Consider the following 72,089-nt stretch of genomic DNA (forward strand, 5'->3'; position numbering starts at 1 on the left):
TATTTACTGAATGTATAAATAAGAATACAATACATAAAAGATTTAATTAATGTTCATAAAATATGAATCATATCCAACACTTCACGTCATTATTTGTAATAATTAGATTATAGCTTAGACAATACACAAATTGGTCCATAATATAATGAAAATCGATGAGTGAAATTAAGATTGTAGCATAGGTCAGCAAATTATGATAAGACCGTACAAAGACATAAATTCATTATTTCTTTAGTGTTTAAACTATAGTGATTTGATCGACTACATGTTAAATAGTATATGGTTATATTTTCAAACTACTCGTTTATTGGTGAATAAATATGTCGTCACCAATAAATGAAAACGAAACAGAAAAATGTCCAGATGTACAAGTATACAACACGACTGATATTAAGCGAAACTTTAAAGGAGATCGGATGAACTTTATACTGTTACTGTTACTGTACACGATGCAAGGATTTCCTATAGGCTTGACATCAGCTATACCGATTCTTTTGCAAAGCATGAAAGATGTGTCCTACCAAGATCAAGTAAGCTTCCTAATCAGTTGGTTTTGGAATTATCGTCAGCCGCCCATGTGTAATTTTATTATATTTCTGTGCTGCGCTATTGACGAGTTATTATGTTTTGTTTCAGGCTTTGTTTAGCTTGGTAATATGGCCTTTTAGCTTAAAACTCTTATGGGCTCCATTAGTAGACGCGCTTTACGTACGAAAAATAGGAAGGCGAAAGTCTTGGCTCTTACCAGTTCAATACTTATTGGGTATATAAAATACAATATTCTCCGTAACATTTTTGCGTTGAATAGTTCCAGTTCATCAAGGTTTTTCTTATAATAGCTAAAGAAAATAAAACTAAAGAAACATTTGATAACGTTAATTTTTAATTTTAAAATTTCAATTAATTTTTGTTATTTCAATAAACCTGTCTACAATAGATCCTTAAAATGTTTTGATTGCGATCAAAGATATCTATAAGATTTGTGTCAATGGATTTGTAATTTTTTTCAAACACATTTTAGTAGGGCCGTCGCAAGAGGGGTGGGCAATGGGAAAATTTTACTCCAGGCCTAGTCTCTCCCAGTCTAGAGAAATATAAAAGGGGCCCTCATAAAGTATTTTTTTTTATGAAATATTAATAAATTTAATTGAATAAAATTAACTTGAATTTATATTTAATCGTTATTATGCAGGCTACATTTTCAGTTATTCTAATTTCTAAATAGTTTTAACTGTAAATTATTATGGTTATTGCCGGAGTGTGAAGAATGACATAATTTTATTCAAATGTATGTAAAAATTTGTTATCACAAGTATCGACACAACAATATCGAAGTTCTTATTTTCTATTACTGTTAAAAAATGATCTAGTCATAAATTTAATTTTTATTAAATATGGTAACTGTTAATACATTATTGAGAAGTTGATAAAAATGTAATTAATTGCATTTAAATGACCTTGATTGGTTGAGGTTTGAAAAAATATATTTATCAACATTTTGCAAACTTGAAGTATATTTTTTTATCATACTCGTAAATTATTATGATAATTGAAGAACCCCAGAATGAATTTTCCTCAGACTCTAATAATCCTCAAGACGGCTCTGCTTTTTGGTACTTAAAAATATTCGATTAGTATAAATTTTCTTTAACTGAAAATATGTAAAAATAATGAGAATATTTTAATTGGAAATTGTTGAATAGAATAATAACCAATTTTAAAATATCAAAACATTTCCCATTCAATTTTTTTTTTTTCGAAAAGCGTTTCAATTAAAATTCTCCAATAATAATTTCTTTTATTTTTAATACAATTAGTGATACATGATAATATTTACTATGTCATTTAATTCTATGAAATTATTTTTATCACTCCCTGACCTTGTACGAATAAAATTTTTAATTTTAAATAAACATTGTATAATGTACATTATTTATATTTAATAGGGTCATGTTTACTTTATATGTCTAATGACATAGATACTTTGTTTCCTAAAACGGATAAACCAAATATCATGACATGGACATACATGTTCTTCATAACTAACATTCTAGCTGCCACACAAGATATTGTCATCGATGGTTGGGCCCTGACAATTTTAAACAAGTGGGTTTCAAATAATCAATTGCAATCATTATAAATATGTGATTCTTTAATTTTATAATCTGTTTTGTACAGAAAAAATTTAGATCATACATCCACGTGTAATACAACAGGCCAAACAATTGGTGTAATGTTAGGCTCCATGGTACCAATTTTGCTTACGTCTGAAGACTTCTGCAATAAATACTTATGGGTTGAGCCAGAAACGGGAGGAGTAGTCTCAATAGAAAGTAGGTGGTTACATTTTATAATTTTAATATTTTCATTAATGTTATAGAAGTTGTAGAGGTAAATGAATGCGAATGAGATTAGATTATATCAAAAATGACCATATCTTCATGAACGCCATATGTATGTCAATATTCAAAATTTATTTTTATCGAATGACCAAATGTCATTCGATAAAAATAATTCAGTCATCAAAAAAATACTACTATATATATTACGTGACGACAAAGATTTAATTATATTTTTATTTTCTCTTAGAACTTAAAACATCTGAGCATAGATTGCACGGAATTAATTTTATATATTTGTTCATTTAATTCAATATAATTAGCACTACTTTGAGTTCGTACATACAAAATGCTTAGACAATTTATAATATTAAGCATATAGTGGGAATCATGAATAATAATACAACAATTAAAGATTAATTGTTTTAATTTTTATTTTAATTGAATACATGATGTTCAGTTAGTTAGTTTTTATCATTTTATATTCCAATCATAGTATCATAAACTCATATGTGATTTCCACAACTTATTTAGAGTTTTTCAAGCACTCTGTATATTATTTGTATAGCATAGTGTAAATCTATGGTGTGAAAACAAATATATCATAAGACACTTCATATATTTTTGATCCTAAACAATAGTTTGATTTGAAGTACATATTATTCATGCAATTTTATCAACCAAAATTCTATTAATTATTAAGCATGATAATTAGATCTGGTATAATATAGAATAAACCCGGAGTATAATTAAAAATTTAAATTAGATAACCAATTATAAGATATAAAAGAAATTATAAAACATTCAACTAAAAAAAGAGAGGATCGAATGTTAAGGAGAAGATTGGTATTAGTTGTGCGGTAACCAAAAAAACCGAAGATGGAAAAATAAGGATAATCTGGAAAGAAAACGAGGATAATTATTCAACGCTACATGATACTTATTTTATTATTTTCGATAACTATAACTATTTTGAAATAGCAAATTATTAAAATATTAATAATAAATAACAATTAATCTATATATTTGGCTCAATTTGGTTTATTGTCTACATACAACACATATTATTAGTAAATTATTCATACAGGTTTTTTTTTCGTTTGGGGCATTATATTTATGTCAGCAACAACATTAATTGCCATTTTTAAAAAAGAAAAAGATCACTTATTGGAAGAAAATCAGATAAAACTCAATGTTGCACAAAACTATGGGCTAATATGGGATATTTTAAAGCTACCTGGTATTCGGAAATTGACATTGGCATTATTAACAGCAAGGGTAAATATAAATTAAGTGTATGATAAATAGTGAATTCATTGATCACACTCTCAATTTATTTTACGATTCATTAAAGTACAATTATATTTAACTCTTAGTAAAATAATGAACTATTTATTTTTGTTTAATTTGATATTCCATACCTAAATATAATATCTAACATACTTTATTTTAACAATCTTAACTTTGAGAACCATTAACTCTCTAAACCAAGGGTTCTCAACCTTTTAAGATAAATACCCACTTTCATGCTATTTTATACTGCCACGCCCCCATCATCATAATAAAATTTAATTATTTTTAATATATATATATAAATCTTCTTGTAATTCAACCCTATGATTGATTTTGTAATCGGATACGTGCTCTCCACTCTTCACTGTTTCCAGCTAACCTCTTTAGCTCCGTGCAGCTTAACAGTCCAGCATCGGAGATCATTTGATTAACAAATGAGGTTCTCGGACATCCTTGTTCTCTTTACCTTCAATTGTCCAATCTATTATTCTATAAACTAGTTTGTGTTTGGCCTCAATCAGAGTAAAGCGTTATTCTAATAAAATTTTATTTAGATGATTATTTAGATAAAATTTTATTCGAATAATTTTCGTTAATATTGTTTGGTTAAATATAGTGTTCATAATTTAAAACAGGCACATATTATAATTTATAAACAATAGATAGCATTTTATTTTAAGGTACATGATATATATCTTATTTTATTCGAGAAAATATAAAAAATATTATAAATAAAATATATAATATATATATACTGTCCAGATAAAATGTTGCCCAACTCTGGCCTTAATATGTATCCAATTATGTTCCATCCTTTTTAATGGTTTTAAGTTCTTTGAATTGATTTATTTCGCTAATTATGCTTTTGTTTACTCAATCCAACTCACTTGTAGCATTATTCTCAAATACCACATTTCAAAACTTTCGAGGATTTATTGTGCTTTATTTATCGTAATCATTTTCGTGGTATTTAGGTTATGAAGTCGTATAGCACCATATTCCATACATATAATTTTACGAAGCGTTTCCTTGCCCGAAAACTCATACTATTGGAACATAAAAATTTGTTCTTATTCATGAAAATTAACTTTACCTGTGTGATTCTATATCTTATTTCCATGATTGAGTTGCCTAAGTATTTAAACTATTCTACTTTTTCAAGCAGCCGATTTCCGGCTTGAATATCAATTCCACAGATTTAGTCTAATTTTAGCAATTTAAATCATTATTGGTTATTGGATAAATATGATAACATAAAAATCAATGAAGTTGTTTTGAATACTATAGAACGGGGTGATTAAGATCAATTGCAGAGGTTTTATGGTTATATCTCTGTACATTTTTAAAAAAAAGATCAACTTATTTTTTTCCAAATTAAGGGTAACATATATCTAGATGGTATTCATTGTAAAAAATCATATTAACCAAAGTAGTTTTTATATATATTTTTTTTAAGGTGACCCTATTAATATTATTTTGGGGTGAATAGAGTCACCTGTTTATTTTGCCTAATGAACCTATCCATACCACAGCTAGGTTGAATAGGGCCATCATATATATTTTTAAAAATGTTATTCTATTCTTCAACAGAATATAAAAAAAAGTGTAAAAATAGTATTATTTTAGTATTAATAGAGAATAATAAAATAAATACCTATGTACATAATTAATATTAAGAATATATAACTTTATTACTGGTTCTAATAAAAAAAGTAAACTCATTAAAATAAACTTTTTGCATCATATAGTTATAATTATAAAAAAAGAACAGATTGGTAGGTAACAAAAATACTTAATGAATTTATTTATAAGGCAAAAAATATTAATATTATTTTAAATTATTAAAACAAATTAAATTATATTCACTTTCTTAAATATTAAATTTTAAATTTATTATTATGAAGTAGATATAAATTAATGTGAGGGTTGGCACTGCTTAATTCCGCTTAATAAGGTTTCGATTATATATAAATATTTTCGAGTTTCGTTGCTTTTTAAGAATGTTCACGTCGTCCCACAGGTTGAGAATCGTTGCTCTTAACTATGAAATTAAAACTCCAAGTTTTCAAAAAATTGTAATTAGGTACAGTTAATATATCACCATTGTATAATTTATGCATTCATTTTCTTTTATGTAAAAGGTTGGATTTTCTGTAACAGATAGCGTTACATATTTGAAACTTATTGACGCTGGAATATCAAAAGATGACATTGCAATCATTAACACTGCATTATGCTTGATAAAAATATGTTTACCATTACTGTCAGCAAAATACACTTCAGGTCCAAAGCCAATGAGCATATATTTAAAATCAACAATTATGAAGTAAAGTCATTTGAATATTATTAAAATTACTGAATTAGTTCACGCTAATAATAGAATTCTTAAATTAATAATTTAATTTATTATGAACTTTTATTTTATATCTTATTTAAATAATAACATAAGTGTAAACAATTTTTGATATGGTAATCATATTAATATGTAAATATCTATAGATTTATATATGTATATATTAAAACATTGAAATATTTTGACAAATTTCAGATTAACGTGGAGCATTGCGTTTCTTGCACTAATTTATATTACTCCACGATTCGTAATTAATAATGGTTTCGTAGATATTCCAGTAACCTATTACGTGGTTTTAATATTTGTATTATTTGTAGATGAGGTGAGTTTATAATAATATTTATAGCTTACATCTAGATACTTATATAATTTAATGACAAATTTAAGTCTTAGGAGGCCAGAGTGCAAATACCAATTGAAGGCCCCTTAAAAAATAAATGTACACAATATATATATAATTAATTTAATTTTAAAGCAACAACATAAAATTAAAAAAATATTCAAAGCACGAAAAGACAATTAATAAAATAATAACACAACAGACAATTTTCAATTTACAATTTTGGTTTTGGAGGTCTTTTAGAGCTTGAGGCCTCTGTGAATTGCGCCAACTGCACTTCTCCACAAATATAAATACATTAAAGATTAAAATAGTGATAGTTATTAAAAACTGAGTAAAAAATTATATCAATATTGAAATATTCGATATTCATATAGAAACTAATAGTTGTTGATAATTAGTGTACTATTATTTATTACCTAAATTTTAACAATATTTAAACTGCAATTTAAATTCTATTTACTTGATTCATATAAATTAGTATGTTGTATTTTTACAGTATTTAAAACAATTTAAATTGTATTACTACGCTAATTTATTTTTTATCATTCACGGTATATACTATTATTGTATATTACTATACTATTTTTCACTGATACTTATTTTTTGGATTTTCGTGTATGACAAAAATATCATTGATTTTTTTTATTTTTAAAGCCTAACTCCTTCATTTTTTCAATTACTTATGACTAGGGCGCGAATTTCAAGGAAAAATCAATTTTTATTCTAAATCCTTATGCAATGCTCAATTTAGCAAAAATATGTTTCAAGTGGTGTAGATTCTTATAATTCAATTTTTAGTTTGCATTTTATGTCGTATTTACTTCTTTAATGCATTTTTGTTATTTTCACTACTTTTAAAGATATTATTTTCATATTTTTTAAAAATTTAAAAAAACTTCAATTATTCAAAATGTTCTTTAATCAAATTATTGACAACTACACTTTATCGTCTTATGTTATCGTTATGTCATTAAATTATGGTATAATAGTCGATGACGATATCAATAATACGGACTACGTGAGTGGAAAACATTGATCAAATAAAATATAAAAATTGTAGTGCTTTTTTGATAGTCATTTTTCACATTTTTAATGCATTTATTACGTCATTAATTAAATTTTTCAAATTTTTAACACATTTTTTACGTAATTTATGAAATTTTTAGGTTATAATTGCATTTTTTCTAAGGTATTTTTTAGGGCATTAAAAGTCGTGCCCTTCTTAAAATGTATGAGTTATTACATAACTTATTAATGTTTTTTTTATACATTTATCAATTTTACAATACTTATTTATTTTATATTTAAACTTAATTCTATAATAATAATTAATAATATTTTATATTTTTTTTTATAGATTGTATCTTACATTATGTTTGTTGCTATGTTATCTTTTTTTTCTCGAATATGTGACCCTCGTTTTGGTGGTACTTATTTAACATTATTAAACACAGTTTCAAATTTGGGATTTACGTGGACGTCTACAGTAGCACTTGGAATGATTGATTTACTTACGATTAAAGTATGTTCCAAGAATTCCAAAAATTATTGCTCCACAATGGATCAACAAAACGTAAAGTATTTTATTAAAAAAATATTAAAACTAGCTTAACATTATATTTAAGACGAATCATGGCTTACAGTAATTCTAAAAATGAATAATTTTACTTTTTTAAACATTACTATAACTAATTATAAGGAAAAAGTATTCACATTAAAAATTTGACCAGTTAAATAATGTATTTATTTACAGTTTTTATCAACTTTAAATAAAATGGGTCTCATAATTTGGTGAGGCTTATTCCTAAAAATATTATTTTTAAACCGAAAAAAACAAATAATATAGATGGAATATTTTAATAGATTTTATTTTACTTTTTTAGACATGCGAAACAATTGGCGGTGATTGTGATACTCTAGTAAACGGCTACTATATAGGAACCTTTATATGTATGATCGTTGGATTGCTTTGGATTTGTGTTTTTAAAAATGTTCTTAAAAGTCTTCAAACTAAAAGTTCTTGTTATTGGTTGGTGAAAATATGACTCAAATATTATGAAAAATATGGAGGATTGAGTGTATTGAGATAATTAATTCGATTGTTTACATCATAAAAGAACTGAAACTAAAATAATTAGATTTCATTATTTAAGTTAGAGTTCAATAATATTGAATTCTAATAGTTATAATATTGAAATTATTATTTTTGAAAGATATTATGATTGTTTGTTATAAAAATGGTTTTTCAAGGAAAACAAACCAAGTAAAATTATATTTATTAAAAATTATTAATTATTGTAATCATTAATTAATTTTGAATACAGTAAAAATATTGATCTCATGTTTTATAAATTAGAAATGTATTTATTATGATTTATATATTTTAATAGTGTATTATATAGTTATATTTTTATATCAATATATTTAAACTGAAAATGTGACAAGACAAGACCTGATACAACAATTTCATACATTGTAATTTGTATTATTCAAACTCTATATCACGATTCCGAAGAAAATCGTGAATTTTGTTCAGAATGGAAGAAAAATATAAAAAAAAAAAATTAATTTAACAATATTGTTATAATATATTTTTTATTAAATAATGTTTTATGAAGTAATATTCCTAAAAATTATTTTCATCATTAATATTTGTGTATAGGATAGGGTGAATTTACGCTCTTTCAAGTCTATCCTGCATTGGCATACATACATGGGTATCAGGAGGGGCGGTCAACACCCCAAAACTCTAAATTGGTACCCCTGTACGCCTATGCTGTTCCGTATTAATCCTATTTTTTCCCTTACTCTTAATGTATAACTTATAATTTATAAAATCTGAACTTTATAATGGAATTTTTAAGGTAAAATTTAACCATTTTAGTGGTTTGGTACATCGTATTATTATGAAAAATATATATTGTGTATAAAAATTTTATTTGTATTCAAAAACCTTTATACATCATATATTTATTTTGTTGTTAGAGCTAGCAAAAAAAAAAAAAAAATTATCAATATTTCACTCAAGAGTGAGAGGATGCAAGTAAAAAAAATGTACCCAAACACTGATTAAGTCCAGGACTGCAATTTAAAGGGGCAAGGTGTGCGCTCACACACACTGACATATTTTTTATCTAAAATTAGTCTGAACGTTTATAGTTAATTATTTCTATGGCCTTGACCTTCAGCTTTAAATATTTAATTTCTGAAACAATAAAACATCTTTACATGCAATTTTTATTCATCTCGAATAAAACTAATAATATTATTGCTTAATGATAAATAATTCTTTCCATGATGGAGACAACATTTTTTTTTTTTTTTGCGGTAGATAATATATATTCCAAGTTCTATGCAAAGTTAATATGTTTCAAATAGAATAACTTTTTAGTGATAACACAAGAAACGTTTTTTTAACGATAAATAACTGGTGATGAGAAAAAATTGTTTGGACACCCTTAAAAAAGGCTACACATGAATTACATCTCGAAATAAAAAAAAATTGATAAGTAAGCACATGAATTGTGCCCAACTTTATCTAAACAATTGCACAATAAATATGAAAATAGCCAATTAACTTATCTGGATTTTATTAAAAAGATATCATACAAGTTTTCATCAGTCTTATAATTGTTAAAATCTAAATTTAATCTTATAATTTTTAATATAATTATACATTTAATTTAGATACTTCTAATTGCATAACAATGACAAAAACAATATTTTTAACATAACGTTAGTAATAATTTTCTATTGATAGAACTTAGTCTGTATAAAATAGGAAGGAAAACAATGTTTTTACTTTGGGACGCAATTCGTGTAACTCGTGCAATTCGCTAACCTGAAATACCGACCCTGATAGAATCTTAATGTTAGAGCACATTGAAAATATATTTTCGTTAATTAAATATTAATAATAATAACCATGCGGAGGCATACAACCTAGTCAGTTGTACAGGTAGTGAACAGATCCATCTCCACACAAACCACTTTCGACAAATCAAGGAAAATTATTAAATAAAAGCACAAAATCTATAAGTTATTTTTATTATATACTATCTGAATTACCTGTCTTTTTTCGTATATAGTTTTTGCTTTCTCTAAATGAAATGCTTAAATCAGTAAATAATGTAGTGTTTTAAAGAAGAAAAAAAAATATTTTATTTAATTCAATAAAGTACTAAATAGTAGTAATAATAGTAGCTGAATTATAAATAATAAAAAAAAATTAATAATAATAATAATATTTACAAATGATTCTAATAATTCTATACATATATTATTATTAAAAATGATTCTATAATCCTTATCCTTATATATTATATAAAAGAACAGAACATATTTTTTTACACTATTTAACATTTTTCCAATTATTTTATATATTATATAAGGATTAATACCGATGTGCATATATGAAAAAAGCTTAAATATTTTAAAATATACATGTATAAAATATAATAAATTATATTCTACCACCGTCATTCATCATTGTATTGTCATTATTAACGTTATAACTTATAACCGATGCTTATATTTAAATACTATTTTCCAAAGCATAATTGGGCTACATTAATAATTATTCACTTTAGTTATTTATTTTCTAGCACATCGTTATTTGGCGAGTTTATTTACAAAACGTAGTCACTATATTAGACATAATTTTTAAAATTTTCATTGTTGCCAGTATACGTACGATATGACTAAGATCTACAAATGACATTAAACAAATTTGAAAAAACATACATTTGCCCACACTGCTATGACGTATCATAGAATTTTTCCTGTGTGTGTGATGTGTATACTTTCCATGTACTATCAAATTATTTCTAAGACCTTTTTTCAAACGCCTGATTTTCTAAACATTATACTATGCCCCGGTATACCGTAACGTAATACTATACCTATAATACTATTAAATTTAGTGAATAATTCAAATTAGTTGTGCAATTCCTACGGATTATTACCGATGGATTGACTATAATAATTGACTGTGTTTGCGTCATGTGGAAGTTTCGTGTACGACCAGTGGTTCTCAATCTTTTTGAGGCCCCGATCCCATGAAATGTTACCAAGATTTTGTGCGACTTTTATTTTGATAATATTAAAAAGTAGTAATAAAGTAATATGAATTATTTAACGCTTTTTTTTTTGACAACCCAAAACTTTTTTCAATTGTAATTCTCAACAATGATAATGATATTTACAAAAACACCTTACTATTTATTTTATATATTGGCGACCCTAAAAAGATTATTAGGGACCCCTTAGTATGAGAATGACTGATATGGACTATACGAGTAACTATTAAATGATAACAAAAGCCGTTGACTCACAAGTGAGTCAGAGCGAGTAAAACATGTGACTGGATACGGATCGCATGTAAAAAACTTAATGCATTTATTAAATATAGTTATACGAAGTCCGATAAATCTTATGCGATTATTGTACTTTTAATTAAACAATTATACTCTAATATATACATATATAATAATCAGTAGTTATAATAAAAAATAATAATAATAATAATAATTGCTAATGGTGATATAAAAATCATATCAATAATTATGTATCATACTGAGCGTGTAAGTACTCGTACACATGTGTCGAGAATGAAATTTATAAACGCCGCTCGTTAATGTTTTATACTAAACGAAGTACAATGTAATCTATTGAGATATAGTTGAAAAAGTACAATGCGACGAGTTCTATTCATTGTTATTTTCACAAAAATGAGTAAATGCTCTGTTTGACCAAAAATTAATTATTATCATATTACATTTTCATTCGAACATTTCAAATTACATTAGTTGTATTATTATAATGGTTGTACAGTTTTCGATCGATATTCAAAGTGTTTCGTTTTCATATTAAATACGAGTAATGATGGACGATAACATTGCGAAAACCGAAACTTTAAGCCGCGTTGTACCTATTCACAATGCGGATAAATGCAACGGCGGTGACCCGATCACCAGGGCACCTAACATAAACGGCGACAAAATGAATTTATTAAAGCTCATGTTTCTATATACACTGCAAGGTGTGCCGTGTGGCTTCGCCGATGCTTTTCCGATAATATTAAAAACCAAACAGTTTTCGTACAATGATCAGGTAAAAACCGACCAAATATATTAAAAAATAAATACAGATTGATTTTAATACTGGGTGTGTGTGTTGTTAAATTGTTCAGGCGTTATTTAGTATAAGCACGTGGCCGTACACTTTCAAAATTTTATGGGCCCCATTAGTCGACTCTATATTTTGTCTTTCAATAGGAAGACGAAAAATGTGGCTTATTCCTGTATACTTACAACTAGGTACGTTTAAAGTAAACAAAATAATATTATAGTGATTTATCGCATATAATTATAAACTAAATGGACATAGTTATAAATCATTCTTTTTTTCTATATTCGATAATATAATATAGTTATGTGTTGAGAATATGAATGTCAATTATCGTACATACAAATGTATGTTTTTTATAATTGTCTACATTTAAATCCATGATCAGTTTACGTGACTATGGAAAATATATATAAACATACCTTAATATTTAAGTATACATATTTAATAATATTATTTTTGTATGATTATAGAATGAATTAATATATTTTATACAGTTATAAAAAATTATTTTAATAATAATTTTCGAATGCGATGGTTTATTGACAAATTAAAATATACACAAATAATACAAAGATACGATTTATCAACCTTTATTTTGTGTTTTTTTTTTTTACTACTTTAATTTATTAAGCTAGGTCTAGATAAAAGTAACATTTGAACATATTTGAACATAGTCCGTGGTATTTACTGACCAAAACAAAATATTTCCGAGTATATATAATTATCAGTTGATGGTAAAATATTGACAAAGGGTGTTATTTTTTTCCGGGCTCTATTATATGCGTACAAACGTCACAGAAAATCGTGAAAACTGTAAAGATGGGGGTTCGTCCAAATTAATAAAACCAGAAATTAGTTAATACTACGAATTTGAACATAACAATGAAAATTATTTTTGAAATTTGAAGATCATTCTATAATTATTTAAATTTAAAAAATTTTTGATTTTACCAGACCCGATAATTGGAAAAGAAGATATAAATAATATTTTAATAATATAAGTTTAATTTTCTGTGTTTTTAATTTACCATTGACCCTTGAATTAATTCCACATTAAATATATTCTTGATATTTCAGGTACTTGTTTGCTGTTCTGTAGTCTATACGTCGACGAGTGGCTAAATGATACCGAAAACCTTTCAAACATCATTCTACTCACGACACTTTGGTTGATAATTAACTGTCTAGCAGCTACTCAGGATATTGTGGTTGATGGATGGGCATGCTCGATGTTACAAAAGTAATTATTTACTATATTAGTTTATTAATTTCAGTTTTTTCAATAGCACAAACCGCTATTGGAAATAATCGAAAACTAATTGATATTATAAATAATGTTTAGACATAATATACATTATGCATCAATGTGTAACGCTACCGGCAATTCGTTAGGATCATTTATGGGATACATAATTATGTTGCTTCTCGGATCTGAAGAGTTTTGCAACAAATGGTTGCGTTCTCAACCCAAATCAGGAAGTATTATCACTGTAGACGGTAATTTTCAACTCTTCGCTTACAATATTAATTATTACAAAAATTATATAATAACTTTAAATTATCCGAATAGAATATTTGTATTATTGGGGGATCGTGTACATTGTAGCAGCAGCCTTTGTTTTTATGTTCAAAAGTGAAACTGAACCATCATCAAGGCAAAAAAACGTTGGTGTATGGAACACATACAAGTTACTTTGGGATATTATGAAATTGCGAAATGTACAAATATTGGGATCAATATGGGTCACTGCAAAAGTAAGCAAAACAAATAAAAATATTGGTATACATACGTTTTAAGTGTACCTATAATTGTTGCGATTTACCTTACTGCAATTTAATTTTAAATTTTTTTTTAACTATCTTCCATAAATAAAGAATATATTTATAACTTTTTATAAATATACATCATGTTACTTTTCAAGTATTAGAAATTTGAAAGGTGTGTGTAAAAATTCTCATCTGAATTTAAATTAAATGGTAAGCTCTTTCGAATAAATTTTATAACTAGTCATTAAATAATCTTAGAAACTCGAATGTTTGATCTCTTTTACTCCTTTGTCTAATTTGAGATATAACTTGATGGGTATACATACAGAGGTGAAACTAGAAGTCTTAACGCCGTGGGATGTATATAATACCATAGATATAATATAATCCATAGATTGTATTATATTATATTCTATGGATTATATATTATCTATGAAATTATGTATTATCATTGATTAAATATACATAGATAGCCCACACAATGATAAATATTGAAAACGCTTAAAATGTCTCAAATTGAGCCAGAATTGTAGTAGTAATGAATTCCTGATAACAGAATGCACTGGCGTTCCATATAAACATTTATAATCTCAAATTTATTGTTATCCGTGATCATTGTTGATATATTGCTGATAAACTATAATCAATTTTAACCATTGTCATTTATTCCTTTTTATTATGTATAGGCTCTGTTAAAGTTAATTGTATATATTTTATATGTTTTGTAGTTATCTATTTGACTATTACATGATTATGCTTTTATTTTACAATTATATTTATATTTTTTGCCTTTAAAATCGGGTAATTATTGAGTTTTCTATAGAAGCTGTAAATACTTAGATAAATCAAGAAATAATATGGGATAAAATGAATACACATTTTTTTTTTTATATATTAAAGTTTACACTTGTGAACATGAGATCCAGAAAAGACTTGAATACTCGCGAGCGAAGCGATTGTCCTTTTGGGTGATAAAATCTGATAAGTTTTGATACTAATAAATACACAATAGTCATTGTCATAAATCCTTAAATACGCGTATACCCTATAGTTTTTTTGCCAAAACACCATTGCATACAACTATACTTATTGAATTTCAGACACATTATCAGTAACAAAGTTAAAAGTTTTAAACTAATAGGTAGTTAATAATAGATTATATACTACAAAAATTACACTCTCTAAAATGTTACACGCGGTAATGAATCCCCGTCTTCCTTCCCCTAGTTCCGCCACTTCACACATTTATTACCAAATAGACGTGAACGTGTGTAAGTATTAAATTCTAATTTAAATATAACTGATATTAAACTAATCGGGTTCTCAAAAAAATATAACTAATTATTAATGAAATTATATTTAAATTCATTATATATTTAATATTTAACTAATAACAATGAAGTTTAGTTAGGATTCGCTACTGTCGATTCAGCAACTAATATGGAGTTCATGGGTGCTGGAGTATCTGAAAATAGTATAGCCATAATTGGTATACTTTTATACTTGGTCAAAATTATAGTCCCCGTAGCTGTTTCTAAGATGACAAATCCAACAAACACGTTGATGGTTTACTTGAAATACATTCCATATAGGTTATATTATTATAATCTCTTTAACAACACATACGAATATTTTTGTTTTAAAAGCTAATCTTATGTTCCAGATTGCTACATAATGTGATATTCGCTGTATTGCTATATTACACTCCATTACTTATAAACAGCAATGCCATACTCCAGACATTTTACTATATATCGTTGGGATTAACCTACATAACTTACCAGGTAAATTTTTATTTGTTTATACATTGTACTATAGTCAGGGTTGGGCAAGATACTTAAAAAAAAGTATCATGATACATGATACATGCATTTAGTGTATCTAGATACAAGATAAAGACATACAGTAAATGTAGAAAAGATACAAGATACAAGATACTTGTATACTTCCAATTAAATTTTATTAACTTTTAAACGTAAAAGGTTTATGCAATACACTATACAGTCCATACTCTATAATACTATATAAAGTGGGGGTACTTATAAATTCATAAATATTAAATAATACAATAAGTCAATGCACATTATAAAATATATCACTATAAATTATAGTCCATAATACATAAATACACCAAAATTACATAAAAATTACATCTTCATTTTTACTTATATATAGTTAGTTTATATTATATTATAGTTATACATGTGTTTGATTGATTATGGATTCATGATTAAGAATAAATATATACGAGTAGATAAGATTGGTTGTGGTCTTATGGATTAAAATTTTAAATTAAATGTTATATTTATCAATAAAATCTTGATTTCCTTTAAGAAAAATTAATTTTTCAAACATTTTGTCTGATAGATTAGATCTACTGGGTGAGTGCACAAAACCAAATTGTTGACCAAATATCTGCTGTTATAGTTATAATTGCTAGTGGTTCAGTTGTAAACAAATTTTTAATTTTTTCAACAACTTTTATAAAATCATAGTCTGTGCCTAAGTATATTAAACTAGTAGTATTAACGGAAATTATTTTAACATTTTTTATATTCGTAATAGAATAATAGTTTACTTTTATAATTTTTATAAAATTCTCATCCTCAATGGTAGACAAAGGCCTCATACCCAAAACAATATAACGCATTATATTTTTATCTAGTTCCTTCTGTTTATCTAGTTAATTAAAAAAACTTATTTTTGGTTGTTTAAGTGGACATAAATCTACGATCGATGACTGGTCAAATGGTCTCTTATGGTCAGGATTCTTATTTGAATTTTATTTAATGTGTTCGTCGTATAATGTTAATTTTTTCAAAATAAACTCTCTAAAAATTATTTTATAATAAAATAAATAATAATTTATTTACGAGCTGTTTCACAGTAAACTGACAATTGCAATAACTTTAATTCTATTTTGCATTTTCAAAATTTGTATTATGAATTATTTTATATTATTTCTAATCAATTTTCTAAATCAAAACCTACTGGCGGTCGTTACCGTCACCAATAACACGGCGGCGCCGACGTCTGTTCGTGTGTATCCAAGAAAATCGATTTGAAATGATATAAAATTATATAATTATATAAAATGTAAAACATTTAAATATGATTTAAAAATAATATCATTAAAATAGCTATTTTGATTATTTTAAATATCAAATAGAATTTTTTTTAAATGTAGCGTAAACGACAAATGATAATTTAAAAAAAGAATTTGAAAATATTCAATAGAACTAAAGTTATTACAATTATTAGTTCACCATGAAACACTTTATAATATACAGTATAATAAATAATAATAGGTACATTACTTTTATATGCATTCGAAAATTTGTAATGAATTTAAGAGATCCAGGAAGTATTTTATTTTATTTTTTAACATATTGGCATGTCATACACAATACTTTTACAGCATAATCAGAACCATTTTGTTCAGAAAAATAATCCATCAAAAAAAAAAAAAAAAATTAAAATATAAAGGAATCAGATATGAAAAAATGTTGAACAGTCTTATAATTATTTTACTCACAATGCAACAGTCATACAGAAGACCGAACGAATAAAATGATACACCAGTAATAGTACATTACAATTACTTATCTGTATTTTATTTTCTATTTTATGTGGAAAGATCTACTAAAATTACAGCCATATCTATAAAAAAAAATATATGTATTTGATTCATATTTTATGAGAACGAAAATTTGAGTTTACTGCTTATCTGTATGACTGTAATTTTCAAATTATCTTACAAGGTATCACATTGTGTAGTTAATGTTTTCATTATTCATTTCGGCTCGATCGCATCTAGACAATTATTTTTTGTAAAAATACAATCCACGACGAAAATTTTTTTATTTCTTGGTATTATTCAGTACAAATTTTTACAATAATAATATCTTGTATCTTTTGGGAAAGAAAGATACATGATACTTACATAAAATGTTTCATGATACAAGATACAATATACATTGTATCTTTGATACTGACCAACCCTGGCTATAGTGCTATCTTTAAGCCAGGATTCATATAAATTAAATATTTGACACAATAATATAATACCTATTCTAATGTTTTTTACCAAATATTTAAGTTTAAGATTGTACATATTTTTAATTTTCCAATCATTCTGATTGGTGCAAATAGTAAGAACTTCCTGAGAGGAAGCTTGAGTCTTCCTCTCATATTCCCCATTTGATTCAAATAAATAATTTCTAATGTAACTGCATATACAAATATCGATAAGTCTGGACTATACCACCGGAGAAAACTTTGAAAATATTTAAAGTCAAGATTAGTTGCTATAATTAAATTACAAAATCGTAATATTAACGTATTGATCATCAATTTCAATTAAATTAGTGTATTACATTCAATAGAAAAACTATTGATTTGGAATTATTTTTACAGTAATTTACATTCTTATTCATTATTATTTATTATATAGGCTATTAGTCATTGGTTAAACCAAAATCACTCTAATAATCTGTATATTATTGTTTTCAACATAAAAAGCATTCACAAAAATAAAAATAATTCGAAATTATCTTCTTTATTTAAACATAAATTTCTTTAATTTGAAATCAATTAAAGCTAAAAAAATTATATACAATTCATTAAAACTAAATTAATCTACGTATGTTTCATCATTTTTAATTATTAAATTATTATAAACTTTTAATTTTTAATTGTGTGATTTATTTTATTTAATAGACGTGTATGTTCATAATGTACGTGCTGTATCTATCATTTTTATCCCAAGTAAGTGATCCGAATTATGGTGGTGTTTATATGACATTGCTGGGCACTTTTGCTAACCTTAGCTACGCGATAACCAGAACCGGTTCACTTTGGTTGATTGACGTACTAACATTCAAACAGTGTTCAACTATCCCTCACAACTATTGTGAGACTTCTATATCTACAGAAGTAAATAATATTAAAACTTATTATTATTTTAATTTTAAAACGATCTGTATTAGGTGAATTTTTTTTTTCTTAGTACAATTTATTATTTTTATTCTTTAGTTAAAAAATAATTTTTAGTTTATAATTTTATTGCCATAATTATTTTTATTTATATTTTATCATCAACAATTTTGCTAAAGTAAGCGTCGTAGCCGAGCGCGATATGGCGGCTGTATCTAATCGCCCAGTTGCCTAACTAGAGCCCTAACTCGACTCCTCAATTTCACATTCCAGGCGGAACCACCGTCCCAAGGAATGAAAAAATTACTATCATTCCAACCTTCTTTTAACAACTTCATGCAATTTATATTTTAGGTTTCTCGGGATCTAAAACTAATGAATATTATTATACCTTAATTAATAGTTACTAATATTAGAATTTAAAATTTATATTATTTTGAATAATTCTTAATTACATTCAATTTTAGTCTTGTCAAGTATCAAATGGAACGTGCAATACTATAATAGGAGGATACTATGCAGAGATAGTCTTATCTTCTATTTTGGGAATTTTATGGTACTATATAATTAAAAAACCAATGATCAGATTACAGTCAAGTGATAGAACAAATTGGATAGTTTACAAAAATTATGATTCAAAAACAGATCGAACTACGGAGACTAAACACTAAGCAACAATAAAACAGTATTTCTAAAATAATTTATGTAAAATATTAATATCTATATAAAATTTTAGACATTTTATATAATAGTTTACAAAATATTAATTTTACAATTGTATATTGAATCGTATTTAATAAATTATTTTTATAAATTAATTTTTATTTTTTGTATGAATATAATGACTAAAATATAAATAATTTTACCTATATTTAAATTATAATTATTTGTCATTTATTTATTATAATACATAAAATAAATATATGTATTATTTGACAAAAAAAAAATGCCAAGAACTTAGTAACTAAAATGTTGAATGTATTGTTCTACTGGTTGTAGTTTAAGTTTATATATTTACACTATATTTTATCGTTAATAAGTTGATCTTACTTAATATTATGATAAAATACCTTCTCTATACCCTTATAAAATAAACACTAATTATATGAATGAGTATATTAATCTCAATAATAAAATTTTATTATTAATTTTCATATAATATTATTTACATCATTCAAGTTCCATAAAATCGTAAAAGTAGTATAATAAATATATTATCACATTTTTTTTTTTAGCTCGAAAAAATTATATATTGTCCGGTCAAGCTTAAATTCTTTGTCACTTTTGTTGAAAAAAAAATCACTTGAATAAATTAATAGCCACAAAAATGTATGCAGATACAATTTATTTTATAAACTAAATACATAACAAAACCGTTAAATGATTAACTAAACAAATATATACCTTAATTTTTCAATCTTAGCTATCAAATTAAATGCCTTTTAATATATTTAAACAGAATAATATAATAAATATAAGAATATAATAAATTTAATTTAAATTTAACTTAAAAACAAAAACTCGAAGAATCAAATTTTTATAGAATTATTTAGAGTTAAAAATAGTTAAAAAGATTTGTTTAACACTTCGTATTCTTGAACAGTGTCGCTAATTAATATTAATTTAAACGTATTTTCAACATAAGTATTAGAGTGAAAAAAATCTGAGAATCATTGTGCCATATCATGTTTTTGTCAAAACATAAAATAAACTATAAAATAAAATAAACTTAAAATTAAATTTATTAATATGCTTAAAACTAAAGTCGACTTTCTTCAGAATATATTTGTTTTTCAATCCACTTGATATAAAAGCTCACATCTATGTAGACGCCGGGTATTGATGCCGTTCCACAACCGATTCCCCAAGACACTAAACCAATCAAATATGAAACAGAATCTTGTTCACATACTAAAGGAGAACCACCGTCGCCCTGCACAAAAAATGTAACAATAATAAGATTTACTAACGAAATTATCTGTAGTCGATAACGGAGTAATATGTAGGCAAATTTATATCCATCGATGTTTTGCAATGTATCTGTTGGTAAACTACTTATGTTTATAGCCGGTAATAATAATTTTGTTGACAAAACTATCAATATTCTATAAACGCATATTAAGATAATCATTCTCAATTCTATGAATAGAAAAAAGAAATAAAAATTGGAAAATTATATATATTAAGGTACGTAAATAATATTGTTTTTCAGGCACAAATATTTTATCGCTGCATTAAAACCTTGATTCAGCCGCTATTTGTATATAATAAGTCATTCGACCAAAATAATGGAAGAAAAGCGATAAAATTATATTTTAAACAATATTAAATGTCTATTTAATAATATCGAATAATTATAATTATTATTAAATATAATTTAATTTTGATAAGTATATAATCCGAAATAATGTAAAAAAAAAAAAAAAAAATGAATAGGTATATATATATTATCTTATAATAAATCTTATAAAAGTCAAACTGTTTAAAATGCATTGCTTATAATTTAATTGTTAAAAAGTGCTTAATAAATATAAGTGTTAGATGATTTCGAAATATTAGATTTTAACTTTTAACTTTTAAACCGATGGTGGAAATTACCAGAGTACAATTATTGTAAAATAATATAGTATTATACTATACTATATATACTACCACATTTTTCATGCGAGTTAAAATTTTATTTTTTTCGCTATTCCGTTTTCGATTATTCTGTCTATCGATAATTCTGAGCTATTTTGTACGCCACACGAACGACTTCTGTGTAAAGAAATCTCTTATTGCCAACTAAATAATATAACTATAGTAAAAATCATTTATAATAATATTCAAGGGCCCATTAAAAATTCGTCATAATAACCGATAGTCTTAACAACGAAAATTTAAAAACTCGATAGTATAATATATGAACAGAACAATATCGGGGGATGTTATGTTTTTGTTACTAAATCGTGATTCAAATGCGGCAAAAAGTAAAATAAAAAGTATTTGCATTAAAATGATTACGTACTAGTCTAATGCTGCGTAATTCAAGTTTGAAACTTAATATTCTCATATGTGTCCAAATGCAACAGACGTAAACAGCCGTTAAAAATAAAATACTTATCTAAAAATATTTATAAACAAAAAACACTGACACAACACCCGCCGTACGATAATATATAAAACGTTATACTGGTGCAGCGCGAACACAAAACAGACCCTTAATGTTGTTGTAACAATCAGTGCCGAGTTTAACGGGGATGCAGGGGGTGCAATACATTGAGGCTTAAATCTATAAGAGACCTCTAAAACCAAAATCTACAATTCAAAAATGGTCCGCTTCGTAAATGTAATTTTTTTTTTTTTCGTACTCTTTTTCTTACATTCGTCCGTTTTATTTCGTTTAACAGTTTTTAAAATCGAATTTATAAATCGATATGTTTAAACGTAAATTTGTAAGCGGTACACAACAATTATAAAAGAAGATACTTTTAAAAAAAAAACTAATTAATCTTTTCTAATGGCCTCCAATTGGTATGCGCAGTCCGGCCGTCCAAAGACTTGGACCCGGCACGGGTATAACATGACCGATGTTAACATTGTACTCGCCTTGCACGCGTCCTCGTGCTCCTCGCCGCCAGCGCACAAGAATCCCTCGTGTAGCTTGAACTTGCCGCCTAGCCTCGTGGTCCGCAGACTCCTGACGCACCCGTCCCGGTCCCACAGCGGGACGCCGACCTTTTTCAGCACGCCGGGGTAACGCGGCCTGTCGAAGCTCTCCGTGCCCCACCCGGATACGCGACACCCAGTCCAGTGCGGTCGACCCGACGACGCCGTGCCGTCGGGCTGCGGTCCGGGCGGTAAGCACGCGGCGCTTATGTGCTTCGACCAGGTCACCGCCTCGGACATGGTGATCACGGCAACGTCGTTGTTCATTGTCGACGACGAGTATCCCGGATGGATCGTTACGCTCGCCACGGCCCGTTCCACGTACGGCAGCGGCTCCACGTTCTTGTAAATGTCCCAGTCACCTAGTCGCACTTTCAGCGCGCTAACGTTCCTGCGAAAAACGCGCACCACAGTGATCATCGGGCAATCATCGATGGGTCAACGTGAAGGGATCGGAACGGGAGAAGCGGCGGCGGTGGCAAGGGCTGTTCCGGGCGTAGGCTAATGGGCTCGGCCCACCCCCGCGTCGCGCAACGCGTACGAATCGTCATGACTACGTACGTCTCCGTCGCTGTTTTTACCGACCGTGGTGAATGGCACACTTACTCGTACGGCACGTATCGAAACGGTAATTAAACTCCGGCGGTGAAAATTTTTCGATTTAAAAGTCGAAAAAATGATCTTTTTTTTACAATTCACTTAATAATTCTAAACGGAACTCAAAAGAACCATGGCCATGTATGGGCGGTCCACTAACAATTAATAATACTTTAATACGTTATTGTTTTTGGTAACATAAATAGATTCAAAACGTTTCGTGGTTCAATAATTATTATATACTTTTGCCCGCTGCCTAAGTTGAAATTGGTCGAATTATAGATAATCTAAACCTAAAACAACAAACGACTATTAAAATTAATTTTTTTATAAATTTACTTTGAAAAACTAGTGAGAAAGTGAGCCGTTGACAGTATATGTTTATTATCTATCAAAGCTCCGTTCGAGACGAATGAATTTCCATTGGTTAGTATCAAAGCTTGCCAAGGAAATTCGCCAAATTTGGCCTATAATAACAAAAAAAAAAAAAAATAATGAATTTAAAATATAAAATAATTATTAAAACACTAACGAAATTTATTCATTGGATCAGTTAGGATGTAAAAATGTATTTCTCATATCAGATGGATTTAGTTTTATTTTTAAGTTGTTTAAAGTGTATTGAAATGATCAAGTTAAAAAAAGAATAAAACAGATATTACAGTTGGAAATAAAATAAAAAAATAAATAAATAGTTGAAATTTATTTCATACAGTTTTACCTGATCCAGGTGGATTTTGATTCCTTCGATGTCCTGTGGCGCCGCCTTCCCACACATCAACAATGGGTTTTCTACAAATGGGTCTGAACAACAGTACACTTTTCCAGAAGGACATTTATCCGGTTTCTCAAAATTATATGAAATAATAAATTATTAATAAAACATTTAAAATAAATGTTTACTTTAGTATTCGTACTGTAATTATTCTTATGTCGATTGATGCATCATTTTCATCGGGCAAACATTCGTTTGGTAAAACACATTTACAATCTTCAATCCATTCTGTTTCATGTGATGGCTCTGGAATATTCCATTATAATTAAAATGTGTAATACAAGATAACTTTAGTTGGCATGATTTATAATCTTATAAAAATAATTTTAATCTTAAATTTTATCTTGTTTCTTGGTTTATTAATTTTTAACTCTACTCTTCCTGGAAATCCTCCTCACCGTGGTATCATAAAAGAGGCTGGTATCGTGACCTTTTATCTTAAAATCACTGTGTGTTCACCTAGCGAAACTCGAGAAATGAGACGAAACGAGAGTGACTTCAACGCAACACACCTCCAATGGGGGTGTCGTGTCGCAAATACTCGGAGGGACGCATGTTCCAAAATGTCATAGAAAACAAAAGAACATACATCATTCATATCTCCATCGAGACCTACATATTGGCCATCACATTTTAATAGACATCTAAGTACACTAAACCTTAGTTTTATTAGTCTACTCTACAAACTAAAACTTTTTTTTTCCATCGCCAAATTATTTACTCATTCGCTCTTATCTATGTAATAGGTCATTTGCTGTCAAACAAAGATACTCGATATCCTTATACTGCCATATGCAAGTCGGAATCCTCCAAGGGAGTGACCTCATGGTGGTAGAATAAAGAGTAAATACTCCCCATCACTGAAACTACAAGGAGTGAACATCCCCATAACCTCACAGGTAGAATACCTAGGACTTATACTCATTCAACGCCTAACCTGAGGCCCTCACTTAAAATCAAAACGCAAAACACTAAATAACCGTCTACATATGCTTCGCCCCATATTTAAATACAAATTATCAATTCACGCTAAAACAATTTTATACAAATCCCTATTAAAGCCAATCTAGACTTACGGTATGCAAATTTAGGACTGCGCTAAGCCATTCCAAACCCAAAGTATTTAATCTTTTTAAACAATCTCTCTCCGGCTTATTGCCTCAGCTCCATAGTATATAACAAACAAAGCGCTACATAAAGACTTAAAAATAAACTCAGTCGATCAGTTAACAAAAAAGTACTATATCAAATTTCATATAAAACTACCACACCATCAAAACCCACTCATCTCATACGTATCCTCACGCACACTACTCAAAAACTCTCATTGCCGTCTGAAAAAAAACGATAATGCCGAAACCCTAATTAATATTTATATCACGCTCTAAAGGATTCTATCAATAGATAGCCTCCCTCATTAAGTTATTCTGTTTATAAAATATTTATTGTAAACATTTTTCATTTACTTATTGAGTATTTTTTTTTCAAATACAGATTATACATTTTTTTAATAAAAAAAAAAAACTTAGTTATTACCACATTTGCTTATTGTATTTATTTTAATATAGATTGGAAATTTATTCATTAAAAAAAAAACAAGAACTATACTCTAAATCAGGGGTCGGCAACCTTTTGAACTACGCGGACCATATTTTTTTTCAAATGTTTATCTAGGGCTACATTAAAAAAAATTTTATATATGATATATACTAATAATTGTATTTTTATTATATTTGATTATTTTACATAGAAATATGAGTGTAAAAAATACGAATGTTACTGGAAAAAATTGGTTTTAAGAAAAAATTTAATTTTTTGACAAATTAAACATAATGGCTTACCTTTGTTTTCGACGAAAAAGTATAAATCAACCCAAGAATTATTAAAAAAAAAATGATGTTCATTACAAATTTTTCTTTTTTTAGTCGCCATAATGTTTGGATTTACTTGTAAAATGAAACTATTACAAGCGCAAACATTCACACGTACGAGCGTAATCATGGTGTAATACTAATTGTTACAAACGCAAAGTAACTATGACCATAGATTTAATATATTAGATACATATGTATTAAATACATAGATTAAATATATTTAAAATTTTAATTTTTAAATATATATAAGTATATTTAATTTATCCTATGACTGAGTAGTGCAGCCATCATTATCTTCGACTCTGATTATATAAAAATAATTTTTTATAGATTAAAATGACTATACAACTATATAGAATAAACATCAACTATCAACAATTATATTAGATCTTATTAATAAAGAAAAAATAATTGAATAGTATTGAAAATTATATGAAAAATTTTATTGAACAAAAATAAAACACAAAAATTAACCTCCTTTGTGCGAACCACATGCGGCCTGTGAGCCGCAGGTTGCCGACCCCTGCTCTAAATAAATATTTAAATAATATTTCATAAATTAATTATATTAAATTTCATAAAATCGTACTTACTAATTTTTTCAATTTGCAGTTCCAATCTGTCAAATGACACTGAACCTGTATCATTTGATACAGATTCATGTATTTTAGAAACAGTAAAAAACGCTACTACAGCAAATGTTTTGAAAATCATTTTTTCATCAGTTTCTTCTAAACACAGCATATACGTTATGGAGAAAATGATATTAATGCTATTAATATATCTAAATATTTCAAATACTGCTATAATTTATATTCAAAAAACCAATGGAATAGGATTATAATGACATGTATTGTATAAATAATTATTATTGTCCCTTACAAAAGAATGTCTCTATATTATACGTACAAATATAATTAACTAATAACTGCACTGTATAATAAAATATTGTACTTCATTTATATTTAGTAAAACATAATTTAATAGGTATAATTATTTAACAACTATTTATTTTAATTGAACAAATTATTTTACAAAAAATAATAAAAAAAAAAACATTGTCACACAAGAGTAATTTTGCTGCTATTAAACTACACAACATTTGTAATAACATCAACTTCCCATCCAATTCCTGGAAAAAAAGAATTATAATATTTTATTATTACGTATTATTAAATATTTTAATATTTTAATTGGAAACCAAAAATATGTTGTACAATTTTGTATTTCTAATTTCTATAATGAGGCATGAAGATTTGCAAATTAAGTAGCTCTATATTTTTCCTAAAACTAAACATGTTTCAAATTAACACTCGTCAAGCATGCAACGAAATTTCAGTTTTTTTTAATTATTATTACAGTAATATTAACGCTGGTAAAATATTTAGTAATAAATTATTAGTAATAAAAACAAAAAAAAATTATTTTTACACAGCTGTTAATACAATACAGTTAACTCTCAAAAGATAAGATATTTAAAATTGATCAAAAGTATTAAGAACCTACTTAATTTTGAAAATTTTAAAAATTAAATAAATAAAAGATTATAACCTGAAAAATTACAATTAAAAAAAAAAAATTTAAATCCTCAATAGAAATTCTCAGGTATGATTTTTATATTAAGAACATTAAAATATATCATAGTTTTCTAAAAGTCTACTCGCTCAATTTTTTTTAAAATAACAACTAACGTTCAACATATTTAAATTAATATTTTAAAATTATGAAAATTAAGTATATTATACGAAAATAATATACAAAAATGCACAAAAAGTAAACTTGCCGCATTCGTTATTTCCAATTGCCACATATACATATCCATCATTTCCAAAGTTTGTACCCCAAGAATTTTTCAAAATGTAGTATGGATTTACACCAAGTTGATATCCTACTATCTCTGCTGCATGATTCAATGATTCTATACTATTATCACATTGACTGATTATACCACCGACATAATACTGCCATGGCAATGCGTTAAGTGCAACGGAAACTGGACTTTTCGATAAATAAGTTACCAATAGATCTTCGCGGTTCATTAAGCTAAAACAATTGTTACACGTAAGACTTCTTCATTAGGTATTATATTATATTGTAAATTGCAATGGTCATGTACTTAATGAAGTTACAATAATTTGTTTGTGTATATTATGAATAAATAACTTACTTTAGAGTTAAAAATGATTTTATTTTGACTCCTTCGTCGGGTGTTCTGGAAACAAATATAGATTATTATAATTTTAATACATAATCCTATCTAATTAAATTTACGGACTGACTGAGAGTACATATTTGATCTGCATAAATGGTTGGATAATTTTCTTCTTTCAATACAGTAATGTTATTTTCCACTAACCACAACAGTAAATATGCAACACTTCCACCAAGACATCCTTGATTTATTCCTCCTGAACAATCTATCATCTATTCATAATCGTATAATACAAATTATATTATTTTGACTGACATTTATTTTCAATTAATTATTAAATACAGAATTAATTTAAATAAATTATTTTACTATAGACCGAAAGAGTACACATACAATTAAATGATGTACTTACTTCTTGTACACTAAATGTTTGCAACACTCCTGTCTTAATAGCGTAAACAGATTCGATCATTTCTACCGCACTCACTGCCCAGCATGCTCCACAATTTTTTTGATTTCGCACAGAAGTTACCACTCCTTTATCTCTCCTTAAAAAATATCATATACAAATGGTGCTTTTTTCTGGCAATAAGAAATAGGATAATGGAACATAATGTCCATTTTTAAAAATATAAACCGTAAACAGTTGATAGAAATATTTTGGGCACCTATAAAATGTACCATCTACAAATATTTTGTCATTAAAGCACAGCGATTTTAAATTAGAATTTGTAGTGTAGAATAAAATATTATTTACTGTGTCAGAATTAAAACATAAAAACTATATTGTAATAAACAATTTTTTTATTAGTGTCACTAAAAATTCACCACATATTTTATTTAAGAATAAACATATTTTATAAATATAAAATTTTAAATTATCACATAAGCAAAATTCTCAGTTTCTGTCTATGTATCTTGAATCAATGAAATTATATACAATCTATGGAATTATATCATTTCTTTGGAATTATATAATATCTATGGAATTTTATGGATTTTATGTTGTGGTTTATTTATACAACTTTTCAAATTATGGGGTGGCCGTGAACGTGTTAAATGGATCCTTAATATGTAATGAATATTACCAATCAATGTTTGATAACATAGCTGTTGTAGTTGATCTTTTAGACTTGCCCATGTTAAAAGTTTCTGTGCGTGATATCCTCGGAGAGATCGGAGTCAGATGCGTTTTAGTAAATTCTTCTGGAGATAAATCTGAAAATTTTGTAATTCCATAACTGGAACAGCCATTACAACTATGTCTTAGTAGCCTAATATTATTTAATGATGCCTGCAAAAAAAAATAAAAAATATGAAATAATTTTTAGCTCGAGGAGCGTGCATCTAATTCAAATATATAATAGAAACATGAATATATTATTGTGCATACTAACAAATGAAACAAATGATTATATGTAGGTATTTTTAAAAAATAATTATTTAATAAACAATTTTTTTGTGCGTACATTCAATATTTTACTAATTAAATAAACCCTAAAGTAATACCTAAACTTTTTAATTTGTTCAATATATTACGTAACACATGTTATATGTCTCACCTGAAATCGTTTGAATCTTATATTGCGTTCCGTACTATTTACGTAACTCTTATTAAACATACGTATGAACTGTTCAAACTCCCTTTGTTCCTGATTATTTTTTGTTATCGCCATAAGAAAAAATAAAATTAATACTACACCTCCAACAACTACTGAAGTTCTTAATATATTAGAAACGACCATTGTTTTTAATTGTTTTTTAAACAATAGAGTTTAAGTAAAGTTCCTCGGTTTAACGATTTCAAATAAACTATTGCTTAGAATGTCAAAATCACCATGAATAAAGAAACCACATGATTTCAATGGCTTCGTAAGTAAAAAGATATCTTTGGTTTTTAAACGCTATCTATCTACAAATGTAGTTTTAGTGAAAATTGAATAGGAATAAAACTGATAGAACTTATAAGTGTTTATTCTTCGTTGTTTCGTTCTACAGACAGGATACTCGCTGAGGGCGTATAAATGGCATATAATTAATAGTTTGGAATATTCTCTAAATCTTGTACAGGGGCATCATTGGAAATCAAGGTTACAATCACTACTTTAAATATAGACACAATCTTACTACTGAAATAATTCACAATATTTTGTACAGACAAAATTAAACTAAATTTTAATATTAAATGGTTACTGCAAATATTTTTTTTTTCATTGAGAACAAAAAAAAAAATAGTTTATTTGAAAGGAACATACTTATATTTGTGATTTAAACTTTAAACTTTAAATACCTAATAAAAACAAATTAAAATGAGTTCCCTAGCTCCCACAAGCTATTTGACTTAGATAAGAACAAAAAAATATTTGAAAACAAAAAAAAAAAAGAAATAAAATTTAAACAAAGATACTTATGGTATACTTATGGATGTTAATTTAAATTTAAATTTTAAAATATAAAGAAAAAAAATCGACAAGCTATTTGATGAAAACTAAAAACTGTATTAACTATCAATTAGAAACATATATACTATTGAAATTAAAATATTGTTATTATTTTAAGTCTGAAATTTAAAATTATTGACATGGAAATATATAGAAAATACCTAATAAAAAATTGAGTATTAGTTATTATTAAAAGACTAGCCACCTAAAATTACTTACAAATCTTAATATTAAAAATAATAAACTGAACGAATATGAGATGATTTTAACATGTATTATTTAGAAAAAAATAATTATAATGTAAGTAAAACTCTATATTATTAATTCATAAATGAGCAATAAAATGAAAATGGAAAGAATATTCTATGATAAAACTAACAAAATATTTTTTCACACATAAAATACACCGAACGATAATTAACTAGAAACGCTTACAATAAGTTCAAATATCTAAAATCTGCAGTCCCTTGGGATATTTTATTTAAATTAGACATATTCATACTCGGTACACTTTCCAAGATAACACCATGTACTTTTTGAATGAAACAAATATCATTATACTACATGCGCGCTCAAAGGGGGGCAAAAGGGGCCATTGCCCCTACTGGGAAGTTTTGTTTCAAAACTATTGTTAATTTAATACCACGCATATTAATTATAACATAATTTTATGGAGATCCATTTATGAATTTTAGTAAAATTTATTATATTTTTAGATAATCTAAAATATTTAATCTTGAACGTATTTATTAGTATACAATGTTTACACATGATTGCATATCGCTCAAAACTATAAATTCTCCCGAGTACTGATTTCTATGGTATTTGATTTTGTTCTCATTTATTTTTAGATACACGTTGCTTTGGCCCTTAGAATTTTAATCTTGCCCCGGGTGGAATTTTAATCTGCGGGCGCGCTTGTTATACTATACTCGTGATATTTATTGGTAACACGAATTTCAAAATTTTTAATTATTCAGATTTATCAAATTTGGATTTAGGAAATCTAGACAAACATAACTTTACGAGTTCATAATTTATCATTTATCTAGCTGTTAATTTAAATTATTTTTAAAAAAGTTCGATAGAAAAGATACAAAAATGTACTGAAATAGGATTTTATATTCTTAAAACCCCAGAAATCTGCATCTAAAATATAAAACCATAAAATATGCAAAACAAAAATAGTATTATTTGATATATTCAGTAGAATTAAATTTGTATTCAGGTCCACATTAAATTGGATCAATAGAAAAAATATGCAATTTCATAAATATCCAAGCCCTCAACATAATAGACTCAATAGCTTTTACGATACTTGCACATATTTAATTTGGTTGCCCTGCAAAAACCGCGCGTTCATTTGATAATATTAAATATCAATATATAAACACTATAAACAGCTGTTTTGATAATGGATATAAGTTTTAAAAATGTAATGATTTATTTTGTGCTGTTATTCTTGTTTAAAAAAATGAAGCTTAGGAATTTAACTAACTATATTAAATCATAGAACGCTATCGTTCTACAAATGCATTTAAGTGTGATGTTTATAGTGAGTCTTACGGTTATGTTTAACTAATTTATTCATAAATTAATTGTTTGTGCCATAATTTTCTTTTTTCTTTTTGTCAATATCTAGTTGTTGACATGGGCTCGATTGCTTCAGTCCTCCAGTGGCATTGTAGTTCATGTTCGTTAATAAACCCCACTGATCGAGTAACATGCATTCGATGTAATGTACATAGAAGTTATGAATGCAGGAAAAAAGTTGATCAACTCAAAACACGGACCATTCATGGATGTCCAACTCCCTATGTCACAGATATTCTTTGTGCGGAGGCAGAAATTGCCGCTGGAGCATTAAGGCTTGATGATGCGTAAATATGATTAACATATTCTATGATTTATCAAATTTATTTAAAATTTACTAAATCATTTGATTTTACAGTGACCCGACCAATATCGACCACAAACCAAGTGTAGTAAAACTTCAATTTAAATCTGTTATTTTACAACGTCGTAAATCATGGAATGGTTTTGAAGATCAATTTCGTACTTCTTTAAGACCATCAAAAAGTTCAACATTACTCACAACTGAAAATGATTCTTGGTTATGTAATGCGTGTAGAACTAGAAATTTTTCAACTCAACAATGTCAAAACTGTAATTCGTTTAGAGAAACTAAAGAACAAAAAAATAAATTTATTCCTATTACAATTAATATTCCAAAGGGTAAATACATGAAATCATAGTATCTTTATACTTATAATTAATTAATTTTTGTTTTTTTTATTGTTATTATATTAGACTCGGACAAAAAATCCACAAGTAATTGGTCATGTGAAAAATGTTCCTTTTCATTAAATCAGTTTTGGTCTGACTCTTGTGAATCATGTGGTTGGAATGCTATAACAATGATGCGTGATTGTGTTCGTTATACTCCTCCCAAGAAAAAATGGACGTGTAAACGGTGTACTCTACTTAATGATCCTAATACAACAGTTTGCAATGCTTGTGGCGGATCAAAAGCCAAAAGCCTTTGCCCGGATGATGGAACATTACGTGAGTTTTGGACATGTGATAAATGTACATTGAAAAATAGATTATCCACATTAGTATGTAAAGCCTGCAAAACAGAAAAAAGAGCAAATAAAAAAAGACGATCAGACAGTCAATGTCCAACTTGTACATTTGAAAATGAACTAAATGCTAAACAATGTGCTATGTGTCATAAACATCTTGAATCTGAATACTATTCATCGATATTAATATCAAATCATCCAAAGAAACAAAGTGAATTAATGGAAAACTTGAGAAGAATTGAAGAGCAAGAAGCACGAGAAAAATGGAATGAAATAGTTCTGTTTTGTATTCAAGTAAATAAATATTTTTTTGTCTAAATATTATAAGATTTTTGAATGCAATTATCTTACTCATTAAAATTTGCAGTATAAATATTCACTTTTAATTTTTAGACTCATTTTAATCCATATTAAAAGATGATAACTAAAACTATTAATGATTAAAAATATTATTTCCTAAGTTATAGACTAATTTCATTCATTTGAATATATTTATAATTTTAGTTGTAAATTAATTTAACCTAAATAAAGTTAAACTAGCTTGCTTTATCTAACAGTAATTTACCTCGAAATAGATATTTTCAATACTTCAATTAGTCAAACACTAGCTCATTTGTTTGATAGTCATTTTTATAATATAATTATAACTGTTGTGTCATTCCAAGAATGGATTTTTTTTTTTTTTTGTATGATAGTTATACTAAAATGTTAACTTATTTTCGATTTGGATATAATAATAATATTTCAAAATATTCCACTTTATTTACCACAACATATACTACTTATAAATTTTGAAAATATAATTGTACTATAAGTTTATAATTTAAAAATTTGCATGATTTATATACTAAATAACTATAAATATTATAGAACAGTCAAGAATTTGTTGATGATTCTTTTCCTCCAGCTTCAAAGTCTTTATATTATACTGAAAAACATGAGAGTTGTCGAGTAACTCAATGGTTAAGACCTGAATCTATTATTTGTTCGGAATTGGATAAAGAGTTATGTTGGACTGTTTTTAGAAAACCAAAACCATCAGATATAATTCAAGGTATTTAAAAAATTACATAAATATATAATATGTCAAATATTGGGTTTTATTTTAAATAATAATTGAATTAAAAAACTAAGCTATGAAAAATCAATTAGTACGGTATTTTTAAGCTTTAATACCTAGTTTTCAGTAAGTATTTAACATTCAAAAGTAACATATATTAACTTTCACTATAAAAATTAACAATATATCATTCATCATTCAATATTATTTTTTTTTATCCTTAACATTTTTTTTTCTAAAATTACCTATTTTAGATTTCCAATTTAATATTTTTTCATAAAACCCCAAATTATATATTTTTTCAAAATAGTAATATGACTTATTGACTTTATTATTAATCTAGGCATGACTTATTATTACAAAACGTTTTATTATTTATATTTACCTATTTTTATGTATTAATAACCTAAATATTATCCATAAGATATATAATATTAATTTTAGTATAAAATTCATATTTTAAAAAATGTATATTTACTTTATGCACATTTTATAATTTAATAAACAGCAAATCGCATTAATATATTTAAGTTATGATTATTACAAACAATAATTTGAAAATGTTATTAATATAATTTAAAAAAAAAAATTAAAATTATATATCTCATTTAATCTTAAGAAACTTAAGTTAGTCATAAATTAAATAAAAATAATTGATTAATCTACAGTTTATTATCACTCATAATCAATTTAGGTATTTTGGGCAATTGTTGGTTATTGAGTGCTTTAACAGTCTTAGCAGAACGTGAAGATTTAGTTAGACATGTTATGGTTACCAAAGATTATTGTGAACAAGGTGCATACCAAGTTCGACTTTGTAAAGATGGTAAATGGACTACAGTTCTTGTTGATGATTTATTACCTTGTGATAATCGAGGAAATCAAGTTTATAGTCAGGTTTGTACTATACCTTATTACATTTTAGGAGTATTATAAATAATAATTCATTATTCTGTAGGCTAAACGCAAACAATTATGGGTTCCCTTAATTGAAAAAGCAATAGCTAAACTTCATGGTTGCTATGAAGCACTTGTTTCGGGTAGAGCAATAGAAGGACTTGCTACTTTAACAGGTGCTCCTTGTGAAAGTGTCCCATTACAACCATCATCAGTACCAACTGAAGATGAACTAGATCGTGATTTAATATGGGCTCAACTATTAAGTTCACGCCTTGCTGGTTTCTTAATGGGTGCATCTTGCGGTGGTGGCAACATGAAAGTTGATGAAGATGCTTATCAAAGTAAAGGACTAAGACCAAGGCATGCTTATTCTGTATTGGATGTCCGAGATATTGATAGTTATCGATTATTGAAATTAAGAAATCCCTGGGGTCATTTTTCTTGGAATGGTGATTGGTCTGATGATTCAGATATGTGGACAGATAATTTAAAAACTATGTTGATGCCAGATGGATGTTGTGAAGGAGTATTTTGGATATCATATGATGACGTATTAAAGTAATACCTTAAAAATTTAAATTAGTGTTACATTTTTTTTTTTTTTATAACATATTAATTTTAGGTACTTTGATTGTATTGATATTTGTAAAGTAAGGAATAATATGTGGAATGAAGTAAGGCTTAAAGGATATCTGCCACCATTATCTTCAACTGATCACTTGTCATGTGTTGTCCTTACGGTCTCAGAACCAACTGAAGCAGAATTTACACTTTTTCAAGAGGGACAAAGGTTAATTTAAATATTAATATTTGATTTAATTTAAAAATACTAACTTTTTATTATATCATATTAGGAAATCAGAAAAATGCAATAGAAGTCAACTTGATTTATGTGTAGCAGTGATGAGAAGCAGAGAAGTTACATCTGAAAAACCTATCTACATTGGTCGTTTAGTTGAACACAGTAAACGACAAGTCCGTGGATTTGTTAGCTCCCATAAAATGTTAGAACCAGATGTTTATGTTGTTGTTTGTTTAGCATTTAATCATTGGCATACAGGTTTGTTTTTTATTGTTTGACATTTAAAATTATTCATACTCAAATATATTAATAAAACATTTATAGATTTGGTAGACCCTTCAGTTTATCCTGAATTTGTGTTGGCGATTCATAGCTCTAAACGTTTACTAGTAGAACAAGTATCTCCACCTTCCTTTGTTTTGGCTGATACAATTATAAACTTGACTTTAGCAAAAGGGCAAAGACATGAAGTGAGTTTGTCTAATCAACATCATTAATACAATTACTAATTACCAAAAAAATAAATAATAGGGAAGAGAAGGTATGACGGCTTACTATTTAACTAAAGGATGGGCTGGACTTGTTGTAGTAGTAGAGAACCGTCATGCTAACCGTTGGATACATGTAAAATGTGATTGTCAAGAAAGTTATAATGTGATGTCCACTAGAGGATTGCTGAAAACTATTGATTCTGTTCCACCTCTACATCGGTAAATAGTTAATAATATACACGTCAATGCCTTGAAATAATTTTTAATATAATTTTTTTCTTTTTTAGACAAGTTATAATTGTATTGACTCAATTGGAAGGAAGTGGAGGGTTTTCAATTGCTCACAAATTAACCCATAGATTAGCTAATCAAGCTGGCCTTCATGATTGGGGACCATCAGGTTGTTCTCATTTACCACAAATACAAAAATCTATTGAAGGATTACATTCTCCTAGACTGATTACTTAATTTTGTAAGGCAAAATGTATGGTTTATATACGTTTCTGTGATTTTTGTTTACTTTTTTTTTTATTATTATTACTTTATTTAGTGTGAGTACAAATAATTAAATTAGGAAGCCCAAAACTATTGTAAATACATTGCAAATAAATTATATGATTTAAATTCTATGTCTTTACTAAGTACATTGAGAAAAAAAACCTATTCGTTTAAAAATGTTATATGATTTATACTATTTTATTTAGTAATAAAAGTAGTATAAAAATTTAAGTTAAGTACACCTGATATAAGACTTGTAATTTTAAATAAATTTATTAAGTTCATCTTTTATAAATATTTTTTAATTAACTATAAAGTTAAAAATAATTAAATATAAAGTGGCCTTTACTACTTGACAACTTGAAATAATTATTAACTGGAGTTTCAGTCAATACTTTTTGTGTAACAAAATGTTAAATTAGATTTGAAGGATCATGTATATAAGAATTTTAGTAACACATATTTCGTGACTGGTTTGTATTATATAATAATTATAAATTTCTTGATAAACCATTCTCAAAATCAAATATTTACAACATTTATCAATAGTCAGTAATTGAAACTCAGGACTTGGCCCGTGTTATTCTTATAGGAATAAGATAAGTACAAGGCCTTGAAGCTTTTTAAATAGGATTGCCAGACGTTTCATTTTTTTTAATTTTATGTCCCGTCGTCCCGACAACTTTGGGACACCAAAATGTCCCATTTTTCATAAAATTACGCATACAATAAAATATAATATTACTTTTTTGTATTGAGATAATAAAAAGGCACATTTTATTATTTACCTATAATTATTTTTTTATTTTAATGAACAGTGATTTATGTTATCATCAATCAATGTGTTATTTTCCACTAAAAACCATATTGTATGAGGTATGACTGCGCTATAGCTGTCGCGGTGACAGTGACCAATGGAATGATAAAACCGTCGGTTGTGGTGCTATCCATCTAAATATACTATTTTGGTATGAATGTAAAAGACGTTCAAACCACAGCGAAAATATCACTGTTGAATTTATTACTCGTAATTGTTAGTTATTAGTAGGTTCATTAAGACCACCCGTAATTGTAAAATTTTGTTTAAATTTAGATATTAAGTTATCACAATATGCAATGGTAATCAGTTGGGCTCGGATTTATATCTATTAAAAAAACAAACATATGTAAATATATATTTAATAACAAATCGCTTTATATGTGATAATAAAATGAAAAAATAGAATATAAAAAAAATTAAGGCACTTAAATTAAAATTATTATGAAATTGAACCTTATTCATCTTAATAGCAATAAGATACCATTTACATGCTCAAATTGTTAAAGTTAAATAATCTACGGTTTATTTGTAACACAGATTTGTACCGACTAAAGAAGCGCTCGGCTTCAACAGTGGTGATGGATGCAAATTTCATATTTCCAATGTTCAAAGGAGTGAGCTCTTTCTGCAATATTACCTCATTCATTCCGCATTTTACCTATATGTATAATTAATATTAGGCAGTTTAAATCAGGATTTTTGTTTAATACACTGTACATTTTTTCTTTTATTGCAACTCCTAATGGTCTTTGTACTTGTTCTATGCATTGTACAGCTTCTACGAACAACTTTGAACTTAAGTTATTTTTCATGTCGAAAGATGTTTCAATGTACCAAAATATATGATATTTAAAATAAATGGTACATTAAAATATTGAACATATATCGACCGTAAATTAAATTTAATTGTAAGATGTATATTATATTTATCATCACGGGTTTTCTATCGATTGATAAGATCGAGTACGACCGGTATTCGCCCCTGCCCAGCGAGTTGTACGCAGTACGCTTTTCCGACGAGGCGACTTCCGTTGCGGTGTACTCGCGGTGACGTTGAAAGGAAGAAGTTAATAAAAGTGTTGTATTTTTAAATGATCTTGTTTTTATTTTTTTTGGCCATCGACACCGATCAAAGTACCCCTTACATAATAATTTATATTATTTTGTTTAAGTACTTTTGGAAACATGGGAAATTATCTGTATTAAATTATTAATAAATAGTAAATGGGCAAAATATATAAGAAAAATAGAATTGTTGAGAAATATGTAAAAATATTTCAAATAAAATATAGTTAATTTCATTGGAAATTGCTTGAAACGAATTTATCACTTACCTAAATTAATTTATCAAATCACAGTCAGGGCCGTCCCGAAGGAGGGTCTTAGGAGGAGTATCTCACCTCCCAACGAAAACACCAGTCGGGGTAGTCGGACTTGTTTCATTATACAGTAAACTAAACTAACTGTATAAAGCGGACCCTGAATAAAACGGAAAACTATCCAATACGGAATTTTTCTATGGTCACGGTACGTTCCTATAGTTTTATATAGACGCTGAACCTCAATGAAACGGAACCTTTTTAACGAGGAAACGGGACGATTTTGTAAGTCACACGCAAGTAAAAACCTTGCATAAATCGGAAAAATGACACGCGCGTGTGTACTATAAACCAAAAATAAGGTATAAAATATAGATATGCACATCGTTGTATGTACATCGTTAAATAGTGATAGATAAAAAAGACAAAATTGTTCTATACATATTCGTACAATATATGTACATACAATGCATATTATCGAATAAACGATAAGAACTTTCTTCTTTATAACTGTGAAACAGTCATACACCAATAGTCGTACGTACACTTTTAATTTTATCTTCCGTTCATCGTATTAACATGTTCACGACCACGTGTCAACTATAGTAAACATAGGGTTCTTTTTAGGTAAATCCATGTCAAGTATAGTTGACATGGTATCCATTCATAATTATTTGACTCTGGTTTATTCTAATGAATATTATGATAACATGGTTTTTTTTTAAACAGTTTTCTATATATCGATTGGCGAACTTGGTTTTAATTTCTAACAGCTGGTTAGCGATATTAGTAGTGTTCATTGTAGACATACTATTTTTGTTTTTTAGAGTGATACTGTATGATTCTAGCATATGTTTACAGTTTGATTTTTGATAATTTGTAATTGGGTGGAGTAAATTCAAAACCTCCATAGTTTTTGACTATAATAATATGTTAGGTATAGACCGAGCAGACCAGATGATAAGATACTACCAGACTCTAAATAAATGGTTACGTTGGTATATTAAAGTTTTTTTTACACTATGGAATGCTAATTATTTGTACAACAAGTAAAAAACAAGTATGCCACATTAGATTTTTAAAGAAATGTTATTTTAGTTGGTGTCATGTGTATAATTATATAATTGCATATATTGTATTTAATCCATAGATTGTTTATATTAAACGTCTTATGGGGGTGTTACACGAAAACTTAATGAATAATTTTCGTTAGATGGTGTATTGTAGTATCGAATAATGATATTCGAATATTAGGATAGTCCCCATCGCTAGTATAGAGTCATATGTTATATAATAAAACATAAACAGAGGGCTCAGCATGTTTTTCGGATGGAAATAATTCTGTAAATATACAATTTTTGTTTCCAATTTTTTGTCTTATTAAAAAAGAAAACAATTAGAAATAATTTATATTTATGAAGACATTTCAATTGGAAAAACATAGTAGACAACCACCATGTATATAAAATTATATTAAACGAACTTTTGATCCATAAAGTAATAATGTACTTGTATTTATACAAGAAATCTGCGCATTTACCGTATAATAACTGTATAATATTTGATTTTTAATCGGTTGACCAATAATTTTACATCTTATTTGCAAAAATGGTTTTACCCTTAGTAACTTAGTACATTTGTCACTATCGAATGAAATGTACGAGATAGATGCAGTTAATAAATTTACACTCTAGTTAGTAAATCTTAGGAATATACGAATTAAGTAACAGTCGATCTGTAGATGGTAGGATACTATGATGCGATAGAGCAATTCGCTCTACTTACTTTAGTAAAGTAAGGTAAATAGCTAATAATTAATACCTACCTAATTTATAATTATTATTTTCAATCTAAGTGGTTATAAGGCATTTTATTTGATCATAATTTATATTATTATTATTATGTGCTGTTTTAAGTCTGTTAGTGTCTTCTATTAAATCAAGTTCATACATCAATATTAATAATTATGTCGGGATAAATTGTATTATACTCTTAAAGGTATAAATGAAACACAATTCAACTAAGAAAAATTAGATTTAACATTTTACAATATAGGTATGTACAATAATGAGGTTTTGATTTAAAAATCAAAAATTTAAGCTATTTAAATTCTTAAGGTAGTGGATAAGAACCATTTTAAGTACTTAACTAAAATATAAAAGCACATCACTTATTCCAAGAAAAATATTGTTATTTAATATTTCAATAACAATAAGCGTGGTTATCAATGACTATACTTTTGAGAAAGTTAAAGAGTTCAAGTACCTTGGAATGACGATTACCAATAACAATGATTGGAGTACCGAAATCATAAGTCGTATACGCAAGCAGAGAGGGCTTATTTCGCGTTACATAAATTTTTCAAATCAAAATTATTTTCCAGAAGGACTAAGATCAGATTATACATGACCATAATAAGACCAATGGTTACCTATAGTTGTGAAATATGGCCCACTACCGTACAGTTAGAAAAAAGGCTGCTAGTTTTTGAAAATAAAATATTGAGGAAGATTTGTGGTCCAGTGTTTGATAGTGAGCTAAATAATTGGCGTAGAAGAAAAAATACTGAACTAAGAGATATCACTGAAGTTCCACTATTAACAAGCCACATTAAGTGTCAAAGACTCAAATGGTTTGGTCATACCATGCGGAAAACAGAAACCACTAATTCGAGAGCAGTGATGGAGTGGCAACCGACAGGGAAAAGACCAAGAGGGAGGCCTAGAAAGCGATGGATGGATGGAATAAGGAAGGACTTAGAAACATTGGAAGTGACAAATTGGGAAGATGGAGTTCAGGATCGTGATTATTGGAGAACGGTGACGGTGGCGGCCAAAATTCTTAAAGAATTGTAAAGCCAAGAGAAGAAGAGAAGAATTTAATATTTCAAAATATTAACAAAGTATCTTTAATAATTATATTAGTAGTTATTTCAAATAGGATATATTACCATACAGTGCATAACCCACAGATAACAAAGTTTAATATGTGTTTTAGAATAAGTATTAAAGATTCTTAATCAGTAATTTGGGTGTCAGATCAATACTATATACTACTATATTATTTGATTTCAAATGTCAAATCATTTATTTTATGAATATTTCTTAAAAGTTAGGTTTTAAGTAAATGTAATGTAGTTTTTACTAAAAATAGTATTTGTTTATAATAATTTAAAACTTTGAATAAAGCAATTACACTTCAGTAAATTTAAATTTAAGATGGATTTACCTATAGATAGAATACCTTAATAACCTCTTCCCTTCGAGCGAGTAATATAACCGGCCACTGAAATTATATACCTACCAAGATAATTATTAATAACATGTTGCCTTACCTTGTAAGTTACTGTGATTCTCCCTAATATAATTAAAGTTAGTTTTCATAGATTCATCATTTTTTGCCTCAACATAACTGTCAATACAGTCAAAATTATTTTTTTGGCTACATGGCTCAAACTGACTGTTGTATTCAACATCTACATCAATTTTTGGCTATATTTTGAATATTATAAAAAATGTAGATGTTTGTAAATCATGTTTAAATTTTGAATAGTAAAAATAGAGCTTAACTTACATATATAATCAGAACTAGAAGGTGATAATTTATCATGAAAATGTTTATCTAAAGTTAACCCAGAACAAGATTGTTCTTTACTGTACTGTATTGTATTGTACTGTATAGTATGTGTTGTTAAAACAGAAACATCTATAACATCCATACCTGAAGAAGTATAATTTAGTACTTGCATTGCATCTAATAAATGTACAGTTACAAATTTTAAAAATTTAAGATAATATATATTACAAAATCAAATATATTAAATAATATTATTCATATTTACCAGAAATAATATGGTTTGATGGCGAATCCTGCATGAAGAGTACACTTATATTTTTTAGGTTTGTTGTATTCATAACAACTTTTATTGGTGTCTGTACTGCACTACTATCTATATAATACATAATACATTATATAATTACAATTTATAATATATAATACATACAATTTAAAAAAAAAATTGAATCCAATTGATTTTAATAAATAACAATATTTATGACTAAGAAACAAATTATGCGAGCCTATTCCCTGAAGATATATTGGGTGAAATGTTATTCATAATACATTTTGAATTTTAACCAAAATTTTTTTTAATAATTTTTTTAAAAACCCATCATATTACATCATACATTTAGAACTATAAAATCATAGGGAAAAATAAAGAATTTAGTTTTTATTTTACCACTTTCATAAAGGTCATCATTAAAATTGTCATTCCTTTTAAATTTTATCTTTCGTTTCCCTTTTCCTCGTCCTAAGCTTCTGTCAGACTCTGATGCTTGTAGAAATATTTTTTTTCCTGTATAATAGCTTGTTCATAAGTAACTAACCAATGATAATAATAATAATAATAACAATCATAATAATGGTAACAGTAAATAACCAGTATAAATAATTGTACAAATTCGAAATTCTTAACAATAATATCTTAAAAAAGAAATTATAGTACTGTTGTATTACTTTAATAATAAACTGCAGCAATATAATTAATCCATTTTAGAAATGGAATGATAAAAATATTAAGTAGATTTATACCTAAGTATACCTACCTACTATGCATGTTGAAAAGTTTACAAATTACTAAATTAAGTACCTATATTTATATACAGTGTATTTCCTTTTAAAGGTAACACTAAATAATTCTGTCCAGTGACATCCCATTAATATGCGGTTTTCATAGGGAATATATAAATACACATTTTTTAATGATTTTTACATTTTTAGATCATTCCGTGTGCGCATGCGCAATACAACTTGCATTTTTTTAAATGGCAACAGGTGTTTTGAATACCAAATTCGGATAGACCGAATTTTTTTAAGTCGATTTGGTCCTTTTTACCATAGCTGTAAAATCAAATCTGACTAAATAGCAACCAGTCAAAGTTTCGATTAAAATTATTGAATTTTTCATCAATCATACTAGAATATTATGAATTATTATGAAATTTTATTTATTATTTTTGTATCCGTAGGTTTGTAGATATTATTAAATCATTTAAATTTAATTTTGAGGAATTAATGAACCTCAATTAGACGTAAATGTTAGTTCATGTAAACTCCAAGTATCTTCTCCCGGTAAGTGTACCATCGTAAAAATACGGGCCGAGAAGTCTCCTGTCTAGTAACCCACACCAAACGTTAGTTCCCCAAACTGTTTGGTGATTTGTATCAGTCGTCCAATATGGATTGTGATCAGCCCAATACCGGTTATTTTGTTTATTAATTATACCGTTGTTGGTAAACTTTGATTCGTCGGTCCAACAGATAAATCGTAGAAAATCGGGTTCGTCGTGTAATTGAATCATAAACCATGCAATAAATGTAAGTTTACGATTAGAATCACCTGGTACCAACTTTTGTACTAAATCAGGCCTACACGGGTGTAATTCATTTTTTTTCAAAATTGTTTGAACTTTTTTACAAGAAATTCAAATTTCGTTGCTTAAATGCCTAATCGAAGATCGAGGATTTAATTGAACATAAGCTAATACCTGCAATTCATCCTGTTCGTTTACCTGTCCAATCAACTGTCTTTGATTACGCCGATTATCACCTCGTCTTGCAGGTAGTGGTATATATATATATAATTAAATTGTCAATTTTAAGAACGTGCGACACTTGACACATATATACAATGTATATTATACATGTTAAAAAGTAAAAATGCGACTACATATAGTTAATTATACTACATACATTGGGTAAAAAAAATTATAGTCGGCATTTTTTTTATTATTCACCCCCCCCCCCTTGATTTTCATCTTCGGGACGGCCCTGGTCATAGTAAAAATATGTATTTACATACAAATTCGAGCCCTAGTAATCTCAATCAGTTTACCTATAACATTACGACCTACAAACATCAATCTACAAGATTAGTTGTTTTTTCATTTTTTTTTTTTTTTTGAGGGGGGCAGACATTATCCTTTTTTTGTCCCCTATTTTAAATTTTTAAATCTGGCAACCCTATTTTTAAGTTCATTCAACTTTTAATGTGTCACATTTAAAATTAATCCACTCATTTACTCATAGTTCTTAATTTACAGAATACTTAACATCCTTTATTTATTATTATTAATGTAATAATATTCAAAATATTAAATATAACATTTATAATTTATCAACATTATATGTATAAAATATTACCTTTTCTTAAATCTTAACTAAGAGTATTTTAATAGCAAGTTCGCAATTTTGATGGGTATGAATATTCAATGAATACCTAAGCTTGTAATTTGTATCTTGTCAAATTGTTTTGTACTATTTAGATACATAAATATACATTTACATATTTATATTTATTTGAATAAAAAATACAAGACAAATGTTTACAAATATAAAAGAGTCAATCTATAAGGGGCTGAGCTAGGGGAACGCTATAATACATCTTATACATGTGTAAGACGTTATATTATTATATAATAGCATAAAATATAATTATTTATTGTATTCAATTTATTGTATATTTATTTATTGTATTCATTTTATTGTATTCAATACGTTCGACCTAAGATTAAAATATTATCCATGTATTATCAGAGTAATACGACGACACTAATGTTCGCCACTATTTTAAATATACTCTATTGTGTATAGATTTTTCTAATTTCAACCTCAGATGTATAAAACAACATATCAGATAATAAATAGTATACGATTAACAATATTATAATAATAAATTTACTAATTAATTATAGTTAGTTTTATTCATATCAATTCTCAGGATATACAACATCTTAACGCTATTCTATCACAGAATAGATTAAATTAGAATAATCTATTCTGTGATTCTATGGTCATAGAATATAATTATATTATAATTGGATTATAGTTTATACTCACAGACTTCTATACTACAGTATACTTAGTATAAAAGTCTGTGTTTATACTATTAGACCGTATCAAAGAACTGATAACGTTATCGGCAATGGGAAAACCGTTATATCCTTTAACGGTTTTCTTATATTTTCATTGTTCTCGTTTTATCCCTCACGACGGTGCGATCGTAGCCTATAAAACTAACCCCTGCACGTAGTCACCCTATTTCCGTTTTCACATTTGCCGCTCAATCGTCTTTCCGTCGTTTGTCCGTTCGCTGCATTACGTTGCTCTGCTCTTTTCTTACTGCTTAGTTGCAGCCGTCTTGTTACGGTTAATTTGTTACTTATTTATTTTAATTTCTTATCCATTCGTTTGCCCGCGGACAGTGTGCGGTACATATTTTATTTCGTATCCGTTGAAAACGTATTCTTATTTTTTTTTTGTATAATTATTCCCAAACGTGAAATTGATCCCTATACATTTTAATTTCCGTAACATACTGCTGTAGACCAGACATAAAATGTCGTTCGTGAAAAGCAAAATCAAGCGGTTCAACGAGGTCTCAAGTAAGATTGCTTGTACTGAATTATTTAGTGTTCACCTAACATGTCTACTCAAATAACCATTACTCATTAATATAAATGTACTCGTATATTTGAAAATTGATTTTAGTTAGTAGCTTAATTATTGAATATGAGCATTAAATGTATTTGAAACCCGATTTCTAAGTAATATTTTATTTCTAAAAATTCAAAATGTTAAACAAACTCATTCATATTGATATATAAATAATTAAATGCTTTACCTGGGGTATTATTATGTTTATAAAGTACGAATGGTTTTGAATTAAAATTTTATCATCAGGTAAAAACAAAGTCAATAAAATTGTGACTGAATATGAAAAAATAATAAAAGGAATATATTGGAAATATATTATGTATAACTTTATATATTCCTAGGTAAAATTTAAGAGGCGTCAATTTTTTGAAAAAAAAAAATGGAAAATTCAATATTTTAAATTGATGATAAACGATGTAATGTTTACTTAATCGTCCAAACAATGTTTTTAATGATGATGGCTCATAAAATTATTGTAAGTTTTCGTTGAAATTTGCTCATTCATTGATGTTGTGCCATAGTAGGCTAAAAAACTAAAATCAAGAAAATAAATTATTGGAAAATTCAAATGGTTTAAGGTACTATTATATTTAATGATTAGAATGTCAGTGCCTATAGCCATAAAAAAAAAGTTAAATCTTTTGATTTTGGGTATTTATTATTTCCAAGTTTGTAATGATATCAAAATGTATGTTACAGTTATTTTCTAAAACAAAATTTGAATTAGGGACAGTCTTATAATTTTATTTCAGAAATGTGTTCTTTATATCTTATTTTAAAATTTCTATTTGTCTCATGTGTATACAATTAATTTCAATTACATTTAACTTTATATATACCAACATTTTCAAAAGAAAGGAGACTTTTGTAAGGTTTTTAGTTCTATTATTTATAATGTTCGATTAAATTATTATTAATTTTAAAAGTGATTTTTACATTAATATATTCATTCCTTTATGTAATTTTAGGTTGTGCTCCTGCTCCTGGAACATATGATCCAAAAAGTCCTGGTCCAAAAACAATTAAAGGAACTAAATTTAATAAAGCAGAAAGATTCAAAGAACCTTCTGTTCCTCAAGTAAATTAAATTTATTCATTTTTAGAATTTAAAAATCATTACTTAATGATTAAAAAAAAAATTAATTTTTAAATAAAATATATATTCATTATGTTTTTAATCTTTGTATTTTAGACTATCCAAAAAACAGTTAAAGTTCACTCTACTTTCAAAATCCCATCAAATTTTAGGTAAAGTATATATTATTTTTATAATATTTATTCTATTATTAAATTATTATAAAACATTAATTTATTTAAATTTTATTATAATTATAGTTCACAAAGTTCAATTCATACAGAATGTTCCAAAAGGTCCAACAAAACCATAGATTCTACTTCAACAAGAAATAGCCCCAAAAAAATAAATGCCAAACGCCTTAAAGAATTAAAAAAGTTGGATTCTGATCTTACCAAAGCTCTTACAGATATTGAAAAACTAAATACTGATTCTAAAAACACAACTGATACCTGTAAGGATTATATAAATTCATGCCGCAGTGCTTGCCCAGAGGCATTAAATAATCGTGTGTGCAGAATGGTTATTGAAAACTCACAAGCCGCTTTATATGCAGTTTGCAATCGTTTACGTGATACACACAAACATAATGATGAGTTACTAAATGAAATTGCACAACTTAAAGAAGAAATCGGTGAAAAAAAAAGCTTTGAACAATTAGCTGCTGATCAAATTGCTGTAGTTGAACGTAATCTTACTGAAAAAGTTAATGATTACATGAAGATTTCCGAGACTGTTAAAGATAATTGGTTGATGAAAATGAGATTTATAATGGTATCCTTGGATGAACTAGAAACTATGGTAGATGATAAAGTGAAAGAAATTATTCAAAAACTTAAATTGGATATTGAAGAAACTGATCCCGAAGGACAAAACTATAGGCAACTGTTAGAGAAATATAAAAAGTAAAATTTAAATTAAATTTTATACTGATATAAATAATTTATTTTAAAATATTATATTATATTTTTTTATTAGGACTGTTGAGAGAAATATTCAACTTGAAGAAATTGCTGTTAAACATGATAATTTAGAAAAGAAAATTATTGATTTGACTAATGTAAGTTTAAATAATATATTCACATTAATTAAATTATCCTGTTTCATTTGAAGCATATTTAGACTGTTAAATTTATTTCATTTTAGAAAATTAGATGTGGAGCTTATACATTTTTGTTATCATATGTAATTAATATGGTTTCTATGAATTATTTTTTTGTTTTTAATTTTATCTAAAATATTAAAGGACATCTTTATATCTCAGGGTTGTGTAAAAAAAAAACTACTAAGTTCTGAAAAACCATCCCTCTTGATTCACGAAAAGCCCATAGTAATATAAGATGGGCCTCATTCACCAATAGGTAATTGAAATCAATTTAGTATATAATAAATAATAGATATAAAAATAATGAACAATATGGATCTATGAATAATAATTATATAAATAAAATTCAAACAGACAAGGAGTGAACAATCCCTGAAATAATATATTGTCTAATATTTTATTTCTTAACAAAATATTTTTTTGATGTATTTAATTTTTTATATATTAATCAATTTATAATATTAATTTTATAAATGAAATTTTATTTAATAAATTAAGAAAATAGCATATGTTTAATTTAATTTATAATCTTTTCAACTTATAAAATGTTTATAGGAGAAAAATGCACTGATTGCCAAATTACGAAATAACAAGTCATCTGGCTTATCAAAGAATCGTCTGGATGCTTTGGCTACACCTCGCAGGCGTGTTGATGCTGAGAATATTGCCCCCATAAATAAAACTTATGTGCTCAAAAATACTAATACTGTAAAAACTATTAAACCTGTAGCTCAATCTTCTCCATTGAGGGAAATGAATTGGTAATAATTAATTTAGTATATTTTTCTGTGAAATGTTTAGACCATTTTAGTTTTGTATTCTTCTTTTTTTTTTTTTTTTTATCAATGTGTCCACTTAGTTATTTATGACTTAATTTATGATTTGTATTTATTATATATTATTTTACATTAATAAAGAAATATTTGATTATACAGTTGAATTAAAAAACCAACATTTTCTAGGAAAATAATACCTCATAAACTTAACTGTGAATTCGCTGAACAAAAATATTAACAATTAAAAATTATTTTAAATTTGGTTAATAAACAGGCTTAAATGCATTATTTATACAATCATGGTTTTACCGCTACTTGCAGATTGCATTTGATTATCGCTGTCGTATCGTTCAGATTAAAATCATTTTGTTTTGATAATATTGTGTTAAAAGTATAATATAACATTGATATTTTATCGAATAAATTAAGTAATCGCATATTTGTTTTTCTGCACTTAAGAGAATAAAAACTTGGCTATGGTGCAACCAGTGACGTAGCCAGGATTTTTAAATGGGGGGGGGTCTTACCACTTTTTTTGGATAAGTAAGGTAAGAGAGGATATGAGAATTCACCCTTAACCCCCCACCATCTACCATCAAGTTTCTAAACGTAATTCAAGCATTTTGGTATAGTTTTAAAAATATTTATTAATATATAATTTATAATAATAATAATAATTTTGGTTTCAGTGTTCAGTCACTTGCTCCACTCTGATAGCTGCATTCTCTTAGGCGAATTTCTAGCAAATTCAGTTATTATTTCACTTTCATGGAATTGCTCTTTTTTATTTATATTAGCCATAGCTAACCCATTCAGTCTGTTTTCCGACACGGTGCTTCTGATGCTTCTTAAAAAAATTTTAAGCGATTAAGTGCTGAAAACGTTCTTTCCGGAGTGAAAGAGGTAACTGGTAACGTAACGAATAATTGTAAAAGTATTTTAATGTTAGGTCGAAGATTGGTGCGATGAGAGAGTGAATCAAGAGCAGAATTCGGTTTTGGAATAATATTTTGACTCCATATGAACAGGTCAGCTCTGATTGTAGATGAGGTATCATCATGGAGAACTTGGACATATATTTTATCAGCTTTTATAATATTTTTATCGTCATACATATTTAAATTGACCGGAATAAGTCCTTCAAGTGGCATAACATCAATAAGCCTTCGATTAAAACGAGCATCCATTGATTCTATTAAATAGTCAATATACATTATACATATAAACACGGCCCATGGGGGGGGGGGCTATAGCCCCTTTAGCCTCCCCCTTGGCTACGCCACTGTGCTGCACTATATGATAACGCTAATGTTGCTGTCCGTAGTGTTTTAGCGTTAGCGCCCCATTCCGACCTGCGAGTTTTTAGATTAGATTGACTCGGGATCGTACTTTCTTTCCAGTTTTGTCAAGATGTTCTTTAAATGTGAGCGTACGGTCCAGCGTAATTCCCAGGTATTTTGGTGGGAAGTTGTGCTTTAATTATACTCCTTAGAATGTCATTTTCAGCTCTTCTCTAGCTTTTTTGTTGTTAAGATGAAAAGCACACACTTCAGTCTTAGCAGGTAGAGGCGTGTCCAGCGGGTAGGCCCGGGCCTACCCTGATTTTTAACCTTTAAGTATACCCAAAATATGCATTTTAAAATTATATTTATTTAAGCACACTGAATGCTGAATGTAAAATGTAAGTATCAATATACTACGTAGGCAATTGTGTGACCATATTTTTTATCGATCATATATTTTGCTATAAACAATATAAATATTTGTCTATAAATAAAATTAATAATCGTAAAATTTATCGGCAATTCTCAAGGGCTTTTTGAAAATACCCCATATTTCTTATATAGATATTACACGACCCGACGACCATCGTCGTTTGGTCGGCGATCACTATCGTAGTGTTGAGCGTCAAAAACTATAACATTGCTATTAGGTAACGACTATTTTATTTACTACTGACTTTTAATTTATTGTCACGGTTGACAACCGAGTCCGTGAGTGAGAGTCTTCGTTTTGTATTTTTTGTGCGTATATTTTAAAACTATTATAAATTGTTTTTTTTTTTTTTTTTGTATTTTGTTAAAATTGATAATTTATAATAAAATGATTAGTCAATTTTTTAAACCTGTTTCTAAATCAACAAGAACAGTAAATGATAATGATGATATAGTAGATCAACCACAAAAAAAAAATTGTAAAATTAAACGACAATTCAATTTCTAACGATTCATTTAATGCAAAAGCTCGATATTAGTTTAATATAGGTATGTACTTTACCATTTGAAATGATAGATGATATTGCTTTTGCTTACTATTGCATTGATTTAGAAGATGGTGGAAATGCACTTACTGAAGACTTCATTACTATGAACAAATACTTCTCTAAATATCGTTTAAAACCAAATCCTGTCAAAAGAGGCGTGTCTAGAACCAAAATTCAGGAAAGGCCTTGTTATAAAAATAATTTGTATAGTTAACACATTTTTAAATTTAAGAACAATTTTATTATACTTTTTAAGTCATAAGTATGACGTGTAATATGACGTACTAGTATTAAGAACTATTTATAATATGAGTATTTATTTAATAAATTGAATTCGCCTGTTTTTCATTTTGGCGAACTTGTCAACTTATCGAATTACTTTAATGAATTTATTTTTTATTTCAAAAGACAATACCAAACAATGCAAAAGAAAACGGGAATGCGGACGCTAAGTCGCAGACCCGAAACTGCCACAGTTGCCTCAAACATCCTCCAATAGACGTAGATCGATGTAGATGCTATCGCGATGGTTTCGTGTAAAACACAGCCACATAAACCGAAGACTGTGAATTCTCGCATGAATGTCAGCCCATACACATTAAACCGTATCTTGTACCGTGGTACCGTTCACCACTTTGAATCTTAATTTTGTTAAGTAATTATTTTGTATTTTATACGATTCTTAGATTGTACTCGTTAAAAAATAAAATAATAAAAGTATAAATATTTTTCTAAATCATGCATGTGCGCACTAAACGATTTAAATTTAAAATCCAGCGCTTGCTAGACCCGATAATAAAATACGTGTTGTTTGTGCGGAGTGGAGACAATAATTGAATTGATAGTGATTTGTAAATGTAAAAATAAATCGACGGCGCGTGAACGAAACGGTACAACTTTCCATCGCCCCATGACCGGATTAAAGGGAGGGGTCTAGCTGGGGCGGAAACCCCGAGGTCTCTCGAGCACCAATGTGGTACGGGCTCATACAGTCTTAGGCTGATACACATTTTTCTGCGATTTTGAATAATAGTCTTTCTACATTTTTATGATAACCATTTTTTCTTGTCGACAAAAGCAACTAAAATTTAAATACATACAAAAACCCTATGGTTGAAAATACGCATTTTACTGTTATTTTCTTTGATATCATCAATGAACATCATTCAGTATCTAATGTTATTTATATACCGTAATAAAGCCAGTAAGTGGAATACAAACGTTATACGGAAAATCGTTCGCGTTCTCTATATCCTATCTCGATGTATTATATTATCTATAGCCAGGACCGTGTTAAGGGGGGGGGGGGGGGGTCAAATGGGACAATTGTCCCCGGGCGCCATAGTTTTTTAAAAGTAAGAGTTTAAATGGCTAAAGAGTTCATATTATTATAAGTTCAATGACTTCAGGGCTGTTTTTAGAGGGGAGCTACAGGATGCTGTTGTTCCAGGCAGCTAAATACGAGAGGGCGGCTAATTTTTTTATATTTTCAATATTTAATGATCTAATATTTTTGAAGCGAAACTTCTTTACAAAATAAAGTTTTATCTCAAAAAAAAATTATACATATTACCAATCAAGGCGTCATGACACACACACACACACACACATACTTGGTAACGGTCGAGTACTGTCGATAGATCTAAAGATTTACAATCTATCCCTATGTTAATATTGCACTTAAAATGTTTTTGTGTACACCAGCAACGAACTGTTCTTCAGAAAGATCTATTTCAACTCTCAGAAATGTGTGTTTGGTATAATGAGGTGTTTTTTATTGTTGCCTACTGGTGTTAAATTCTTAAATACAGCCCTGAAAGGCTTTATTATGGACCAACGGTGTTCAGCATAACAATGTATTACTTTTTGTAAGCGACATCGCACCATATCTGTCAGTGATGTCTAAACCCTTTTTTCCTCAGCAGACCACTTTGGTAAATAATTATCTTAGAGCGGGCCACCAAATATATAAGTACAAACAATATCAATTAGTTAGTAAATTAATTAATTAATCAAACTTCCACATAGATCACCATTTAACATTAAATTATTTAAAATTAAAACTAATATTCTTAAAATAATTTTCCATGTTCAGAGTAATTATAATTTTCATTTCTGCCAAATTGTTTTGACATTGATCAAATGCATTTGTTTATTTTAGCATAAACTGAACCAAATTCTTTTTTGGTCGGTCATAGTCAGTACATAATATGTAAACATTTTTCAATAAAAATTTTTATTTGAAATATGTTTGGGAATGTTGTTTTTCTTACTTGATAGATAAAAACATAATTTTTAGCTTTAAACACGGTATTATTATATTAATAATAAATGTTTAATAAATAATTTTACAGTTTTTTTATGTACATTTCATAATATAATACAAAAAATTGCAAACGCTTCATATTGGTTGAAGTGATGCAAAATAGTTATTGTACATCAGTCGCATTGATTTTAATAAAAATCGCGTAAGATTTTTAAAGAATAGTTATCAAACATAATGTCCAATATTTAAAATGTATTAATAATAAAGATTCTGCTACTAGTTGAGCGTTCCACGACAACAATGTGTACCACACAAACATGGTATTTTGTTTTCTTCGAGTGGGAATTTATAATCATAAGTTATTTCTTCATTTACACCAATTGGTTGTTTGCTATATATGACTATTTTCTTTTGCCCTTCAATTTGAATGATTTTGGCATAACAATTAGGCTGAAATTGAAAATATTTATATTAATAAAATGTGACTTATGTTTGGATCATATTTTATACTTTAATCTAAGTAATAATTAATTAATCATTGGGAAAATATTTTAAATTATAAATTAATAAAGTTTAAAATTTAAATTATTTTTATATATAGGAATAATAATTATAAACAAAAATATGATTCTATTAATATTAAACAGACTGATAAAGATGTACGTACAAATTTAATGTAATGTACATAATTTTTTTTCTCTTTTTCATCAAATATGCTTATAACAAGGACACATGCAAAAATTTAGCTCGGGGAAGGAGGCAAAAAAATTTGTAAATAAATGAATAAATAAATATTAGCCATGAGAAGATTTACTACTTTCATCTACCCATATTTCATAATAATCATCAATAATATTATAAAAATTAAGACTAATTTAAGTTAATAATTATATAATTTTACAATTAATTCAAAAATTTAAATTCATTTAAGAAAAACATAATGAAATATAAACATTTAATAACTTCATTTGATCAAATATACCTAATATGATATAACCAGGACCGGCATTATATAAAAAATATTTCTAATTTTGTAACTGACATGAAAAATAAAAGGGGGCAATGATTCCCACTACTCTCCCTCTGGGCATCCCTAGCTTATATCATAATAGCTAGGTTAGGTTAATTCAACAATTAGAAATAGTTGATCACCCTTATATAAATGTAATAATTAATCAACTAGAAAATTACTTTTACTATAATAAATCAAAAAGATATATAGTAATAGTTTTTACTGATATTTTGAAAATATTACTTTTTCATAATTTGATAAATTATTTATTAGTTATTATTATAATTATTATAATTTATTTATTATTTGTTCTCCCTTGAAAGATAATGCCCAATTTTACTTTTAGACACCTTATGTTAAATCCTAGAAACATAGTAAATCTATATTTAATATGGTTCTTAAAAAAATCTAATTATTTCACACCTGAACAATGTGGATTAAAAAAAAATAACGGCACAAAACTGTTTATCCAAAATATAAACAGAAATACAAAATAAACTCTCCAAAAATTAATACCTAGATATGATAAATCTAGACATAACAAAAGCTTATGACTAGGCTTAGGGACTTCTAGCATTTGCATACTTTTGATAATTATTGTTAAAAATAGAAGAATGTGAAATTCTCGGTGGCATGATATCAGATCTAAAATTTGAATGTGCATATTTTTGCATATTTGATAGATTTTGCAGGAATGTGCTTATTTTAAAATTATTATGTTTATTTTGCATATTTTGACAATTTTTTCAATTTTTAAAATAAAAACTATAGATACATATATGGTATAACTTGATAAGTTATACTATATGTACACACTTGAATCGATCGAAAAAAAAATAAAAAAAAATATATATGCTATCTACAAGCTACCAATTATAATTTTTGTGAAGATATAAATAATCCAATAAACTATAAATAATCCCTATATCGGAACCCAATAATTTTGATAACTTGTTCAGTGTTTATTATAAATAAATTCTAATAAAATAAATATTTAATTTTACTACATATTTATTATATTTAATTTTTTTTGGGCATATTTTAGCGCATATACAGTTATTTTTAGGTGCATATTTGAGTATTTTTTAGAGTTACAAGTTCCTAATCCTAAGTTAGGACACAACATGAAAACTGCATATATTACACAATCTCTCCAAAGTCATTAGCTTAAATCAAATGTTTAATTATATTAATAATTTTCTGAAAACAAGAACATTTCACGTAAAAGTAGATCACTATCAAAATGTTTTTCACAGGCTAACGTACAAATCTCTGATACTTTTAAAATTTGATAATAGATCATTCATGTGGGCAACTGCAAACAAATCTTTAAGTAAAAATCTTGATATTATACACAACTTGGGACTTTTGATGTCAATGGGCATATACTGACCAAGTATTTACAACCTAGCTGGTACACCTCTACTTAACATAAGACTGAAATTGACGTTAAACCACAAATTAAAATAATAAATTACCTTACACACCCTAAATTTCCATTCATTTATAGGCACCAAAATTCCTTATGTTTCTCGGCGCACGTTAAGAACATAACCAGACGGACCGTTAAGCATCCGTTACACGCAGAAAATTTTTCATTGGTTTTCCCCAAACATCTGTTCACAGTTATACAACGCTATTCCAAAAGTTGTTAACAGCATGGTGTAGTGAGTTCTATTGTTTCGAATCAATTGTAAGACTGTAATTGCGTGAAGCTTTACATATACAAATGTCGAAACGTCCTACCATTGATTATAAATACTATATATAGTATACTATGGCGAGGTTAGGTTATTGAAAGGTTGAAGGTTATCAAAGTTGTTTTGAATGCGCGACTGGTCATGATCTTAACGTGCGCCGAGTATACAAAAATTATTACAAAAAAAGAATCTCGAAATCATGCCAAATTTGGCACCCCCATAGAAAGAACCCTACAAAACCAACATTAAAAAAAAAACAATACATCTTTTCCTTATAATAAACAAGAATATTTTTACCTAATATAAAATTCCACAAATAAAAAAATGTACACAGATAAGTTCAAAAATAAAAATGAAGTCAGAGCTACAGTTATATGGAATAACATGGAATCTATGTACAAACTTCCACATTTCTGCTCAATTTTAACATAAAATCCATCAAAATATTTAAAACACTTACGTTAATAACTGAACATTACCTTAAAAAAACCATCAAATTCACTGAATCTCTAAGCACAATTAATAATATCGAAAATACAAAAAAACCGATCAGATATAAGTATAGATATATAAAACAAAATTCATATTCTATAAAATAATAACAATTACAAAATAAAATTGTTTTGGATATCCAGAAACTCGAACATAAAAGAAAACGATTATGTTGGCCTCACCATCAAAACCACAATCAACTTTCAACGTTTATCACATATAAAATCACCTTGTATAAATAATAATCTTAAGCAAATGCCAACCAAAAAGATACCAAAAATGGACTTCACCCCACACTAAATTAAATCAACTAAAATATAACATAAACAATTGGATATTTCCTATCGAAATATCTAGAGAATATAAAATTATAATAATAAAACTTCTGACACAGAAAATCTCACACAGTCATCTAATATCCAAGATCTTTTCCAAGTTCTTACCCTCGCTTTATTCAACATGCGGAGTATAAGTCACCATAAAACACATATTAATAGAATACCGAATAAACCACATCACCAGAACAAAACATAAATTCTCCAAAACAACTGCTGAAATTCTCAACAACCAGGATCATCAGTCATTAATGCTGCCAATCTACAATCAAAAATCTCAAAATAAATTTAAAATCATATAAAATACTAATATTAACTTCACTTATTGTCATTAATTACGTAAAATTAATCTATGTTGCTGAGGGTTTTATCTTAATAAAAAAATAATAAAAAATATTTCAAGCTGAATAAGAATGCATATCAGAGTAAGTAAGCAGTTAGTATATAACAATTTGAGTACAATATTATATTAATTTTAATGTAATCAACAAAAAAAATATTTCTGGTATATCATGATAAATTAATTGAAAATTGGAAATTTACAAGTGAATTATTATCCATAGCAGTTGATACTATTTATTTTTTAATCAAAATAAAAGTTGAATTCTATACTTTGAATAATAAGAGAAGAATTTATAAAAATATTGGGCGTCGTTAAAATTAACAATGCAGAATATTTATGATTTTAAAAGTAATATTTGAGTATTTGAAAAGTAATAAGTTAATAATTTAAAAGTGATATATTTAATATAATAAAAAACTTACATTACAACTGTGGTTAATAAATCTTGCCAGGTTACCACACTTGGTGGCATCAATAATAGTATCTAAATCTATTCTGAACAGATATGAGCTACCTATGCCTGTAGCTTCATATTGTCGTTCACGTAAATCAGCCACTACAGGACGAACCATTTGACCAACATATTCAATAACCATTTCATCAGCTGCAATTGACTCCATTGCAAACAATCCCCAATCATGTATAGCTGATTTTCCAAATTTGAGTTGCTTCTTACGAAATTTTAAAACATTAAATTTGAGCAAATCACTATCTGATGTAGACCCAAAAGCAGTTAATAATCGTCGTTGGTTACTACGTGCTTCACGAGAAAGAGCCAACATCTTGCCAGTAGATTCTTTAACACGTTTGAGCTCGGTAATACGATTTAATTGGGCTATTGTATGTCCAAAGTGATACTAAAATGAAAATATTCATGTTAATATAATTATAAGACTATAAATCTAATTATTATTTAAAATGAGTATTTATATTGGATATACATTGAATGATTTTAATTAATTTAAATTATTTCTATTGTATCAATATCAATTTGATTTTCCTCATATCAAAATACTAATATTGAAAATAATTATGGTTGAAATTCATAGTATTATAAAGTTTAATATATATAAAATATAAAATTGTTTATATACCTTAATTTAAAATCCTTGTTAATTAAAAAATAAAAATAAATGCAATAATACAGTGTGTAAACACTAACTGAGAACACTCAATATCTTTGCATAGAGACCTGCAATTTGAATTCTAATTTTTTGTTGGTTTTTATGACATAAAAGTGTGTATTTTTACGAGTTTTTAATTTTTTTAACTTAAATAGACTCAAAAGATATTTGATATTTTCCGCCCATGGGCAGTACAACTATTTTTTCTTAAATGGCAACCACCTATTTTAACCACTTTTTAATCAATTTTGGTAGTTAAACCAACTTTCTAAGTCCAAAATTGACCAAGTTACAGCAATTTAACCAAACAACTGTAAAATGGACGCGATTTTAAATTTTTTTGACTGTAACTTTGAAATTAATTATTCTAGAATTGTTAAGGCTTGATATTTTCACTCTTATTTATTAAAGTGATGTTTCGTGACATTTAATGGACCTATTGGAATTTATCAATAATCAACAATAAGTTTAATTTTTACTCAAGTTACAAATTTATTTATTTATTGATTAATTTAACGTAAAAACTGTTCAAATTGTTGTCTTTCGTGAACAAAAAACATGATTCAGCGCGTCGCATGAATTCTTAATTTGTTACAGCAGTAATTTCTTCATTAGTCAGTTGATTGCATGCTCCTGTTATTTTGTCTTTTAAATGTTGAAGATTTATAGGAGGGTCGGCATACACTACTGTTTTTAAGTGACCCCATAAAAAGAAATCTAGTGGCGTAAGATCAGGTGATCGTGGTGGCCACTCAATGAGCCCGTAAATTCCTATTCATCGATTTTGAAACTTTTCATTTAAATAGTCATAAACTATGTGAGCATCGTGAGCTGGAACACCGTCATGTTGAAAAATAATATTTTCTCTTATAGCTAAAGAAATATCATCAAACATCATCGGTAATTAATTTAATATAAAATTATGATATAGTCTACCATTGAGAGTTCCATCATAAAAAAATGGACAAAGCAATTTACTACAAATTAAACTACACCAAACATTAGTTCCCCAAACACTTTGGTTATTGGTTTCAAATGTCCAGTGTGGATTTTGATTATCCTAGTAACGGTTATTTTGTTTAATAATAACACTGTTATTAGTAAACTTAGATTCATCGGTCCATAATATTGAATTTAAAATAAATTGATTTTCATCTATAGCGGTCATAAACCACGCAATAAAAGTAAGTACGATCTGCATCACCCTAACGTAAATGCTGAAGGTCGATATGGATGCATTTTATATATTTTTACTTACAAACTGCGGTATGAGATATTCCTAACTCTCTGCCAACATGCCGTGTAAAAGCTCTGGGATTTACTCTAACATAGACTAATAGTTGTTCCTCAACCTCTTCACCTAAAGTATCACTTCGTCTTCGTTGTTGATTGTCTACCCTTTTAGAAAATGAACCATAGGTTTTAAGATTCCTTTCTAAGTTATGAATAAAATTATGGGCAGAAAGTTCTCTATCTAAAATAATTACCAAAAACAACAAAAACTAACTTAGAAAATTATCTAAAGTAACATAAAGAAAATTAATAAACATAAATGGGAAACGATGAGCATAAGTTTGTGCTGCACGACGTGCATTTTTTTGACACTCCCAATAAATAAATAACATATCAACTTTTTCGGAATGATTCATATTAATCACAGAGTAACACACGTGTTTGGACGATGAAAAATATGAAATGATCAGTTTGTATAAATAAACATTTTATATTTATTTCATCGTATTTAATTTTGTATCAAATTGTCATAAAGATAAACATTTACTTTAAGGGAGGTACCTAATGTTTAGTTTTATAGTGCTTGATAAAATACGATAAGTATTAGATTACGGTTCTATTCCAATTTAAAATATCATAAATATCATTGCAATCAACTGGCTGATGAAGAAATTACTGCTGCAACAAATAAAGAATTCATGCGGCGCGCTGAATAATGTTATGTTCACGGAGAACAACAATTTGAACAATTTATAAGTTAAATTAATCAATGAATAAACTTGTAACTTGAGTAAAATTAAACTTATTGTTAATTATTGATAAATTCCAATAGATCCATTAAATGTCACAAAATAAACAACATAGGTACCTGTTTATTTACGTTTTTTCTGCTATAAGTTATAATACATACCCAAATTAAAGTGAAAATTATGCAGTGGATAAAATTATAAAAACGTGTAAATATCACTTTAATAAATAAGAGTGAAAATATCAATCCTTAACAATTCTAGAATAATTATTTTCAAAGTTACAGTCAAAAAAATTTTAAATCGCGCCCATTTTACAGTTTTTTTGGTTAAATTGCTGTAACTTGATCAATTTTGGACTTAGAAAGTTGGTTTAACTACCAGAGTTCATAAAAAAAAAAATAGGCAAAAAATAATTAGTGGTTGTCATTTAAGAAAAAAAAGTTGTACTGCGCTTGAGCGTGTCTAAGTTAAAAACTCGTAAAAATACACATTTTTATGTCATAAAAACCAACAAAAAATCAGAATTCAAATTTTTAGGTCTCTACGCAAAGATATTGAGTGTTCTCAGTAAGCGTTTACATACTGTATACTTTTGTTCATTTTTTTTATTTGGTAGAAATTACTTGTGTTTTTAATTTTTGTTCAATATTGGAAATTAAAATACCTAGTGGAAATATTATTTTGATATAATCATAACATTATAATGTTAAGTTGTTATATCACCGAGGGCACACATATTTTGCCGCCTCATCATAAATATGAATGTATTATATTAAGGATAACTGTAAACTATTTATAATTAATATAGGGTTGATACATATTATTATTTATATTTACTATTTACAACAACTGTATGTACGTACAAGCGTACAACAATATCCTTGTTCGTCGAATCTCGACTGTGTTTATAATATTTAACTTTAACAGTCAACCTTAAGATATAATGTAAGGTTAATCAATTTCTATCTAAAAGGATTATAGTCTCTTGAAAGTTGAAACTTAAATTTTCTTATACTAAAATAATAACAGCAAAATTCTTTTAGTGGTATAATAGTAAAATGTATGGTTAAGAATATAGATGGACTTAACTAAACTATTCAACATCTATATTTTATACATATTATTCATAGTACAAATAATAAAAATAAAGTATATACAGTAAAAAGTTACCTTATGGTTAGCTTTTTGTTTACTGTCTACTTTATAATATCCTTCCGTTCTAGCACATCCTGTATCATGCACTTTCCATTCATCTTTCTTCTTTTTTCGAGGAAGCTGATTTGGTACTGCAGTCAGTGTTTATAAATTAAGGAAAATCTTAATTCTACATAATCATTAAGAAGTATTCATAACTTCTATAACTTATCATTATCATTAATAAATATAATATAAATTATAAAAATATAAGCTCATTAAAAATATTATTAATGCATGGAAGTGCATTTTTTAAAATTGAGTCAAATCGAGTACTTAGATTATAAAACTGAATTTTTTAAATAATTTTATTGGATTCTATGAGTTAGTTTCTATGGTTTCTATTAGGAAAGATATTTTTTTATATTTGAATAAATTATGCAAATAAAGGGTTACCATAATAATAATAAATTAGATTATGTATAGCTATGTTTACTTATTTTATATACAAGTACTAAACTGTTAAAAAAAAACTATTCATTCTGGAATACAAATAATTTTTATTTTACTTATTTCAAAATGGTATCAAAATTAGTTTAACCTAAAGTCAAAACAAGTCTTAATGAGAGATTAAAGAAAACTAGTTAAGAAAGATTCTAAGTTTTAAACTTAACATTTAAACTCAACTGTTCTAAATTATATTAAGTTGTTCTTAAATTTTAACTACTGAGAACTAATTATAAATCCTATTTCATATTATACTTTACTTGTATAATAGTATTATTTTTTTATATGTTAAAAATAGTTTTTATACAACTCAATTTTTTGTACTCATTAAAAAACCTGGATCAATATGTTTTAAGTAAAAATTAATGTAATTAAAAGGATATCTGTATGGTTGACCCAATGTGTTTCATTTAACCAGTAGTGCACAGTATCATTGGATAACAATGATTCATAACTTTGTTTCAAATAGTTAAGATCTTCCACATCTATACCCTTAGTAAGAAACTCAAATAGAACAGTTGCCTCTTGTACTATATCTCGTCTATTGAAATATTTGGTTTTAACTTGATTATCACGATGCTTCTGTAGAGTTAATTGATCAATATTTTCAATTTTGTTACTGTCCCTGACAGCTAAAGGCAGTTTTGATTTCTTTGGCGAAACTTCTTGTACTTTTAGTTCACCAACTGGTTGAATTGTCATAGTTCTATCAGCTATATTCACCTCAGTCTCCCAATCAGATATAGGAGGTGGACTATACACCTGTTCAGGCATACAGTATGAGTGATCTGAAAATACTGTACTTTGATTTTCTTCAGGAGGTACCTTTGCTCCATTCAATAAACGTTTTTTGGATTCAATGAGTTCATCTAAATTGTTATCTTCAATCTTTCGTTTCACAGCTTTATCATCACGTTTATACTTCACAAATGATCCTTCTTCATCAGAGCTTGATAATGCATCTATTTCCATAGGAGTTTCATTTCCAGTAGGTGTCAACTCCCTGAAAAATTACCTTATACTCAAAAACCATCATTTAATTTAATATGTTTTTAATTATACATATTATATAAAATAATCATTAATTTGAGAATGCATTATTTTATTTTCTTACCTGACCCTATCAAAATCTTCCATTGTCATTGATTTACATAATTTTTTAAGTTTATTTTTCCATACAAATCCATCACATGAGTCTTCATTACTAGAGCTATCATCACTAGATTCTTCAGAAGAAGAACTATGGGCTGATAATTCAGAAGTAGAAGAATTACTATCACTATCAAACAGCTCCCTTCCTAAACGTTTGCGTTCCGCAAAAGTAGGTCTAGTCACTTCATCATCATCAATCTTCAGATAAATAAATAATAAATGTTTAAATTACAAATAAATTAAAGAATATATATATATATATATATATATATATATTAAACATACATCTTTCCCTTCATTGTCTGAAGTTATCACCATTTCTTCTTGATCACTTCCATTATCTTCTTGTTCATTAGTTTTCTTTGGTGATGGTTCCTTCTTTTTTCTCTGGTTAGTTTAATTAAATAATATTTTATTAATACAAAAATACATACCTATTACCAGTATACAACAGAATCAATATTTTGATTTTATAATGATAAATCATAACATTTTTTTATACTGATTAAAATATAATGAAATTTTAATTAAAAACTTTAATATTTGAAAGCCATCACAGGATAACATTAAATAATTTAATTTAAAGCGGAGAATATTTTGGAGTTAAAGTCATATCTTATCTTATCTTATAGTCTAACAAAGAAGTTATAGCATTTTTTTTTTTAGTAATTCATAATCTTATAATAAAGTAATTTCTTAGTAAAGAAAAAATTTTATAAAAAAAAAAATTACTTAAAAAATATACTCTTTTTTTAAATTTAGTTTTGGGTATTATTATTAGGTTTTACAATCAACCAAGATGCCATTTTTGACTTTTCATAGTAAAATACTGTTATACTCTCCACCACACAAATGCAGAATATATGAGTGTCTCTTTCTCTTAAGTAGTTTAGATTATTATTATATTGGATTCAGTCATTAAATTATTTTTAATTATTAAGACCCCACTTTTTATATACAATATAATGCATGCCTACACATACCCCTATCAATGTAATTAGCTACAGTAAAAATTTAAAAAAATTTCTTTTAATATTTCAATGATTTAAAGTAATATCGATAAATAAAAAACTATAATCACATTAATATAAACATTACATATAGAAATATACATATACAAGAAATATATATATATGTATATTATCATATTAATAATATATTATTATATAATAATAATATATATATATATAATATATTATTATTAATATATTATTATATCATATTAATATTAATCATATTATCATATTAGCTTACACGGAAAGATGGCATTTTCGGAATAGCAGCTCGGAATCCTAGACCTAAACCACTTAGAGCCAAAGTTTCTAAGCCTTCTGTTCCAGCTTCCAATATACTATTGAGGTTAGGAGCTGGTTGAGCAGATTTAGACTCTTCATTAGAAACATTCGATGACTAAAAATTTTAAAAATAAATAAAATATATCGAATATATTCAGGTATATAAAATATTACTTTTGACTGTCTTTCAGCTTCTTCCCACCACTGATCCAAAGCATTAAAAGCAACAGTAGTTCCCATTTTCTTCATTATATCACGTTTAATTATAATTCTTAATTCCATCAACACGGCTTTCATTAAATTTCTAAAATAAAAATGCACAGTATTTTAATTGAAAAAAATTATATATATATATATAGAATTTAAATTTATTACTTTTTAAGTTCTTCTGGAAAATTTCTATTTTCATGTCTATCGCGTGGAGGTTCTGATTCATAAAAATTTGGTCTTGGCAATGGTGGACCATAAGGATAATTAGGCGGATATGGGAAATATTGATAGCCATAATGATTATTAAACGTTTGTGGATAGTAATATCCATGAGGATGATAATTTGGTAATGGAGGATATTGAGGTAATAAAATATTAGGATCATTTTCAACAATTTTTTCATCACGAGATGATAAACTAGACAAACTCATTGCATCATCAGGAGTATTTCCTTTGGGACTTTTTCCTAACATAATTTCATCATCACTTGAACTGATATCACTATGCAGAGAATCATGCATAGTCTTACTTATAACTAAAACAAACAAATATACAAATTTATTTGAAATAAAAGAGATTTAGTATAGTTTTTATTAATTATTATTACCATTTCTTATTGACTTATTTAAAAAACTTTTTGCTTCTAATTTTTCTTTTTCTCTTGTAATTTTTAATTGTTCAGCAGCTTTTTTAAAACAATTTAAATAAATATCATTTGACAAAAATGGTGATGGGGGATAAGAAAGTGGAGGTAATATCTCTTCTTCATTGCTATTTTTTTCTTCGTCTAAATCAGAATGATTGTCGTTAATCCCTGGGGGTGGAGGTAAATTTAAACTCAGATCATCAATGGTATCTTCTATAGTCTCTGATACATCAGAATCTTTCTTTACAATTGATAAAAATGCAGGTTCTACACTAGCACCTTGAGAAGACATGCCACTAAGAAGCATTTCAATTCTTGTATCTAAATCCAACTTTGATTGTGCTTCAGAATCTAACTTAGATGCTGATACTGGTGCTGGTGCTGGTACTGGAGCTGGAGTTGGTGTTGGCGCTGGTGTGGAAGGTAGTGGAGGTGCTACAGGACTAGATTCTCCCCACCAATGATTACTTGGTACAGGGGGAACAGGATATCTTAAAAAAAAAAAATAATAATGAAAACCAATAACGAAGAACTTCATAAAATAAATAATGTATTACCTAATTAATTTATAAACAATAAAAAACTTATACCTGTTATAGGGATAGGGGAAGGTTCCATTATATCCAGGAGTACCATTCATACTATTATATCCACTACTATAACTTTGTTCTGATGGAAGATCACTGGTAGCTGGCGAAGGAGTAGTATAGTCATAATTATAATTTTTATAGTTTTCTATTTTAGGAGGGACTGTTTTTTCTTCTGGTTGTGGTTTCACAGTAGGAGGTTCTTCTTTGGATTTTACTGATTTAACAGACCTTCGATCTCGATTAGATGAAGGAAGTGGTTTTATTTTAAGTACTTCTGGTGGAGGTTTTAATTTTTCTTCGGTCATCTTATCAAACATTAGTTTACATTCTGTAGCTACAATTTAAAAAAAAATTAGTTTTAAATATTTACTTTACTAAAAGAAAACATTTACAAAAATGAGTACTGTTTTTAACTTTAAACTTACCAAAAGGATCTAAAAAAACATTAACAACTTTTCCCATAACAGATGTTTCATTTAACCTTTGAACACATAACTTGGCCGATGCTGCTTCTTCAAAAATTATTTTAGCTAAGCCCAAATGTTTCTTGGTGATAGGATGGTAAAATATTTGTAATAAATCTATTTTCCCAAATTTGACCACCTATGAATTATATTAAAATTAAGTATTAATATATATTAACATACGGCTATTAATAATAATAATAAATATTAAATAATATTATTACTAATTTTCTTTAATAAAATTATTTTTTCTTAAACTAAAATAAAATTGAAGCATATAATGTACTTACTACTAGTACAAAAATTACTAAAATTATATTTAACCATCCAAAAACATATTCAGGATGAACATCAATTAATAATTAATTTATAATATTGACTACTTATACTTAGTCTTAATTTAAATTAATTTACTTACCAAATCAGTTAAAAAAACTTTATCAATGTTATCATTTAAATTAGAAAAAGTTATTTCAACTTCAGGTCGTTGGCCAGTGTAGTTTTTATCAAGCTGAAAATTATTTTAAATTTAATATAAAACAATAGTTTTGAAATGCATGTATTTACATAGTCAAGTCAATTTTGACAGTTGCAAATTATTTTAATTGTATGTACATAGAAATAAAAATCATATTCTAAGATATTATTTTATAATTAAAACAACATTTTTTATTCTATGTATGTAAAAACTTAACGTATTCCATAGTATAATTTTGTTTTGTAATTTATTGTTTTCTTAGTTATATCCATGCAATTTTCAGATTATTCAAATTTTCGACAAAATTTTTATGTTTTTCCAATTCATTTTAGTAGAAACATATAACCATGTAGGTATGAATGAAGAAATATTTAATTTATTGCCAGAAAATCCCAAGTTATTTTAAATCATAAAACAAGATTCCTTAGGTCACAAGATTTTACTAAATATTATACTTTTAAAAATGAAAATATTTTTCGTAAAAAGACAATGCATATAATAATTTAACAGTGGCTCTAGAATTATGAACTCAATTGGTAGTAGATTATAAAATTTGAAGACAAATACATAGCATCCATAAGGATAACAACAATATTAAAATTAATTACACCGGGAAAGAAAAATATTCACTAATCCAAATCATGAAAAAACCAAAACTTGTCATGACAAGTAGAATTAAATAAAATAAATATAAACACAAGGAATATTTATCAATAATTTAGGCATGATACCAATGAAAAAAAAATGTATCTATCATTGTTAAATAGTGTATTGTTGATGAAAACAATTGCATAAACATTTTGCAATAAATAAATATACTGCAAACAAAATAATATTTACTCATATTGGAAATAGATTTACTACATAAAAAAAATTACTTGAAAGTTATAAATAAAAAAATTTATACAAGAAATACTTATTTTTATTATACTCTTCTCTAAGTTATACATTTACTTTATGATATGTATTAGGTATATATAATATATAATTATAACTATACATCTACAATGTTTTAAATAATAGTCAGACATCAATCTAAATATGAACATCTGAATTTCAATAAATTATATTTTATAACAGTATGTATAATCATAAGTTAATCAAATCTATGATTAAATTATGATACACAAAAATAAAGACTAGAAATTAATTGATAATATTTATGCATAATTTTTAAAACCATTACTTATATTATTATGGTTATCCCTGTGGTTATCTATTTTAATCTTTATCATAGTACAAATAGTTTCTATCCAATTTCATTAATTAAAAATAAAACATGTGTTTGATAATAAAAATATTGTAGAATGAAAATTTTAATTTAACAAGATTATGTTTCATCAAATTGTCTTTAATTCTTTACATTAACTTTAATTAAATGCAGAGCTTATAAGACTTATTATTTTAATAATATTAATATATTCAGTCTCTTCGTTGATGACCTCATGCAATTTTTCAAATACTTCTAGGTAATTCATAACAAAATTAATTAAAATAATCTTTAAATATAAACATTTAATCTTTTTCAAAATGTAATAGACAATTTTACACAGGTATATATTTAGATGGATAACTGAGGAAATTAAATATTTTTGGTTTTTATTTTAGAATTATATAGATAGGAAGGTATTTTTTTTAATTTAATTTAAAAGAAATCTACTTTTATATAAGTTTTAATAATATAGTTTATATTTAAGTATTTATTGCCTATGAATTAATGCAAAATAAGTATAAAATATTGTTGGCTAATTTATAATTGATAATATGATAGTTTTCAAGAATTATATTATATACATACCTTAAACTTAGGTACGGTCAATTCAATGGGCAATGTTATAGTTTTATTTTTTGATTTGAATGTCCGTGGATCTTGAACAATCAATTCAGGATAAGAGGAATCATTAGGTACGACACCATCATATCGATAAATTTTTGTGGTCGCTTTGCCAAGAAATGGATCAGCCATAAGTTTCCAATTACGTTCCCTTGGCTTTTCAACAACTTGTACAGCTGGTGGTGGCGGTGGAGGGGGTGGTGGTGGAGTAGTTGGTCTTCGAATCGGTTGAAGGTGCATTGGTGAAGGAGGTTTTTCAACTCTTGATGATGGAATCCTGTGATGATCATAATCACTATCTTCATCACTGCTTCTACGGTTATGATGTCGCTGATGACCACGATGCGTTTCATAATTTTCTTCATCGTATCTATAGTGATGATGACGATGTTTATGTTTGTGATGCTTGTGATGACGTGAGTCATGATGTCTTGAATTATATTTGCGGTACGATTCCATTTCATTTTGTTAATCTAAATAAAAAAAATTATCAATGAACTATTTGTAAAAAATTTTATACACAAAACGAAAATAAAACCAACTTTGTTTTCATGATAATCAATTTATATATTCTGCATTAAAAAAATTATGAACAAAATAATTTATTTCTTAGATTAAAACTATAATATTAATTCCATCATCATAAATTAACATTATATTGCTTAGATATTTGATAAAAATGTTAACATTTAAATTAAATAGGAAAATAATATTATGTTGTAATGGAATTTGAAAGGTTACAATAGAAAATTGAAGAGTATACACGTTTAACGAAATAATAAGGAAAAAAATCTAATCATAAGAATACACCGAGAGAAACTAGAATTAGATGTTGGAATTAAGTATCGGTCGGACTCCGACAACATACAAGTCTAATCAAAAATCTACAAAGGTATCGAGGAAATATAAACATTAACAGTGCGTCTTTATCGACTGCATTAAACAACATTATTATTGTTTCGTTGTATACACTGCTTCATTCGACGGTGCATAATTGTATCTAAAGCAGGCATGTCAAACAAGCGGCCCGTGGCAACCAAAAATCAATAGACAAAGTAAAATAAATAGAATAAAAAATAATAAAATATTAATGTCATGTCGGAACAACTTTAGATTCTCAATGAATGGTATATTTGGTATACATTATTATGTCTTATCCTCATCGAATAAGTTGTATTGATGGTTTTATACAGTGGCGTGCGCGGGGGGGAGAGATGATGGGCATAAGCGTGCACACGGGGTAGTCAGGGTAGGTACTTGACTATTCTGTGAAACTTCCCACCCTCACCAAAATATTCAATATGATCACAATAATAAATAAACATATTATTTTCAACCACTTCGAAACATTAGTTAACGTTAAAAAAAATGTAAGAATACTGGAGAAATATAGTTATTAAGTTAAATGAAGTTACGAATGCAAATTTTTTGTTAATATTAAATGATAATGTGTTATGTTTGACTACCCTGCCAGTTATGTCTGCACACGCTTATGATGATGGGGATAATCCCTCTATGGGCTTTGATTTTATATTTTTCTGCGCATGTAACCAGACTTGGGTAGAATACTTTTTTTAAAAGTATTCAATAAAGTATTTTGAATACCATCAAATCATCTCTTTTTTAATTGATTTTATTACTTCTCCATCGTATCTTGTATAAGCTAATACCAGGTATTTATTATTATTGTAAACCATAAACTATAACAGTTATGTAATATAAAAATACAATAAAATAATATATATTTAGTCTACAATTTCAAATATTTCTGTTGAATGGACATCTATTATTTTTATATTATGAAAACTAGAAGTACTTTAAAAGTATTCTGAATACTTTTGAAGTATTCTAAATAATGTATTTCGAATACAATTTGTATAAAGTATTTGAATACATATTCGGAATACTATTTTTTGTAAGTATTCGAGTATTTATTCTAAATACTTTTAAAAAGTATTTTACCCAAGTCTGCATATAACGAATTACTTGTCCGTAAACACAAATGTTTCTTTCACAAAACTTTTAGATTCTAAGTGTAGCGAAGAATATTATGGTTTTATAATGATGTTTGTACTTTATTTTTTTAACACTTTTTCTGATAAAAAATACTGGTCCAAAAGTTTTTTCTATGAACTTTTTAGATTTCAAATTGGCATGTGGTGGTAATTTAGATAGGTCATTTTTTTTAAATCTTAATAGTTTTTCTATGCGTGAGGAAAAAACTGTCCTAAAACGGTAAAAATACGCTGTAAATATGACTTTCACTTTTCAGATTTTAGTTATTTAGTCATAATTCCAAAATTAATGTGGCTAGAAACTTGAAACTTTTACCTTATAGCAGATATTTTTTTCGTATTATACAACCTTTTCAAATAGCGATTTTGATTTAAATATAGAACTTTAAAAATACCTAATTTTATGAAAGTCTTTATGTAATAAAATTTTTATTTTTGGATAAGTGAAAATTTAATATCAGCTAACTCATATACGAGTACTTATTTACTATACTGAAAATTTTTTAAAAATTGTTAGTCTGAAATTTATTTCATATGCGTTTAAGTAAATGTTTATACCTAAAAATTTTACGGATTTTACTGTTTTTCCATCAGTTTTCAACATTAAATGATTATTAAAAAAATTTGGTCCATCCAAGCATAATCAAATTTGAATACAGATAAATATTTGGTT

The 72,089-nt window shown here is 27.0% G+C and overlaps 8 protein-coding genes across 9 annotated transcripts; 4 read left to right on the plus strand and 4 right to left on the minus strand.

Annotated features, from left to right (window-relative positions):
- The first annotated feature begins 249 nt into the window (after nt 1–249).
- Nucleotides 250–8,468, plus strand: LOC112691926 (acetyl-coenzyme A transporter 1-like). Its single transcript, XM_025566381.1, has 9 exons — nt 250–530; nt 637–763; nt 1,947–2,106; nt 2,179–2,333; nt 3,427–3,617; nt 5,774–5,958; nt 6,181–6,307; nt 7,686–7,901; nt 8,212–8,468. Exons 1-9 carry the CDS (start codon nt 321–323, stop codon nt 8,371–8,373), a joined length of 1,533 nt encoding a protein of 510 aa, XP_025422166.1. The 5' UTR covers nt 250–320; the 3' UTR covers nt 8,374–8,468.
- Nucleotides 8,469–12,078: 3,610 nt separating this feature from the next.
- LOC112691880 (acetyl-coenzyme A transporter 1-like) lies at nt 12,079–19,865 on the plus strand. The gene is made up of 9 exons (XM_025566314.1): nt 12,079–12,439; nt 12,519–12,645; nt 13,535–13,697; nt 13,800–13,954; nt 14,028–14,212; nt 15,632–15,816; nt 15,888–16,008; nt 18,944–19,159; nt 19,627–19,865. Exons 1-9 carry the CDS (start codon nt 12,209–12,211, stop codon nt 19,828–19,830), a joined length of 1,587 nt encoding a protein of 528 aa, XP_025422099.1. The 5' UTR covers nt 12,079–12,208; the 3' UTR covers nt 19,831–19,865.
- A 903-nt stretch (nt 19,866–20,768) lies between these two features.
- LOC112691892 (phenoloxidase-activating factor 2-like) lies at nt 20,769–26,812 on the minus strand. Its single transcript, XM_025566324.1, has 6 exons — nt 26,647–26,812; nt 24,322–24,425; nt 24,126–24,251; nt 23,744–23,871; nt 22,748–23,198; nt 20,769–21,092 (listed from the first exon to the last, which is right to left on the minus strand). The coding sequence occupies exons 1-6, from the start codon at nt 26,795–26,797 to the stop codon at nt 20,919–20,921; spliced, it is 1,134 nt and encodes a 377-aa protein (XP_025422109.1). The 5' UTR covers nt 26,798–26,812; the 3' UTR covers nt 20,769–20,918.
- Nucleotides 26,813–27,077: 265 nt separating this feature from the next.
- Nucleotides 27,078–30,032, minus strand: LOC112691893 (ervatamin-B-like). The gene is made up of 7 exons (XM_025566325.1): nt 29,768–30,032; nt 29,294–29,499; nt 28,618–28,753; nt 28,329–28,477; nt 28,221–28,265; nt 27,837–28,096; nt 27,078–27,185 (listed from the first exon to the last, which is right to left on the minus strand). The coding sequence occupies exons 1-7, from the start codon at nt 29,948–29,950 to the stop codon at nt 27,145–27,147; spliced, it is 1,020 nt and encodes a 339-aa protein (XP_025422110.1). The 5' UTR covers nt 29,951–30,032; the 3' UTR covers nt 27,078–27,144.
- A 2,037-nt stretch (nt 30,033–32,069) lies between these two features.
- On the plus strand, nt 32,070–37,108 carry LOC112691898 (calpain-D-like). Its single transcript, XM_025566331.1, has 12 exons — nt 32,070–32,201; nt 32,289–32,526; nt 32,598–32,881; nt 32,957–33,525; nt 34,102–34,285; nt 34,986–35,188; nt 35,250–35,749; nt 35,814–35,981; nt 36,046–36,251; nt 36,318–36,463; nt 36,525–36,703; nt 36,772–37,108. The coding sequence occupies exons 2-12, from the start codon at nt 32,297–32,299 to the stop codon at nt 36,950–36,952; spliced, it is 2,850 nt and encodes a 949-aa protein (XP_025422116.1). The 5' UTR covers nt 32,070–32,201; nt 32,289–32,296; the 3' UTR covers nt 36,953–37,108.
- Nucleotides 37,109–44,181: 7,073 nt separating this feature from the next.
- On the minus strand, nt 44,182–45,209 carry LOC112691814. Its single transcript, XM_025566213.1, has 2 exons — nt 45,206–45,209; nt 44,182–44,591 (listed from the first exon to the last, which is right to left on the minus strand). Exons 1-2 carry the CDS (start codon nt 45,207–45,209, stop codon nt 44,227–44,229), a joined length of 369 nt encoding a protein of 122 aa, XP_025421998.1. The 3' UTR covers nt 44,182–44,226.
- Nucleotides 45,210–46,112: 903 nt separating this feature from the next.
- Nucleotides 46,113–49,658, plus strand: LOC112691857 (hyaluronan mediated motility receptor-like). Its single transcript, XM_025566277.1, has 6 exons — nt 46,113–46,566; nt 47,587–47,696; nt 47,811–47,866; nt 47,954–48,598; nt 48,672–48,753; nt 49,354–49,658. The coding sequence occupies exons 1-6, from the start codon at nt 46,521–46,523 to the stop codon at nt 49,561–49,563; spliced, it is 1,149 nt and encodes a 382-aa protein (XP_025422062.1). The 5' UTR covers nt 46,113–46,520; the 3' UTR covers nt 49,564–49,658.
- A 4,515-nt stretch (nt 49,659–54,173) lies between these two features.
- On the minus strand, nt 54,174–69,982 carry LOC112691833 (histone-lysine N-methyltransferase SETD1). Of its 2 annotated transcripts, XM_025566243.1 has the most exons (16): nt 69,944–69,982; nt 69,366–69,874; nt 67,508–67,600; nt 67,051–67,228; nt 66,626–66,959; nt 65,997–66,526; nt 65,555–65,924; nt 65,354–65,483; nt 65,139–65,294; nt 64,170–64,271; nt 63,847–64,082; nt 63,558–63,735; nt 63,116–63,494; nt 62,262–62,386; nt 58,408–58,842; nt 54,174–54,553 (listed from the first exon to the last, which is right to left on the minus strand). In XM_025566243.1, the coding sequence occupies exons 2-16, from the start codon at nt 69,858–69,860 to the stop codon at nt 54,380–54,382; spliced, it is 3,915 nt and encodes a 1,304-aa protein (XP_025422028.1). In that variant the 5' UTR covers nt 69,861–69,874; nt 69,944–69,982; the 3' UTR covers nt 54,174–54,379. The 2 variants fall into 2 exon arrangements, with proteins under 2 accessions (XP_025422028.1, XP_025422027.1); XM_025566242.1 differs by having other exon boundaries at nt 63,116–63,735.
- Nucleotides 69,983–72,089: the final 2,107 nt, after the last annotated feature.

This window comes from Sipha flava, unplaced genomic scaffold (genome assembly GCF_003268045.1).
Source record: "Sipha flava isolate LNK unplaced genomic scaffold, YSA_version1 67_pilon_pilon, whole genome shotgun sequence".
In the NCBI taxonomy this organism is placed as follows: Eukaryota; Metazoa; Arthropoda; class Insecta; order Hemiptera; family Aphididae; genus Sipha; species Sipha flava.

Bases quoted from the DNA above. Each gene is read 5' to 3' on its own strand.
- LOC112691857 (XM_025566277.1), top strand. From the start codon at position 46,521: ATGTCGTTCGTGAAAAGCAAAATCAAGCGGTTCAACGAGGTCTCAA. The intron at 47,867-47,953 runs GTAAAGTATATA...TTATAATTATAG, and splicing joins AAAATCCCATCAAATTTTAG to TTCACAAAGTTCAATTCATA. The intron at 48,599-48,671 runs GTAAAATTTAAA...TTTTTTTATTAG, and splicing joins CTGTTAGAGAAATATAAAAA to GACTGTTGAGAGAAATATTC.
- LOC112691898 (XM_025566331.1), top strand. From the start codon at position 32,297: ATGGGCTCGATTGCTTCAGTCCTCCAGTGGCATTGTAGTTCATGTTCG. The intron at 34,286-34,985 runs GTATTTAAAAAA...TAATCAATTTAG, and splicing joins ACCATCAGATATAATTCAAG to GTATTTTGGGCAATTGTTGG. The intron at 36,464-36,524 runs GTGAGTTTGTCT...AATAAATAATAG, and splicing joins CAAAAGGGCAAAGACATGAA to GGAAGAGAAGGTATGACGGC.
- LOC112691926 (XM_025566381.1), top strand. From the start codon at position 321: ATGTCGTCACCAATAAATGAAAACGAAACAGAAAAATGTCCAGATGTA. The intron at 2,334-3,426 runs GTAGGTGGTTAC...TTATTCATACAG, and splicing joins AGGAGTAGTCTCAATAGAAA to GTTTTTTTTTCGTTTGGGGC. The intron at 5,959-6,180 runs GTAAAGTCATTT...GACAAATTTCAG, and splicing joins TTAAAATCAACAATTATGAA to ATTAACGTGGAGCATTGCGT.
- LOC112691893 (XM_025566325.1), bottom strand. From the start codon at position 29,950: ATGGTCGTTTCTAATATATTAAGAACTTCAGTAGTTGTTGGAGGTGTA. The intron at 28,266-28,328 runs GTCCGTAAATTT...ATTTGTTTCCAG, and splicing joins CAAATATGTACTCTCAGTCA to AACACCCGACGAAGGAGTCA. The intron at 27,186-27,836 runs GCAAGTTTACTT...CTTTTTTTCCAG, and splicing joins AATTGGAAATAACGAATGCG to GAATTGGATGGGAAGTTGAT.
- LOC112691833 (XM_025566242.1), bottom strand. From the start codon at position 69,860: ATGGAATCGTACCGCAAATATAATTCAAGACATCATGACTCACGTCAT. The intron at 66,527-66,625 runs GTATAAGTTTTT...TTTTTTTTTAAG, and splicing joins TTCCCCTATCCCTATAACAG to ATATCCTGTTCCCCCTGTAC. The intron at 65,925-65,996 runs GTAATAATAATT...TGTTTGTTTTAG, and splicing joins AAATAAGTCAATAAGAAATG to TTATAAGTAAGACTATGCAT.
- LOC112691892 (XM_025566324.1), bottom strand. From the start codon at position 26,797: ATGCTGTGTTTAGAAGAAACTGATGAAAAAATGATTTTCAAAACATTT. The intron at 24,252-24,321 runs GTACGAATACTA...TATAATTTTGAG, and splicing joins TCGACATAAGAATAATTACA to AAACCGGATAAATGTCCTTC. The intron at 21,093-22,747 runs GCGAGTACAATG...TTTTTTGTGCAG, and splicing joins AGCACGAGGACGCGTGCAAG to GGCGACGGTGGTTCTCCTTT.
- LOC112691880 (XM_025566314.1), top strand. From the start codon at position 12,209: ATGATGGACGATAACATTGCGAAAACCGAAACTTTAAGCCGCGTTGTA. The intron at 12,646-13,534 runs GTACGTTTAAAG...TTGATATTTCAG, and splicing joins TCCTGTATACTTACAACTAG to GTACTTGTTTGCTGTTCTGT. The intron at 13,698-13,799 runs GTAATTATTTAC...AATAATGTTTAG, and splicing joins GCATGCTCGATGTTACAAAA to ACATAATATACATTATGCAT.